Source organism: Rattus norvegicus, chromosome 2 (genome assembly GCF_036323735.1).
Source record: "Rattus norvegicus strain BN/NHsdMcwi chromosome 2, GRCr8, whole genome shotgun sequence".
Classification (NCBI taxonomy): Eukaryota; Metazoa; Chordata; class Mammalia; order Rodentia; family Muridae; genus Rattus; species Rattus norvegicus.
Window position 1 is genome coordinate 31,315,479 of NC_086020.1, and position 71,582 is coordinate 31,387,060.

At 43.9% G+C, this 71,582-nt stretch overlaps 2 protein-coding genes and 1 long non-coding RNA gene across 9 annotated transcripts; 2 read left to right on the forward strand and 1 right to left on the reverse strand.

Moving 5' to 3' along the window:
- The first annotated feature begins 7,553 nt into the window (after positions 1–7,553).
- On the forward strand, positions 7,554–9,702 carry LOC134485583 (uncharacterized). The gene is made up of 2 exons (XR_010063716.1): positions 7,554–7,703; positions 9,502–9,702. It is a non-coding gene; the product is annotated as an uncharacterized LOC134485583 (long non-coding RNA).
- Positions 9,703–13,743: 4,041 nt separating this feature from the next.
- Utp15 (UTP15, small subunit processome component) lies at positions 13,744–31,544 on the reverse strand. Of its 3 annotated transcripts, XM_039102170.2 has the most exons (14): positions 31,409–31,544; positions 31,052–31,260; positions 28,692–28,856; positions 27,189–27,281; positions 26,920–27,104; positions 25,408–25,586; positions 24,694–24,819; positions 22,665–22,800; positions 21,596–21,680; positions 20,694–20,843; positions 19,943–20,044; positions 19,081–19,214; positions 18,897–18,955; positions 13,744–16,214 (listed from the first exon to the last, which is right to left on the reverse strand). In XM_039102170.2, exons 3-14 carry the CDS (start codon positions 28,779–28,781, stop codon positions 15,967–15,969), a joined length of 1,587 nt encoding a protein of 528 aa, XP_038958098.1. In that variant the 5' UTR covers positions 28,782–28,856; positions 31,052–31,260; positions 31,409–31,544; the 3' UTR covers positions 13,744–15,966. The 3 variants fall into 3 exon arrangements, with proteins under 3 accessions (XP_038958098.1, XP_063137788.1, NP_001101117.1); XM_063281718.1 differs by having other exon boundaries at positions 31,248–31,544; NM_001107647.2 differs by lacking the exon at positions 31,052–31,260 and having other exon boundaries at positions 15,101–16,214; positions 31,409–31,517.
- A 135-nt stretch (positions 31,545–31,679) lies between these two features.
- Positions 31,680–42,524, forward strand: Ankra2 (ankyrin repeat family A member 2). Of its 5 annotated transcripts, none has more exons than NM_001416756.1 (9): positions 31,680–32,012; positions 34,340–34,739; positions 35,501–35,659; positions 37,406–37,471; positions 39,728–39,825; positions 40,289–40,414; positions 40,885–40,951; positions 41,408–41,488; positions 41,996–42,524. In NM_001416756.1, exons 4-9 carry the CDS (start codon positions 37,441–37,443, stop codon positions 42,049–42,051), a joined length of 459 nt encoding a protein of 152 aa, NP_001403685.1. In that variant the 5' UTR covers positions 31,680–32,012; positions 34,340–34,739; positions 35,501–35,659; positions 37,406–37,440; the 3' UTR covers positions 42,052–42,524. The 5 variants fall into 5 exon arrangements, with proteins under 5 accessions (NP_001403685.1, NP_997478.1, XP_038957849.1 ...); NM_207595.2 differs by having other exon boundaries at positions 34,340–34,726; XM_039101921.2 differs by lacking the exon at positions 35,501–35,659 and having other exon boundaries at positions 31,873–32,012; positions 34,340–34,726.
- The last annotated feature ends 29,058 nt before the right edge of the window (positions 42,525–71,582 follow it).

Consider the following 71,582-nt stretch of genomic DNA (forward strand, 5'->3'; position numbering starts at 1 on the left):
AAGGGATGGATGGATGATGGGTGGATAGATAGATGATAGATAGATGATAGGTGATGGATGAAGGGATGGATGGATGGATGGGTGGATGGATAGATAGATGATAGGTGATGGATGAAGGGATGGATAGATGGATGGGTGGATAGATAGATGATAGATAGATGATAGGTGATGGATGAAGGGATGGATGGATGGATAGATGGGTGGATGGATAGATAGATGATAGATAGATGATAGGTGATGGATGAAGGGATGGATGGATGGATGGATGGGTGGATGGATAGATAGATGATAGATAGATGATAGAGATGACAAGGTCTGGAAGAAGACAGAATTGCTACTCTCACTGCTCTCATTCACACTTATTAAAAGCTCTTTATAATACAGTAAGAAAAAGAAAATAAAAAGCATAAAAATTGGGAAGGAAGCAATAAAAAGATCTGTGCTTTCAGAGTCTGAGTGAGAAATCCTAGAGAAACACACACACACACCCCATCTCCTAATTAGAGCAAGGTTTCTGTGTACACGCTTAGCTCAGCAAAGAGCAACTGGAATTTTAAATTAACACATTGCCTTTTACATTATCACACAAATAAAATGATTAGGCATAAATGTATCTAATATCTTTAAGATCTCTATGAAGAAAGTTATAAAACTTGATGAAAGAAACCAAATAAATAAATGAGGCTATTCCAGGTACGTAGGCAAACTCAGCGTTGTCAAGGTGTCCGTTTGTCCCAGCTTCAGCTACACACTCAATGAACACCAGTTAAAATGCCATGTTATGAGGACTGGAAAGATTGCTCAGTGTGTAAGAGCGTGCTCTGCTCAGACAGAGGACCCAAATTCAACTCCCAGCGCCTACAGGATGGCAGCTCACAGCTGCTTGTCACCCTAGCTCAGGAGGACCCAACTCCCTCTTCTGGACTCCACCAGCACTGACACTCACACATGCACATACTCACAAACAAAATCGTACACGTATGCATACAATTTTTAAAAAAAAGAAGGAAATCCTTTTAAAAATACCATCTTGGGGCTGGGGATTTAGCTCAGTGGTAGAGCGCTTACCTAGGAAGCGCAAGGCCCTGGGTTCGGTCCCCAGCTCCGAAAAAAAGAACCAAAAAAAAAAAAAAAAATACCATCTTGTGCGTATTGATAAGATTATTCCAAACCTCATCTGTGAGAGAGCAAAGGACCCAGAAAAATCAACACAATGTTGAGGAAGAGAAAAACCAAAGAACCCGTCACAGCCCAACTTCAGAACTCACCGTGATGGGCAGAATAGAAAACCCAGGAATAGCTGGAGAGATGGCTCAGCGGTTAAGAGCGCTGGCTGCTCTTCCAGAGGTCCCGAGTTCAAATCCCAGCAACCACATGGTGGCTCACAACCATCTGTGATGAGATCTGATGCCCTCTTCTGGTGTATCTGAAGACAGCGACAGAAAACCCAGGAATAACCCCAAAAGGACAGAAGAATCTCAACCTTGGCTGAGAGGCAAAGGCAATGTCAACAGAACAAACTAACGACAATGTTCTTTCAGCAGATGGCAGGCTGAGGTGAATAGAATGTGGATTCGAGCATTTTAAAATGGAGACACAGCCTTGATAGTGTTCAGAAAAATTTTAAAGATGAGTCATAGACCCAACGTTATAAATCAAAACTAGAAAGCCGTGGGAGGAGTTCTAGGTGACCGTGAGCTTGGCGATCACGGCTTCGACGTAGCATCAAAAATGAGCCACGAAAGAAGAATTGATGTGGGATAGGACCTCATTGAATTTAAAAATCTGTATTCTGTGAAAGACGATGTTAAGTAAATAAAAAGAAAAGCCACAGACATGAAGAACACCTTTCCAAAACGCATACCCAATGAAGGAACTGGTACCCAAGACAAACAAAGAACCCTTAGGAATTCGACTATGGGGCTGGAGAAAAGGCCCCATGCTCAAGAGAACCGGCTGCTTTTCCAGAGGACCTGGGCTGGCTTCCCAGCAGCCACGTGGCAGCTCGCAACCATCTGTAACTCCAGCTCTAAGGATGCCCTCTTCTAGCCTCTGCACCATTTTACACTCGTGTGGTGCACAGACAAACATGTGCACAGGCAAAACACCCATACACATAAACTAAGAAAGAAAGAAAAAAGCAACTATAAAAAAAAAAACCCTCCAAGTTACTGTTACTGTTAAAGTTACTGTTGTAGGAATGCAGTGACCTGACTTCTTTGAAGCCGTTCTCTCGGCTGAAACCTGCACATAAGTGTTTATAATTGCTAAAATGTGCAAGCCAGCAGAACGTCCTTCAAGTGGTGAATGGATAAACTCGGGAGCGTTCACACAATGAAATATTAGTCTAAAGCAGGGGAGGGGTCCTAGAAAGCTCTCAAGAGACATGGAGAAAGTTTTATTAAATGCACTTGCTGTCTGGAAGGAAGCAGCCCGCACATACTGCTGAATCTACTGTTATCTGGGTCATCACCTCCAAGTTTCAGGGACACTACCAGTCTAAATGGCTTTCAAGTCACATTTATGGTTTAAAATACGTTTGATATGCTTTATGTTTCCTGGATTTCCAAGTGTTGCTATAATTTTGCTTTGAGTATTTTTAGACCAGCTTCCCAGCCACCACAAGGGGAGTGTCTTAGTCAGGGTTCCTATTCCTTCACAAACATCATGACCAAGAAGCAGGTTGGGGAGGAAAGGGTTTATTCAGCTTACACTTCCACATTGCTGTTCATCACCAAAGGGAGTCAGGACTGGAACTCAAGCAGGTCAGGAAGCAGGAGCTGATGCAGAGGCCATGGAGGGATGTGACTTACTGGCTTGCTTCCCCTGGCTTGCTCAGCTTGCTTTCTTATAGAACCCAAGCTGAGGGATGGCATCACTTGCAATGGTCTGGGTCCTCCCCCCTTGATCACTAATTGAGAAAATGCCTTACAGCTGGATCTCATGGAGGCATTTCCTCAAGAGAGGCTCCTTTCTCTGTGATAACTCCAGCTTGTGTCGAGTTGACACACAAAACCAGCCAGTACAGGGAGCAACTTTGCTACACCATGTACCCAGACCAAGCAACCGTGGACTGAATCATCTGAAATCATGAGAGATTAAGTCTGCATTAATCTTTCCTCGTTATAAATTGATTTATCCTGGGAATTTGATGTAGTCCTAGGAAGCTTACCAGCACAAATTCTCAACATTTTAATAACTTAAAGCACCAAAGTTTTAACTCTCGCTTGCATTATGTGTTCGTGGATCTGATGTCTCTCCCTGTTCCTCGACACCTCCCCTCTAAGATAAGGTGATTTAAAAAAAAAAAAAAAACCAAAAAGCAGATTAGCAAATGGCTTTGCTCACAGCAGAGACCTAATAACTTAATTTAATGCTTTTTCTTTTTGGTATGGACAGCCTGCCCACATATATGTCTGTGTACCATGAACATGCCTAGTGCTGAAGGAGGCCATGAGGGGACTTGGATGCTATGGAACTGCAGTTATGAAAGGCGGGGAACCACAATGTTGGCGCTGAGAATCAAACTGGATCATTGGAAAGAGCAACAAGTGCTCTTAGCCTCTGAGCCATCCCTCCAGCTCCAAGAACTTGATATTAAAAATCTGCTTATAAGTTGCATGGTGTCATTTCTGCCTTGATTCTATGGAATAAGCCAAATTTCATACCTCCTCCTGACCTCAGCCCAGTGGAGACACTTGATCCTACCAGAAGGGAGACACCCAAGGTCTAACGCCTATTCAGATCCAGTAAGATGGAGGTCTGCAATAAATATACCAACAGGGTTTGCAAATGTGTAGGGAAAAAGTGCGACCTGTGAACAAAAATGTTTGCCAGGCTTGTCTTTATTTGGCCGACTTAAGGAACGGGTGACAGACATTTTCTCCTTTAAGTTCTAGAGCTGTTCAAATGGCATGAAAGGCTTGAAAGGGTTAAATAATTCACTAGCACAAATTCTCAAGTCTAGGACTGGCACGACAACCTGACAAAACAACCTGAACTGAATCCTGAGAATCCACATGGTAGAAGGAATGAGCCAACTCCCAGAAAAGGACACTCTGACCTCCACACACATGCTGTAGCACTGGTGTGTGTGCTTCTGTGTGTGCATGCATGTGTGTGTGCATGTGTTTGCATGCACAGACATAATGTACTTTAAAGAAATGAATATAATTATTTTTAAAATTTTAAATTTAAGACCAGTTACATTGTTGAAAATGTATCCACTAGGACTGGGCATATAGCAACACAGTTCCTGGACCTAAGACTCCGGGAGCATCAAGGAGGAGGAGACAAGAAGACTGTAAGAGCTAGAGGACAAGAAAGCCAATACCTTAAACATATAAGGGAAATAACAATTCCAGGTGATGGCAGAGTCCTCACTGCTAATGTGAGAATTTTTGAGCAGATAAAGGTTGTCCCTTAAGGTGACCACCTACTCTGCAGGATGCCTGTGAAGCGTATTGGCCTGATTCCCTATTTTTAAAAAAATGCTGGGCAGTGATAGAGCACGCCCTTAATCCCAGTGCTCAGGAGGCAGAGGCAGGCGGATCTGTGAGTTTGAGGCCAGCCTGGCCTACAAAGTGAATTCCAGGACAGAAGGGCTACACAGAGAAACACTGTCTCAGGAAAAAAACAAACAAAAAACGAGAGAGAGAGAAAGAGAGAGAGAGAGAGAGAAAGTTGTGAGATGGTGTCTCCTGGAAATGACAGAAAAGCTTCACCCTTTCATTGTCCTAGTTACTTTTCTATTGCTGTAATAAAATGCCTGGTCGAGACAACTTGCAAAAAGAAATCGTCTAACGGGCTTACAGTTCCAGAGGGTTAGAGTTGATGTGGTGGAGCCGTAGCGAAGGCAGGGCAGCAGGAACTCCTGAGAGTGAGCATCTCTAACGGGTTACAAGCAAGCAGGCGGAGAGCACTAACTGGGAATGGAAGCCTCAAGCCCACCTCCAGTGACACACCTCCTCCAACAAGGCCACACCTCCTAACCCTTCCAGAACAGACGCACCCACTGGGGATCAAGCATTCAGACATGTGAGTCTATGAGAGCCATTCCCATTCAAACCGCAGTACCTATGATACCTTAACGACATTGCTGCTAACCAAGACTACACCAATAGACATGTGGATGTGGGAGAGGGGAATCTCGCAGGACCCAGCTTTAGGAAAAAACAACAAACCCTACATGCAACTAACTACATCTGAGAGGAGGAGGGTTCGTTTTTCCCAGGAATGAGCTCCCTGACTGCTTGTCCAATACCAAATGGTTAGCCCTGAAATCACGCCCATATACGAGTAATGTAAGGAATGATCATGTCATGTTTATATATTTTTACATGTGTATGGAACAGTAATAATTAAAGAAAAAGAGGCCATGAATCTGAGAAGGAGGGTTTGGTAGAAGAAGACAGGGAAAAGGTTAGAAGACAGGGAAGGGGTAAAATATGTAATTGTATTTTAATTTTAAAAAACTTAATGACTCCTTTACCAGAAAAAAAACCACTTATATCCATAGTTTCCATAGTTTCTCATGCCACCTTCCAGAAATCTCCCCAGTCAATGGTCTGTTCAATTTCCTATTTGTTTGAATCTAGTAGATCAAATATATATGCACATGAACAGTGAATAATGTGTCTCCTAGATTACTCCTACTTATACTGTACTCTTAGATTACATACATATATGTGGAGTCATGTATATTAAATATATATAATATGTTATAAAATATATCTTAATATATACATATATTAAATGATATAAATATATTAAGATATATATTAAAATACTTGCCACACAGGCAAGAAAACTGAAGCTCCAATTCCCATAACCCCCACGAATGCCAGATGGGTATGGCAGCCCGCCTATAATTCCATACTAAGACAGGGGATGGGATTCCCCAGTGCAAGTTAACCAGTGAAGCTAGCCTTCTGGGCTAGCTCTGGCTTTAACTGATAGACCATGCCTCAAAGAGTAAAGTAGAAGAGTGGTGGAACAAGATTCACGTAGCAGCCTCGAGCATCCACACCAATACACATATAAATGCAGTGGCACACATATGTACCCACCACACACACACACACACACACACACACACACACACACACGAAAAACATCCATGTTGTCTAGCTTCCTGGATATATGTGCATGAACTTTCCCCAAATAGTCTTATAAGTCGCTTAACTTTCCGATGCACACAGTCATGTCTTGTCCTGTCTGATTTTTTTTGTTAACCTGGACGGTATAGAATACTTGTTTGCACGAACTGGAATGTTTGTGAGGTTGGCCGCATGACCTTCATGTGGACCTTCATGTGATTCTGTTTTGTTTCCTATGGGGAAGCCGCTTTTAGCTAGTGAACTTCTAATTTTTCTATCACTTTGTCAAGATAATCTCTTACTGTAGGTCACGAAACTAGAAATGGGACCATGAAAGGGAAGGAAGAGTTTCTAAGTAACATAGGAAGTAAAGAAGGAAAAAACCCAGAATATTGTTGTGAGATATTTGATCACTGTGAACCACGAGATTGCTAACTGGAGAAAACCCGTTTTTAGTTGTGGTGTGGGTCAGCCTTAGCACACACCCAGAGCCTTCTGCATGAATGTTGTAAAGAGGATATAATAGCCGACCATAGGACAAGATGTGGAGCAAGCAATAGATGACAGGAAATGAACACAGGATTATTAAGATAAAACCCTAGAGAGGAAGAGGGAGGCAGGAGGATGGATAGAGATACACAGGAAGTAGAAGGGAGGGACATTCAGTTTGAAGGGTATTTGAGATGGTGGTCCTTCTGGGACATCAGCTGGGTGCTTTCTCTGCCTCCCTGAGCTAGCAACTCTCACCCCAGCATCTGGTTCCTGAGTCTTCATTGGTAAAAATTGAACGATTGAGATTTTAGTTTAAAAACAACAGAATCTAAGGAAATAGAAGAAGCAGGGATTAACTGAGAAGAGCAGACAGAGGCAGGGAGGAGAACAAAGAACAAAGGTTATCACATGAAGATACCAAGATGAAACCCATTGCTTTCAATGGGTGGTGATGGTTTAGAAAAGACAACGCCTTACAGCCATGTTTATAGGAGTTTGCCAAGCTCACTACATTAGCATAGCTTATGCATTTAACTCTTTGGACAATAAAGCTATTGTATCTACCAAGCTAATGCGATTAATTTGAATAGGGGAAATTTGAATTAATAAATGTTTGAAGATGAAGACAATATCAGTAAAGTTTGAATCGAGAACATTTCCCAGAGGCTCATGTGTTTTGACACCTGCGCCACAGATACTGGCACGGCTTTATGAGTATTATGAAATATAATGTGGCGATGGTGAGGTGGGGGGTAAGGGGGTAGGTACGCGATAGGCCCATTGTTGGTTTATTGTTGGGGAAGGAAGGGGAGTGGGGACCTAGAGAAGGGGTAGAAGCTGGGAGAGCATGAAGGCAGAGAAAGCGGGACAGAGAAGGACAGAAAGAAAGAGAGGCTGGCCGGAACACATGGGGAGCACAGAGAGAGAAAGAGTGAGAACTGAGGGGATGGGAGAGGACAGGAAGGGAGGGGAGGGGATAGCGAGCAGTCCTGTTATACACTGCCAGGCCACCCGCGACCAGAGTAGTAATGGCGGCAGCTGATGACGTAACGGTTGCTAGGAGGAGTCTAGCAGACTAGTCGGGAAGCCAGCAATGAAGCTATTGAACTTTTGGTATGAGGGCCCTAGCTGGTGGAAGTGGTTCACTGGGGGTCGGGGGGGGGGGGGCGGTGTCTTGAGGGCTATGGCTCCAGTTGCTCTCTGTGTCCTGGCTGGTCGTGTTGTGAGGCTCCCAGCAGCACACTCCGCAGCTATCCTGGCAGATCTGTCTGCGGCCCTGCATCTCCCGTGCCGTGGCAAGAGTGTACGCTCTGAACTTATGAGCCAAAATAAGTTCTTCCTGCCTCCCCCCCTACCCCCCCGTACACTCCTTCACCCAGGTCAGAGTGTTGAGAAAATTGACGGAGACAAGTGTCATCAAATTTCCTACCATAACACCAGTGACCTAGGGAAAGCCACCCTCTTGCTTTCTTCTCATTTGTATATGTATACCGGGTACTTTCTTGTTACTTCAGTTGATCTCAGGTCAGTTATACAGCTATTTTGCCACTTCATATGCCTCACTTATTCAGGAAATATCCATAAGAGCTAGATAAATAGCTCAATGCTAGAGTCCTTGCCTGGTATATGCCTCTCTCTCTCTCTCTCTCTCTCTCTCTCTCTCTCTCTCTCTCTCTCCTACACACACACACACACACACACACACACACACACACACACACAGAGTTTATATATGTATATATGTATAAATACTGTCACATACTATATAATATATACATATATAAAACACTTGAATTTAATAATTTAATTCTTACCAAATAATGTTAGTAATTAGATAAGCTAAGAAGAAGCTCAAACAAAAAGCAAACAAACGAAAAGAAAAAAACAGTGATGTTTTCTGTGTCACCACACCCTTTTTCCCAGCAAGGCTTCAGGGGAGGCCACGTTTGCCCCATCTGGCAGATGTGGAAACGGAGCCCATAGGAAATTTCCCAAGGTTAGCTCATGTTCTTCCCATTATTCTACGTGGTTGATGAGTTTAATCTTTTTAAATAGATCCTTGGTTAGATTTGTTTCTATATTTCTTGTTATAATCTACTAATAACTACATCTATTCTTTAAATCTACTTGGTCAGCATAGCAGTAAGCAAACGCAAAAGGCCTTGTGTTCTTTCTGAGAACTTGAGAGAAGGCAGGGGCTGGTTTCTCACGCTTTTCTAAGTAACACCGCCCTCTTGTGGACTAATGGTGAGTTGCGACACCATTTCAATGTCTTCTGATTAACAGGCTGTGAGAACGACGTCCAGAAAGGATTTCTTTCTTTCTTTTTTTTTTTTTTTTTTTTTTGGTTCTTTTTTTCGGAGCTGGGGACCGAACCCAGGGCCTTGCGCTTCCTAGGCAAGCGCTCTACCACTGAGCTAAATCCCCAACCCCCAGAAAGGATTTCTGTTTGAGTTGGATCTCATAGAGAAAGGAAAGCTATATCAATGTTACATTATAAGCTCTAAATACAATGTTTCTTTGCAAAGCAGCACCAAGTAACCATTCACTCAGCCCGTGGTTATAAAGCACCAGAGATGTATTAGGAAGTGAGGGGTTGGGGTAGCAAGCGCAAGGCCCTGGGTTCGGTCCTCAGCTCCGGGAAAAAAAAAAGAATACAGAAGTGAACATGTTTACAGAATATAAGACGGTATTCCTTCACTGCTTGGAAAGGTGCACCTTTAAAGCTAGACACTTAAGCTCAAATCCAAATTTGCCACTAACAAATTGTATGACTTTGGACACATCACCTAAACTGTCACCCAAGGGTCATCGTGTACAGAACTAGATACCAGTATTACCTGCTCTATCTAGATTACCCAGTGCTCTGTGAAATATTAAACATTCTGTGTGTGTTTGTGTGTGTGTGCAGGTTTCAGGAAAAGTGATATTTCCTCTGATGAAGGTGGGGCATTTGAGCACCAGTATGCATCTCTGTGACTGTGGACCTATGTGAGCAGCTTCCTCACACTCTGGAGACACTCCTGCCGTCATGTTTCCCTTACCCTGACAGACTGTTCCCTTACACCACTGGCTAAAATAAATCCTTCCTTAAGTTGCCTTTGTTAGGTAATTTGCTGTGAGAAACTTAATACCGTGTGCTGACACCAGACTAAGAGGGCAGGGGTGAGGAAAAGCCAGCTTTCTGCCTGTTGTTGTCCACAAGACAAGAGACGGAAACTGAGAGGTGACAGTGACTAAGCCACCCAGGGTCTATTCTCTAGCTTGCAGGTGGCGGAAGTCACAGCCTTTTGCTTTCTGGAGCTGTGCTCTTGAGCCAGCCGTGGCTCCATTCCAACCCTTTGATGAGTTCAGGATGACCTAGTCCCCTATATTAAATCAATCCTTACCCGAATTAGCTTCCCAGCTCCACAGTTAGACACGCAGGAAACAGGTACTGCTCTGTTGTGGTTAATAGGAGATGTCAGCCCAACTAAAGGAAACCCAAATTACATTAGCACAGGTGTGTCTGCAGGGTTCTCTGAGGACATTAGCATTTCAATCAGATGACCTAGTTAGGAGACTGCCTTTCCAGAGCCCTGAAAGAAAAGACACAGGCAAAGCAATTTCTCATTCTTCTCCCTGGGCATTAAACTCCTGGTTCTCCAGCCCCAGATTTGGAGTCCCCTCTACCACATACCCTTTTCCAGATTCAGTCTGGAGTCCACACCAACCTTTCTGGTTATTTCTGAGGCTCCCTAGTCTCATACAATATTGAACTATGAGTTATGTCTCTTTGGAAGCACAAAACAAGTCTCTATCTGGAAGACAGATTTTCCTTTTCGATATGTACCCATTTATATTATTGGGAAATTATTGAGTATATTTCATAAAGGCAGCTCTGTGAGGACTGATCTAGAACCACAGCTGTGTCATTACACTTTTAAACAACAAAAACGTCATTATATGTTGTCCTTCTCGGGCACATTGGGGAAAATCCATAGTAGAGAATCTATGTATGGACTAAACATCTCCGGCCTTGCAGAAACATACACACGTAAATACCTGTTTATGGGGGCTGGAGAGATGGCTCAGGGGTTAAGAACACTGACCACTCTTCCAGAGGTCCTGAGTTCAATTCTCAGCAACCACATGGTGGCTCACAACCATCTGTGATGGGATCCGATGCCCTCTTCTGGTGTGTCTGAAGACTGCTACAGTGTACTCACCATAAAATAAATACAATCTTAAGCACTTGTTTGTAAATGCCTCCAGATAGCTAGGGGAAGGGATGACAGGGTCATCACTGGCCACCATGAACCTTAGGACCTTGTGTCTTATACATGAATTGCCTGTTCAAAATTATCTTGTTAATTAAAAAAGAAAACCCTAGTAAGTTTGAAAAAGATTAATTAACTTTGGCCAAGGATTGGGGTGGAAGCGAAGGAAACTCACTTCAGAGATGGAAACTTAAAAATGAAAGCTTTATTTTCTGAGCACTCGGAGTCGGCCAGTTCGGGATCTGAACTGAGTCCCTGAGGCAAGACTGGGCGACATTTTTAAGGGTGGGAAGACAAGCAAGGGGAGGTGGGGAGACGTGCAGTGTTGTCCAGTTGTATTTGGACACTGGGTTAAGCAAGGAAGTACCTATTGGAGACTGGGCTGTATCCAGGGCACCTGGCTTCAAGGTCCTTAATTCATTCTCCTAGACGTCAGGTGCAGAGCTGAGTGATAAGGGACAAAGAAGCAGGCCAGCCACATGTAATTAGTTAATTAGAGCAGAACAGGTGACTGGTTATACATTTTTATAACTTATGCACCTTGCTTTAGATATCAGCAATTTCTATGTTCCTTACCTGTTAACCGACGATTAAGAAAGCATTTGGAGACGTGGGGCAGGTGGTCATTCCTGGTCCTAAGACATGAACTTGTTTGACCCTGCCAGCAAGATGGAGAGTTTCTCCCTGAGATGGCTGGACCCAGATAACTGTTCAACTGTTTACAACAGAAGCTGTTCAGCCATAGGGAAGTTCCAGCTCCCCTGAGGCCTGGGGAAATTAGTTTCTCCCTATAATTAAATAGAGTCTGAAAATGAAATGGTATTGCTTAGAATACGTTTCTTTTGCTTGTTCCCAACATAGGTGAGACCTCTTAGACTGTGTTCGACATAAGAAACCTCCAGTGAACAGAGACTGCCCAGTGTTCCAATGCTAAAGGTGATAACCAATGTTGTCATAACCCCAGGGTCTCAGGGATTGAGATAAATAAACAGAATGCTAAAGTGTGTACATAAGCTGCACGTGGAGGCACCAGGCAGGTCAATTCCAGAAGAAACTAGAATTTGAATCCCTGTAAGAACTCATCAGTGGGGACAGGTGTCCTCCAATTGGCTCAAGGTCAGGGAAGAACACACAAGGACAAAAACAAGAGTCCCCACCTCATTAGCTGACACTTCTCTTGTCTTTGGATATCAGACTGAAAATTTTAGTGCTGACTTTGGGCTTGCTTCTAAATAATTTTTGACTCAGACTGAGCCCCACTACCAAACTTCCTTATTATCTGGTTTGTTAGGCAAGCCTGTGTTAGACTTAGCTTCCATAATTGCATATGCCAATCTCCTTAAAAAAAAAAAATTTCTCAACACCTTCAATGTTTCTAGCACAATCTCTAGTATGTAAACCAAAATTCAACTGACCTCAATTCACTTAGGCAGAGGCCAGTGTGCCATCAGTCAGGCCTTTGGATGAATCTCACCATGCTTTCTTTAATTATTTTGGACCACCTGGAAGCCTTCAATGCCAGCTGCTCTGGTTTGCTTTCCCATGCTGTGATAAAACATTGACCAAAACCAATTTAGGGAGGAAAGGGTTTATTTGGCTCACAGGTTACAGTGCATCAAGGGAAACCAAGAACTAAAGCAGAGGTGGAGGGACACAGCTTACACACACACACACACACACACACACACACACACACCCTAGGTAGGCCCACCTGTTCAGTGATGGCCCCACAGTGGGCTGGGCCCTCCGACATCAATTAATAATCAGGAAAATGCCCTGTAGACATGCCCAAGGGCCAATCCAATGGAGACATTTCCTCAGCTGAGGTTCTTTCTCTAGGCGTCCAGTTGACAAGGGAAGCTAACCATGACACTAGTTAAAAACATTTCAGTCTGCTCCACGTGACTGTCCTCCACATCATTCAGCACCGTCTGACCCGCTTTATACTTTACTCAAGTGTTCCCTCAATCACAAGGTTAGCTGGAAGAGTAAAGACCGTTGGCCATTTTGTTTCTATAACCTCTGAATTTGCATGTCTCAAGATCAGGAAGTCTTCGGTCATTTGGTTTTAAAATCCATTCACATCCACCTAAGATAGATAGATAGATAGATAGATAGATAGATAGATAGATAGATAGATAGATAGATGGATGGATGGATGGATGGATGGATGGATGGATGGATAGATAGATGGATGGATAGATGGATATAGATAATAGGCTTTATATGTGTATATATGCATACATATACATGTGCATACATGTGTGTGTGTGTAAAATGAATGAGGAGTACAGACAAGACGGTGTACAGAATCAGTAGGATCTAAGACCATTTTCCATTTGGTGAGGCGTGACCATCACTGGCTTTATTTTTTTCTGTATACCAAGATGCATTCTGGAAACCAGCAGCTTTCTCTGCTGAAAACCCCAACCTTGCATCCCAGTCTCCCTAGAGCAGAGGTTCTCACCCTTTCCAATGCTCTATCCATTAACACAGCTCATGTCGTGGTGACCCGACCATAAAATTATTCTTATCGCTGCTTTATAACTGCAATTTTGCTAATGTTATGAACTGTAACGTAAATGTTTTTGGAGACAGAGGTTTGCTAGAGGGGTTAAGACCCAGAGTTGCTGTCCTCGATGAGGAGTTTCACTGTAGATTCAGATTTCTACACATAGCCTGAGTCAGGTAGACCACCCCTGGCCCAGACGACTGTGGCCACAGGAACAGATATTCATTTGACACCACCTGCCAGCAAATATTTTTCTGCTTCTCAGAGGTGCTTTGCTCAAAGGTAAAAACTATTCATGGTCATTTGTTAAAGATATATTCAAACTTTAAAAAAAAAATTTACCTTGGAAGTATCCCACTGAGAAACTACTTCATTTTAATAATCATGTTCAAGGGAGACTTTAATTAGCATTTAACAGAATTCATTTCCGTTCAATCAACAGAGTTTCTAATGGCCCCATTTGACATCAGTTGTTTCAGCAAGTTAATAGCACAGACATGTAGGAAATCTGACTGGAAACAAGCAACCCTTTCCATATGTTGAAATCTGAATTAACATAATAAATTAAACATAAATGACTAAGTTCTCAGCAACAATTCATTATTTCTGCATCAATAGTAAAATAGAAAATACTTCCCAACTTAAAACCACAGGTCTAAAAATTGATTAGGCATTTGACTCTTAAGGCCAACGTTACATAGTGAAATATGTCATTATGTTAAAACACTTCACACAGCAAGTAAGTTTCAATGAATATAAAAACAAGCCCTGAGCTGTGGTGGTACACACCTTTAACTCCCAGCACCTGGAAGGCTCAGAGGCAGGTGGATCTCTGTTAGTTCGAAGCCAGCCTGGTCTACATAGTGAGTTCCAGGACAGCCAGGGTTACATAAGGATTTGTAATTGCTATAAATTTTACAGGAGCATAGCACTCTCAAGTCTGACAAAGGGAATGAGTAGTTAGGGCTCTCACAGGCCCGCCCAGGGCAGTAGCTTGGGGATGGAATGACTAAATTCAATGTTCTGAGAGAACGATTCAACCCTTGGATAGCTGTGGCCAGAATGAGGACCAAGAACTGCTGCACAGGACCACAGGAGACTCACAACTGCTCGTGCAAACTCTCCGCACACCGGATGAGTTATTTAAAAGGATTCACTTAAGTAAATCAGCCTTTTCAACTAAAAGCACAGCCTCTCGTTTTGACTAATGTTGGAACTGCTCAAAGAAGCAAACTCAGGCTCCTCACAAGCCACCGTATCTCGGAACCGCTTCAGCCCACTAAAGGACATTGTACCCCTTATTGTTGAGCGTGTGTCCACACCAGAACATTTTAAATGTATCCCCTTTTTGCTTTAAGAAAGCCTAAATTCAGTCGGGTGGTGGCACACACCTTTAATTCTTGTGCTTGGGAGGTAAAGGCAGACGGATCTCTGAGTTCAAAGCCAACTTGGTCACAGAGCGACTTCCAAGACAGCCAAACCTATAAAGAGAAATTCTAAAAAACAAACGGGGGGACAGGGACCCTAAAATTACAAAACTGAGATTATGCAGCAAAATTATTACAAATCTTTCCCTAAGGATTGCTTCAGCTCAAGATGCCATGACCAGATACGTTATTAACCTAAGTGGGGCACTGAAGGAAGGCAGGGAAGGGACGGCTATCCAGTCAGGATACTGGTCAACACCACTGACTGTCCACCAGGAATTGATACACCCCAGAAAGTCAAGAAGAGCAGAATGTCTTTATAAAAAAATATAATTTACAATGAACTTTCAAAAACAAATTTTCAAAACAAACTGGCTGCTGTTTGATCTGACCTACAAAATGAAGAACAGAGAAGAAGTGTTAAGCAGAGAAAGAGAATTGTTACAAAGGGTTACACATACAGATACACTCTAAGACACAGGTGCAAGCTAAAAGGCCTTCACAATAGAGGAGAGGACAGCTGAAGCACCGTGAAGACGGAAGGGAGGCAGCAGGCTGAGGGGCGGGAACTGGTTCAGTCAGTTCTCTCTGGATAGGCCAGGCTAAAGAAAACACTGGTGATGGGCACAATTTGGGGGTGACAAAACAGACTCATCACACCCTAAACACACTTCCAGGGGCAATATCCAGTGTTGTGCCACACTTACAAGACAGTCCCACAAGCAGCTGATGAAAGCACTTGACTCAACACTTCGAAGACACCAGCAAGCGGGTAGGGCGAGGCTCCCCGGGGCAGGGAGGACAGAGAAGGATGTTTCCTTATTGCTGTTCTTGATATTTCCCAGGCTAAAAGCAGAAAGCACAAAACCAAGGTTGTTCTCTTGGCAGGACTCCGCTTGGAAACCTCTCCAGAGGGCCACAAGGCCCCACAGCAACTGAGGTTTTGGCTCCATTAAGGTCAGTATCAATTCATCCAAGGTCAACAGACACTGTGACCGAGACAACTAAGGTCTTCGATACAAAATAAGAGAAATCAATACATGGAAAACCACATCTTGAAACAGATACTTATGCCCCAATTTTAGTTAATCCAGTCTCTTCCATCAAACTTCTGTCAATCATCCTTTTGAATGTACTGAAGCCGCCCTCTTCCTGGTAATTCAGTCACACAATTCCCGTTAGGAGTTCTTGTCTGTGTCACTGGGCTGCCTCGGTGACTCTGTCTTCTCCTCTGGGAGTTCAGCAGGCACGTGCTCCCACACAGGGGCGCTGCCATTCCGTGTCATGGTAGCAAACAGCATGTCCATCATCCCCAAGGTTTCTAGGAGTTCTCTTTGGTAATCGATTTCTTTTTCTACGAGTCCTTGAAGTACTATAAACTTTTTATCGACTACTGATGACTGGCCAATTACAGGTAAATATATATCTAAAGGGGGACAGGAAATATATTAACTAGAAACATTTTCTGCAAGTGAAATCAGTATTTAGAGAAAGTATATTAAGACACTGAATACCAGTACTTTTAATAATTAATTTGTGACTTACGGGGAACATAACAATACACCTGATCAAATGCATTTGAAATGTGGATGCTTCAGTCCTTCTTAGAAGGGGAGACAAAATACTCACAGGAGGAAATACAGGGACAAGGAGTGGAGCAGAGACTGGAGGAAATCCAGAGACTGCCCCACCTGGGGAACCATCCCATATGCAGCACCAAACCCAGTCACTATTGCTGATGCCAAGAAGTGCTTGATGACAGGAGCCAAGGATGGATGTCCCCCTGAGAGGCTATGCCAGAGCCCTACTGATACAGATGAGGATGCTTGCAGCTAACCATTGGACTGAGCATGGGACCCCAATGGAGGAGTTAGAGAAAGGATTGAAGGAGCTGAAGGGGCTTGCAACCCTATAGGAAGAACAACAATGTCAACCAACCAGATACCCACAGAGCTGCCAGGGACTAAACCATAACCAATGAGTGCACATGGAGGGACCCATGACTCCAGTTGAATATGTAACAGAGGATGGCACTGTCTGACATCAATAGGAGAAGCCCTAGGTCCTGTGAAGGCTCATTTTCCCAGTATAGGGGATGCCAGAGTGTTGAGGTGGGAATGAGTGGGTAGGAGGGGGGGCATCCTCATAGTACAAGGGGGAGGGGGTATGAGAGAGGGGGCAACTGGGAAAGGGGATAACATTTGAAATGTAAATACCTAAACTATCCTATAAAAATAAATAAGAAATCATATGTATATGTATCTAACAGTATACTTTCTAAATACTAAAGAACAAATGTCTCCAAATATTTAAAAAAAAAAGAAATAATTATACAAAATAAATGGCAGGGAGTCTTATTTTCATGCTAAAAATTAGGTAACTGAGGGCTGAGGAGATGACTGTGGGTAAAGTGCTTGCTCTGCAAGCAGTGACATCTGAACTTGAGTCCCAGCACCCGTAAGATAAAAGAAAAATACACTGAGCACCTGGCAGACAACTGCACCCCAGCCCCAAGACCACTAGCTGAGCTCAATGGTGACCTTCAGGTTCACGGAGAGAACTGCGGGTCTACAGAACGTTTCCTTGCCCCACGGAAACGACAGCAAACTGCAGGCAGGACCAAGCGCGACCCAAACACTGAACTTCAGATTTATAAGTGAAATGTCGGACCCTATCCTACATCCTCAGAAGCAGACTGGGTGATTCCCTTCCTTGTGGCTTTAAAGAAGAGAAAAAAAGGATGGCCTCAGTGAGCTGCAGTTACATAACCGGGCACTCTAGGAAAAAAAAGGAAAGCTGAGATTCAGCAGCAAGCAGAGGGTGGAGACTGGGCCCCTGCATGTCTTAGCTTGTTCTGGGGAGGAACCACCTTGTGTTACTGATCTCTTCCAGTCAGGGAGGCCGGAGCTCCTGTGTCTTACTTCCAAGCCCCAGAGGCCTCTGCACTCTACTGGGTCAGAGGAGCCCTGTGGGCTCCCCTTTACCTCAGTGCAGCTGAGCACTGCCGGTGGGAAAGTAAGAGACCAAGTGCACGGGCATCTGATGGTGAGGGGCTGCAGCAGGCCCACCTGGCCAGAGCACCGGGACACCCCGGCAGTGCAGATGCAGTACACATCCATTTGGCCTGACTGACCTCCCCCTACCTCAGAGCCCCAGAGACTTTTGACAGAAATCCAACCACTTGGTGTTTCCCACACGCACACTGGTACTGGCAGAGTACCTCTCGTGTAAAGTGCTGTCCAGCACGGTGGTCCTCTGGCTCACCATGCAGCCTGAGGATAGACACTGCATACAAAAGTGCACGGGCAACAGCATCCCATGCCAGCGGGTGACACGGTGGCCCTGGCTGTACCATACTCTGTTCCTCCTATTTCCAGCTTTCATCCTAAGCACTCTCTCACACTCACTCTCTCCTCTCTCTCTCTCTCTCTCTCTCTCTCTCTCTCTCTCTCTCGGCTTGTTCCTCTTCCCTCGATAGCTTCCCTTACTTTTTTTTTCCCGGAGCTGAGGACCAAACCCAGGGCCTTGAGCTTGCTAGGCAAGCGCTCTACCACTGAGCTAACCCCCTTCCCTTGCTTACTATTTCTTACCTTTACTCATTTAAATTCCTAGCTTACCCTATGCCCACCCTCCATCCTTACCCTCCTAGTTTTTCTGGGGGCGTGGTTTTTCAGGTGGGGTTGGGTTTGTTTTTGGTGGTTTTTTGTTTTTTTTTTTTTGCTTTATGTAAACATCAGTTGGGCTTTCAGTCTTTCTGGAGGCTGCTTTCTATCCTGTGGGCAGCAGGCACAGACTTCAAGCAAAGGCCTCTATACAAACTCAGCAGACATATCCACTCCTAGAGATGTGCATGGGAAAACTTTCCTGATTAAAGTATAATTGTCCTAATCCAGTCAATTCAAGTCTGCCACCATATCCTTTTACAACATTTGAATTGCACCTACACCTCTAGGTTTTGGGTTTCAGGTCCCCTGCTTCTCTTTTTAAGGTACTGAAGCTCAAACTCAGGGACCCAGACACGCTGGACAAATGCTCCACCCCTGAGCTCTGCAGCTCTGACTCCCAACCTTTACACGCATGTGAATGTCTGCGGCTCACAGCTACTCACCAATGATTATTTCAGCAGCGTTAATCAAAACGGGGGCAAATCTTGGCTGAGACAGATTCCTGCAAAGCAAAACTTCTTTTTAATCAATCTTGTAAGCCTCAAAAAAAGGAAAAAAGTCCCTAAAACAAACACGTTCCACCAGAAGAGCAAACTAAAGACAAGTGTCTCTCACTAGGCAACATACCTTATCAAAAAGTTAAGGACCCGGGTAATCTCCTTCTCGTCCCGACCTGCAAGAGCGTTGGCAAGGACGCCTCTCCGATTCAGTTCCTTTATGATGGAAACTGTAACCTCAGGGGTCTTTATCACACAGTTAGGCTAGAAAAATGTCCAGAGTCAGTACATCCGAAAGGACAGACAGAAAAAGACCGCTCTCTGCAGTAAACTGTCAAGCTCTTCTTCACAATCCTAAGTCAAGCTCACAGCCAGCCAATCCAGCTACCTGGTGAGCTCCCAGTTCAGTAACAGACCCCTATTGTGGATATTTTTTATCATAGCAGGGTTCATTTGCAAAGAGGGAACTTCAGTTGAAAACTACCCCATTTTACTGTGGGCCTGTGGACAAGTCTATGGAGTATTCCTTGATGTAGGGACCCAGTCCACATGGGTGGTGCCAGCCCTGGCAGGTGGCTCTGGGTTGTACACGAAAGCAAGCTGAGCAAGCCATTGGTAGGAATCCAGTAAACAGCGTTCGTTTCTTTCTACTTCATTCAGTTCCTGCTTCCAGTTTTCTGCCTTGAGCTCCTGCCCTGACTTCCAATTTCATGATGGATTAAAAACTATAATATATAAAGTATAATACTTACAATATAAGTATGATATATTTATGTATAATATATACAACTAGGTATAAATTATATATAATTATATAACTAAGAATATATAACAATAAATACATAGAAAACTGTCTAAGCTGTAAGCAGAGACCCCTTTTGTCCCCAAGTTGCTCTAGTCGTGATCTTCGCGCAGCAACAGAAAACAAACGAAGAATTCATGTGCGCTGAAAACACGATTTAAAACTTAAGTGACAACCATTTCTCACTCACCTCGAGGACTCTGTCGAGGGCCTTTGAGATCCGAAAACTTTTCAGATCCCTGTCATACCACTCTAGGTGCTTCTTCGCTGGCCTAGTGACCACAATGTCATCCTGAAGGAAAGCAAGAGTTACAGAGGAAGAAAAGTTAGTGTCCACTACATAATAAAGTGATACACGTAAAGTCAGGACACTCTTACACTGCACCACAAGCTAAGTGATACGCTCTGCCATGTTACTATGGCTATACTTAGGAGTTTTAGCTTACATAGATCCGAGGGGCTCTATTCTGGGCAAAATTACTAAAAGAAATAAGTAGGACGGACAGACAGATAAATAAGGCAGGCAGTATGACTGCATATAGAGAGAAGTAAAAACAAGCTGGAGAGAGCAAGATCTCATCTTCACACCTACTGAACTCCTGGGTCAGTGAAACTTTACGGCTCAGCCTCCCGTGACACCAGGGAGACATTACAGCTTCATGCCACTCAGAAGACCAAAGCACACAGTGGTGAGAGGTACAATATTGAAGGTGAGAAAGCACTTTATTATTGCATGATTCAAGGTATTAAGTACTAAGTCCCTGCTCCCCGTTATTCTTCAATAATGTCCAGCCACCTGGAACCAACTTTGAGGGGCAAGAAGGAAAGTGAACGTAGGTATCAGGTGTATCAGACTTTACAGTAAATTCCAGGAACAGGTGGAATTGACCCTTCTAAGAAATGTCACATTTTAAAAATGATTTAAAAAAACACATAATCACCCGTTGCTTCGTGTAAATTTTTCCTTTAATAAAGGTTCGATATGCAGGCCTCCTTCTCCTGGGAAGAGACTCCTTCTTTGCTTCAGACTTCCGGTGTTTAACGCTCAGTATTCCATTGGTCATTCCTACAACAACCGTCTCATCTTGATGCTGATGGTGATCAGAAAAAATCAATCTACTTTAACCAACATCTTATATTACCTTCAACTCCATCAGTATCTACATCCGGCCTGCTGTGTGCCTATACCCACAGTTCCACTCAGTGCGAACGCACTCCTAACAATGAGCTATCCAAACTGTTAGAGCAAAACTACTCTTTCTTCCAGGGCACCACTTTACGGAGAGACCTTCTCATCCTCACAGCAAAGCCAGCGCAGTGTGTGATGAGAACCGTGATGATGGCTGCACATGCTAAGAAAATGCTAATGGCATCTTGACAAGGTTCGAAGGAATTTTCTATTTTCTCTGAATACAAAAAGGACCCTACGATGGCACTTTCGTAAGCTGGCTCCCATAACGTCTTCTCTTTACTTTTCCTCTCTGGGTTGAGACTTCCTTATAACATATTCAAATATCCTGGTACCCAAATGTGCCTCCTGGTGAAGCCCAACAGTGAAGACTCCAGGAAGCACAGTGCTTGTTCTGCAGCTCTCCCTGAAGCCACCCTGCCTCTCAGGTGCTACAGTGCCCTGCATTTGTTGAAGAAGGACTACAGCTTCCTAGCCCAGCCAAGGTGCTACCAAGCTGGACGACCATCTCAGTTACCAAGAAATAGCATGCCCCAGCATCTGACTTGAGGCAAACAAGCTAACTGCTTTCCTTAAATCCAGAGGTAAGACCCTAAGAGTCCGTTTTACTCTCACTGCATAGGCAAGGCTTGTAACAACTTGAAAATCACTTACAGAAAGCGCCAGACTCAAGATTGAGGCTGCATAGTCAAAGCTGTGGACGACTTTGTAGGAAGTGGTGCTGTAGATTTTGACTTTCCTATGAGAAAGAAAGCCTGGAAGTTACCTCAGAAATGCACATAAAATACAGAGTCGCTGATGTTAGCAAACTATGTGAATATTATATTTTACAATGTAGATTAAAAACACTGACATAATATTAATTACAAAGTACTTCATTACCAAGTTCCCTGAAAACTGGTTTTGAGCACTAAGACTGACTACACATTTATAAACCTAAACAACAGTGACCCCGTTGTCCTCTGAAGATCAGACAGAGGCTCAGGGAGCAGACACAGTGAGCCCAGAGCAGGGTCCCCAGCACAGCCCCCACTTGGGTACAAAGGCAGCACCCCTGGCCTCCATGCTCTGCACGGAATAGAACTGCAAGTCTTTTCTTAAAGGCAGGGAAAAAATGGCAGCTTGGAGACGATTTACCACTAACGAAGTAAGTCCTACAGCCAACCCTGTAGATACTAGCTACATGTAGCTACTGAGCTAAAGAAAACGGGGTACATAAAACTATAGAAACCTTTATAAAATATTATATTACTGCATACATTTTAGAAACAGTATTCACTTCTGGTATCTTATTAAATAGTCGGATTACATGTGGAAATAACAATCCACGGTTATTCAAAATAATCCTGAATCCAAAATAACAATTTTACTCTTATGTTAGATAATGGAGAACATGAAATACATTACTGAAAGCAATTTTTGGGTTTTTACTCTCTTTTACTGTGGCTGCTAAAGCATTTAAAATCACTCATGAAGCCTGTGCCATGGGCTGAGTCGACGACACAGTTCTAGAACATCAAAAGCAGACTCCTGAACTTGGCTATTTCCTGCTGAGAATGGTGCTCAGGGCCTTGAACACAAAGGTGGGCGCTCTGGCCACTGAGCTACGGCCTCAGTGCTCTAATCTTAAACTCACAGTACTTGCACACTTAATGCAGGAAATATTCAAATGAGCTGGTACTATGTCTAGTTTTTGTTTTTGATACAAGGTCTAACATGCTACCTGTCCAGTGAGCCGGAAAGTAACCTCTGTCCAGAGCTGCTCAGACATAAACACGTCACCGTCTTGTGATGATTTTTCAAAGAAACAAGCAGCTGCCCGCCTTTTAACATGTCCCAGACTTTAACGTAGCGGCCTCCTGTGGAGAGAAAGAGCCTGTAGGTTGCTATTTTGCCTATCTGCTGCTCAGAACGATGAGGCTCGAGGAAGCACTTCTCTCTGGGGCTCCCTGGGGTGGGCACCAAGCAGCCAGCACTGTCTGCGGGGGCTTAGGAGCCCCAAGTCACAGAAATGCTACCAGTGCTGTTAAGCACGGCAAAACAAATGGGAAACTGAAAATATGTTTTTAAGGACGAGTATAACAAGTTTGCTGAGCCTGCAGGAAAACCATCTTACAGGTAAAGGCGTTTCCCACCAAGCCTGCGGACCTGAGTTTGATCCCTGAGATCCACATGGTAGGAGACAACTGACTCCTGAAAGTTACCCTTTGAACTCCACCCATGTACACATTAAAAAAAAAAAAAGAAAAAAGATTAACAAAAACAAACTTAAGGAACACTATACAGCTGTGGAAATCATGTTCCTAAACACATTATGAACCTCCAGAAAGGGAAGACTTCCCAGTAATTTTACTCTTAGAATCAGAAAGATCCTTACTAGGTAATTTAGTCCTATGATTCAAAGAACACATTCTTAGGAGCTGGAGAGATGGCTCAGCAGTTAAGAGCACTGGCTGATCTTGCACAGGACCTGGGTTTTGTTCCCAGCATTTGTATGGTAACTCACAGCCACCCACAATCCAGTTCCAGGGAGTCTGACACCCTCTTCTGACCTACGAGGGCACTGAATGATGCGGCACACAGACACACAAGCAGGCAGACCGCCTATAATACATTGTACACATTTTCAAGAAAACACCAAGTGGATGCAGAATAGGAAAGACAGAAAAGGCATGCATGGGGAGAAGGGGCTTGCATCTGCCAAGTCTGAGGCCCTGTGGGCTGATACCCAGCTCACAATGTCCACCATCCTGTTCGAATGTGGCGCTTATGAGAAGGATCAATTTGCAGCTGCTGGTCTAATACAATTCCTCCTCCTCAGTCACAGGTGTTAAGGGGCTGCCCAAGGTCACATAAATAGCTGGTGACAGAGGAGAGCAGCATACAGACCTCAGTCTTCCCCATTCGACTTTCATTTCCACTTCTTTTCCACAACAAGAAAAAGAGTTATGTCTGACAATGACATAATTTTTTTTAAGATAAACAGATACCAGAAAATGTATAAAAGATTTCTTTTCTTTTTTTTTTCGGAGCTGGGGACCAAACCCAGGGCTTGCACTTGCTAGGCAAGCGCTCTACCACTGAGCTAAATCCCCAACCCCAAAAGATTTCTTTTTAAAAAGGAGAAATGTAAAGCTATATAGTGCCAGGTGAACACATCCAACAGTTTTGGTTAGTGACAAATGAAAAATCAAAACTATAAGGTTCATGTTGGTAAACACAGCCAAGCCATCCTGACTGCAGCTTGATGGACGTGTCCTAAGGCCTGGTTAATTCTACATCACATGTTCTCCAGCAATGTGCTGCTTACTGGACAGGAACTTGTCAAGAGACACAGGAAAGGAGACCAGCATGGGGGAGCCCACTGGGGGAAGGCTACCAAAGCTACAGAAACAGAAGTGGACTTCTGGGGCCAGATGGCACACATATCTAATCTGTCAAGTTCTCACATTCCAGGCCTTCAGGCCTGCCACTCAGTGTTGCCTTGGACATTTATACACTAAGTGTAAAACAGAATGCTAACCACTGGGAGGACTGTCTAGAGCATTGAGATGACATGTGAACAATAGCATAGTGTCGATGTGAGCCACATACAGTAAGTGACAACTACTGGCTCAACCCACCTACCAACGAAGTGGCCTTATGTATGTAACTCAGTTGAACACCAATAATTTACAAATGGCAACTGATAAAGAAAATCTAAACTATTTGAAACCAACAATAGTGGTGAAAGCTATTTTGAAAAGCAATACCTGCAGACACCAGAAGCCCTCCAGAGGGGAAAAGGAGGACACTCTCCACAGGCTGCCCATGCTCCACACAGAGAACATTTTTATTTGTCCGGGCATCAAACATCTTCACGGTATGATCATATGATCCTGAAATGCCAATGTTTGTATTATGTAAATTTTATTCTTTAAAACAATAAAAAGTTTGTCTATCCACACATTAAGACTAAAAGGAGAAACACATTCCATGAGATTTTTTGAAAACACACACATGACACAACTTAGTACTTCCAAGCTTTCTGCTACGACTGTTTCTGCAGCACTGTATAATACTACTTAGAATACCTCTGACCTTCAGGCTCCTGTCACCATGGCACCGCCTGAGAATCTTGACAGGCACTGACACAGACTGAGCTGTGCCTACCACACAGCTCAGTGCTGTGGCTGCTACAGCTGCCTCTGATAAGCAGGGTACCATGAGCCCACTGCAACATGACATCTACGATGCTTTAAAGACACCCTGAAGCTATTCCCACACAACCCACTATCAAGAGAAGGAAAAGAAAATAAAAAATAGCAGACTTATTCAAAACCTTATTGTTGTATTATTTATGAGGCTAAGAATGCATACGTTCTAGGCTAGAGCTGGTTCCTATATACACAAGGCTAATGCACACCCATTTAAACCCCTCCGCCCCAAGAGAAGCTAGAGCAGTGAAGGAGAAACAGATCACCAACCTGTTACAAAAAGGTCTGGGTTCAGTTTGCTAGCACAGCCACACCTCACATAGTCAGAATGTTCTTTGAATGTCAGAATTTCTTTGGAGTTTGGAATATCCCATAATTTAACAGTATAGTCATCGGCTCCAGAGACCACGTGATATTTGTCAGCTGTAAAATCTACTGTATGAACCGCTCTGAAAGAGCAAAAGTCGACAGATTACAAACCAAGGGGCAAACTACTGTTGACATCTTCTAACGAAAAATGTTCCTTCGCAGATGGTTTGAAAAGATCTCTGAGGGCTGGAGAGATGGCTCAGCTGTTAAGAGCACCCAACTGCTCTTCCAGAGGTCATGAGTTCAATTCCCAGCAACCACATGGTGGCTCACAACCATCTGTAAAGAGATCTGATGCCCTCTTCTGGTGTGTCTGAAGACAGCTACAGTGTACTTATATAAATAAATGAATAACTCTTTAAAAAAAAAAAAAAGAAAAAAAAAAAGAAAAGATCTCTGAGGTTCGGGCCAGCGAGATGACTCACTGGGTAAAGTGAGTTTCATCTCTGGGACCTCAGTAGTGAAAGGAAAGAACCAACTCCAGAATGTGGTCCTCTCATCTCCACATGCATGCCACAGCATGTACACACCCAAATACACACATATGAGAAGTAAATAAATATTCAACTTCAGAAAACAGAAAGTGTCTATGCAAGAGAAAGTAAGAGAAATGGAAAAAATCTTTAAAATAGACGTCTGTCCTTAAGGCAAACTCTGAAATGTAATACTATGTTACTATTAGGTTAGCAAGAATATTAAGTAACAGCCTTACATTATATTTTCTAGAATGCCAGTAATTGATGAAATTAAGTTTTGAGTGCTATAACAAAGGTAATTTTCCAGTTTTTATTCACTTATTTTATGGGTATGGTGTTTGATGTGCATGTGTGTCTGGGTACACGTGCATGCCTGGTGCCCTCACTCCTGGGCTTACAGATGGCTGTGAACATCCTGTGAGTGCTGGGAACTGCACCTTTTGCACGTAATCACTGAGCCATCTCTCCAGCTCTGCAAAGGTACTTTTTACAAAACATAAACAAAGAGCTCTTTCGAAAGACTTGCCATAGAATGGAACCTCATTAAGAGAGTTTCTGTTCTGAGGGTTTCAATGATGGGTACAAACATGCTGACACTTTGCAATAAAAGTATAAAACAAAATAAATAAAACAAACCACTTCAATACTTCAAATCAGTAGCAGTCTCAGCAATGACTTTAGTAGCCCTGAAACTAAAGTTAGCTGAATTCATCCGGGGGAAAAGACCACAAATCAAAACACACGATTTTAGAGACGGCACAGGCACTGGGAACTGGATGGCAGAACTCGGGTCAAGTTCTTTGAGAACAACAAAACAATTAAAGAACATACAGACAGAATCTTCACACAACTAATGTGTGTTTATAAAAAGCATGCAGACAGGGCTCGCAGCAGAAAAACAACAGATGACAACAAAAACAATCACACTGGTGCTTACTTTGTGTGGCCTTCAAATTGCCTGAGGGGAGCCCTCCCACTAATATCAAAAAGTTGAACCACGCCATCTTCACTGCCAGCGACAAGCAACTGACCATCCTGACGAAAAGTAGCACAGTATGCTGTGTCCTTAAAGCGGGAAAAGGTTTTTACAGGCTCTTGAGAGTACCGGCCATAAATGTGGATCTGTAAGACAAAAACCAGTAGCTCACAAGATGGCTCAGCAGAAAATCTTGTAACAAGACCAAAGATGTTAACCTCTGTACTTACCCTTGAAGAAGCTGTGACGGCATAGTTATATGGAGGCTGAGGAGAAAAGTCTACTTTGGACACTGCACCAAATTCCTTAATCTGAACAGGGGTCTTCATGAAAAACAAGAGAGTATTGACAGAGTTAAAGGGCAAGTTGTACTTTAAGTATTATGCCATTTCCTACAGAGCAGTTCCTTTAGTCCTTGGGAATGGTTCGTAGGTTGTAATTACACAGAAATGTGAAGGGAAGAAAAGAGGAAAGCACGCTCACTCCCTAGACGACCCCTGTGAATCCAGGGAGTCAGCAGCTGGAAAGCCGATGACGCTTCAGCGGCTGACTTTACTCTGAATCCCAACAAGAGCGAGCTGAGCCTACACCAGCATCATGCAGATATGACTCTGTTAGTAAGAGATGGTCAGACCATGTAACCAAGTCTACACCATGTTTACAGCAACCAACCCACTTTATCGCTGCATATAAGCAATAGATTTACCATCCATTTTTATAAAGATACATTTTAACTTAATTGAGCCAATTCACACCTAATGGACATATTTTTTTTAAGAATTCCAATATTACATTGAATACTTCAATAAACACTTGTATGTCTTAGCAAATCCCTGAAAGTATGTTTCGTTTCAAGCTGTGAGTACAAAGCCAAAAGCAACATGCTTTAAAAAACCGTTGACAGCTACTGTCATTTCCCTCCCTCAATTTCTCTCATTTATGCCACTGTAAGAGAAAATACAGCATCTAAACCCGTTTTTTGTTTTATGCTACACGTTTGTCTAAACATGCACAGGTGTGAGCTGCCTGCTAAGGCCAAAAAGATACCGCATCCTGTGGAACTGAAGTAAAAGGCAACTGGAAACTGCCCAATGTGGGTGCGGCAAACTGAACCCAGGTCCTCTGCAGAGCATCAAGTATCTTAATTTGACGTGGTTGAAAGTACCCTAAACTCAAACTCCCGAGTAACCAAGGATGACCCTGAACCCTGAACACCCTGCCTCTACCTCCCAAGTGTGGGGTGTTACAGGCACACACCACCAGACAGGTTTGTGCAGGGCCAGAAACTGAACTCCACGCCTCATGCACTCTACCAACTGAGCTGCGTCTGTTTTAATTGGTAAGTAAACTCAGTCTCTTCTTATATTTTTATTGTCTGATTAAATATCATTTTCCACAAACTTTCTAATCCCAATTTAGTCATTGTAAGCATTGTTAGCAGGCACAGAGCTGCTAAGTTCAGAGTAAGAAAGGCAAGAAAGTCCCTTGCACTTCAGATTTGAGTTTTACAGTTTTATTTGCCATTTACACACATGTTCTGTGTTAAGCATCTGCGTGGTCAAAATAATTAAGTGGTACGGACTTTGACGTGAAACTCTAAGAAAAAGTAGATAACAAATTACCCACCAAACTATTCGTTTCAGTTAACAGTTCTGCCAGCACGAGCTGGAGACACTGACATAAATGGATAAGAATGGTCCAAACCCCCTCCCTCATTTCCTCTCAAACTTTACCTTATAGTTGTTCCAGTACAGAGTGTCTTGGGTGATTTTCTCACCAAGTACAGGATATGTCTGAATCACTACAGGTTTATAACCAGCCATGGTTTCATGCAAGTGCACTTTTGGACGGGAGTCAGTAGTCTGGAGCTAAAGAATAGCAGTGATTCTGCTCTGGGTCTGAAACACAGAACAAATCTTAAAGCACATACTGTTTACAAACTCTCCTATGCAAGGAGGATTTTTGTTCCACTTCCTTTCCCAAGGCTGTGTGGAACTTTATAGATTAATGACCAATAAACCATTTCCCTGAAACCATGGAAGACACTTGAAGCACAGAGATCTGGGGTCCATATTGCACCATCTATACATATAGGCTGTATGTGTATATCCTTAAACCTCCCAGACCAGACTGTAATGCTTGAGAATAAACATGACTCGACCTTCCAGTAAGTGAACTGGAAAAGCATGCAGGCCTAGAACATTCACTTTCTTGTCAGAGGAAGTAATACAGAACTAGAAATACAACATTATCTCTACAGACTTGACTTCCTAAAAAATAAAAGATGGCAAAAAGATTAATGTTTTGGTCTAGAAGCTTAAGATGAAATTAGAGAATGTGCTGGCACAAGACATGAAATTAGACACTCAAGACACTCAAAGATTTGAAAGGTTCAAACTGTAGGAAAGAAAACCGAAATAGAGGAAACTCAAAAGTGACAGAATGAGGTAAAAGGAAGAATCTAAGTTCTTAACATGGGAAGCATTCAACTGAGGAGAGTCAAGACTATCAGATGGACAATTCCAAGGATGAGACTCTCCATCTGTTCTGAAGTCTGCAAAGACAACATCAGCAGCACCAAGGCAACCAGAATGACTTACTCTGATTGCTATTTTGATGAAACAAAGCAGACTTCAGGGGGGAAGCCTTGCTATTCACTTCCACCTACAATGTACAAGACAGTATTCAAAGCACTGGTGGAAATACAAAGGCAATATACAGATTATACAGATATAATCTACACCTTCAAATGCTCAAAGTGATTGTGTCTACTAGGAATCTACTCAGCTTTCCTCCTCATCCCTAAGGCTCGAAAAAGTATCAAGATTTCATCTCTCAAATATTCCTTTGTGTGCAAGTGTGTGTTTGAATGTAGAAGCCAGAGAGTCTTTCTCTATGGTGCTGCATCTCATTTTCTGAGACAGGATAAAGTCTCTCAGAAACTCACCAACTGACAATACTGCTTAGCTAGTCGGGCTGACTAGCAACCCTGGGGGCTCCTCCAGTCTCTGCCTCCTAGCACTGGATTATAGGCACACTTGCCCAAGCTCTCCTTTTTACCTGGGTGCTGGGGATTTTTACCCCTCCCCCCTTATCCACTAAGACATCTCCCCATCCCTTAATCTCTCAAATATTTCTAAACTTTAAGTCCACTTAACCCTAGTTCAATTGCACTTGTGTGTCTTTTTTTGACTACCGAAATAAAAGCTATACCGTTTGAAAGTCTCCTAGACTCCCTCATCCATCTTCCAAATAGTTACCAGTGTTGCTCAAAACCCAACACTACCAAAGCATATAAGGTTCCTTTTGCTCTCGCCCTTTAAGCTTCACCTCTTGCTATTACCAACTGCTTGTTTTACAGTTCACTGAACACGTCACACTCATTTTTGCTTCAAAATATCTGGAATGCTCTTTCTCTATGTATTTCCTACTTAAGGTCATCACAGGAAATTCCTCAGAAATCCCTTTCTACCTTCCAACAAGTGTTCCCAAACACTTCCCATCAAGAGCCAGATAGTAAATACTTTAGATTTGGCCAACTAACGGACAAAACAGAAGATATTCTATAGTTAATGACAGAGCAAGAAAAAAAATTTCAGTTTTGACACGAGGGTTCCCCAATAATCACAAACACATTTGTTGTTGTTATTGAAAGAAAATAAAAATCTTTGAGGTCCAGGGCTATTTCATTTAATTCCAAGCCAAATCACTGTACATAAGACAGTATGTTTATCTGCAAAAACCATTCTTAGCTCACTAAATAAGAAAAACAGACACCAAAACAGATCTGATACATGAGGAGTACCTCTTAAGTCTATTTTTCAAGAATAGTTTTCGAGGAAAGAAGTGCGAAGTAGCGGTGGCTTAATAGGTTACACAAATGAAGAACAGCCTTGGCGGGGAAATGCGAGGGAAGACAATGCAAACAGCGAGATGCTATGAAAACAAATGGAAGGAAAATCACTGGACCAAGTCAGACCCTAAGAAACTGGGATTCACTGAATAACCTGCATTACGACAACACAAGGTGTGATCAAATAAACCTTGTAATTAGAGTACTAAGAACATGGAAGTGGAAGATGTTTAATTCTACCTGGAAATAATGTCACTTCAGCGGGCTCTCTTAAGCATAACGTGACACGATGGGCACAAAAGGAGTAGAGCGTATAGTGCGGAGAGAGACGAATACCCGGCCATTCTCAAATCACTAAAACAGAATTCTGTCCTTGGCCTTGGAGAAGAGCAGATTGCTCCAGGGACTGACAGCGGTGGGTAGGTGAGCGACTTACAGAGGAGCAAAACCTGGGTCAGAATTAAATCACGGAGGCAGGTAAGTTCAGTGATCTCCTAAGAAGCCTGGGAAGCCCCAGAGCAGAATGTCCAGCATGTCAGAGATCACAGTGAGGCCTGAGCAGAGCCTGAGCCGCCATCGGGAGCTGTCATCGCCTACCTCCGCGGGGCACCGAGGGTCCGCCGAGGCACCCCGATCCCCAGGACGACTCCCCAGACTTCGCCAGCTCCCTACAGCAGACCACTCAGAAGCACTCGCTCAAAATCACGCGGACACTCCAAGAGCCGGAAACGCAGAGGCGCAGAAGCGCGTCGCGGGAAGATGACGCAACGGCGCACGCGCAGGAGCCGTACGGACCCAAGAACTACAAGAAAGCGTCCTGGTAGGCGGAGCCGTGGGGCGGAGCCCCGACCGTTCTCTAGTGACCCGGAACTGAGGCGACCTTTAGTTCTGCGAGAGGATGGGGCGCGGAGCGCTAGGGAAACCAGAAGAGATCACTTGTAGTCGTCTCGCCTTCACTGAACGCTCTAGTTTTTTTCCAGAAGAGATAAAAAATAGGAAGTGACGTCTGGGCCCGAAGCCGACCGAGCTCGGGACCAATCCACTGCTGGCCCTGGCCAGGCCCGAGCCGCTCTCCCGCTGCGCTCTGGGTAGTCATATCACCCGCCGGACCGGCCCCTGTCCCCGGAACCGCTCACCGTGCGGGAGCGGGTGTCACCCCGCGGCCATAGAGCGGGAACGCCCGCCGGGACACCTGTCGCTTGTGAGACGCCTTTCGTTTTTTATAGCACCTTTTCCCCCTCGTAGGACAATTTCAAGAATTAGGAAGAACCAGGAGCCCCTGCGATTAGCTTCCATTGGGGACTGTGCCCACTGCTTGCATTATACATACACTCTTCTTGGGAGTCTGGCTGGCAAGGCTACCCACCCTTTCTCTCTTAACTCTCATCATCTCTGTCATTTTTTCCCCTCCCCTGTGCTTCAAGTTTGGGCGTATCAACAGTCTTTGCTTCTCTCTAATCTAATCTAGATACCCTCTTCATTTCCTGTTCTCCCATCAAAGACTGGTAATTCTGTCTATTGAAACCTATTGTTCTACAGGGGCCGCAAAGAACATTAGAGGTGACTGTTTTAACCCCATTTTAAAATGATTGAGCCTTGGGAAACTCATGATTTGCGTGTCTAGCACATCTAAGATTTGGTGTTAAGACTAAATTACCAAACCCAATTAGAAAATAGGAAGAAAATGTAAAAAATTGTTCAAATTAAGATCAGAAAATACCTCTGGGGCACTAGGTAGGTTTTGTTTGCGATGGTTCCTGAGAGTGATCTTAAAACCTGGTGAGGGAGGTGGTACACACTTTTAAACCGGGCACTCGGGAGGCAAATGCGAGGCTACAAAGTGAGACCTTGTCTTGAGAGAAAAAAAGTTCACCATCTGGCAATTTTTTCCCTTAATGGGAGCTTGAAAGGAAAAATAACAGTGTTAAAAGAGACACACCACATGTGCCGGGGGAGGGGTGGAATGGAGTTGTGCTCAATCCAGAGATTCCTGGAAGAAATTGTTCTTTCCTTGGAAACAGTTCCCATTGAGCACTGAACTTTGTATTCCTGTTGCCTTCTGACAAAATGTAACGACTTTGTTATGCGATTCTTTGTGGGACTGTACTGTCTTCACCTCTCCCCTGAGAATTTTGTGTTGCTGCTTGTTTACTGACCTCAGTGATGGAGTTGGTAGAGCAACCCAGGTTTCTTGGGATTCAGGAGCTTTCTTTTTCCATTGAGATGAATATTACCCATCCATGCTACTCAGAAGATCGAGATAAGGATCAGTCTTTTTTTTTTTTTAAGGAAGTTTTTGAGATAAGTAGCTCTAACTATCCTAGCACTTACTGTGTAGACCAGGCTGACCTCAGATTAAAGGTGTGTGCCACCACACCTGGCTTGTATAATGTCACTCGTGTGAATGTTTTCAGGACGTTACTGCTTAGTAATGTGTAACCAGTTGGTGTGTTCCTTTCCGGGTAAGACTATTTCTCCTGCTCTCTAGTGTGCCACCACACTTAGCAGGATCAGTCTGTTGAAATGGTTTTAAAATGCCGAACAGTCATGTGGTGCCGATTCATTTCCCTCTTAATTCCAGGTAATTGTGATCATCACACACTCAGGTCCCTTTCAGAATGTCCAGGGAGCAATCTGCTGTCAAATGGCAAAGATTAACTGGGTCTTCAGTTCTTCCTGTTTCAAGTGACTGTGTGTTTGGTATTATCACATATGATACCAATCCATAATCTACATATTTCTCATTAAAACTTACATCAAGTTGCTTATGCTTACTCTGAACAAAAGCTGATGAATATACTTTTAATTCTTAAAAAGTAAACTTTGTAGGGCCAGGGAGGTGGCTCAGTAAAGTCACTTGCTGCCAAGCCTGATGACTTGAGTTCAGTTCCTGAGACACACATAATAGATGGGAAAACCCACTTCCTGAAATTTGTCCTCTTGACTTCTGTGTACATGCTGTGGCCCATGTGGTCCCACACATGTGCAAACAAATAAGTGTAATAACTAATTTTAAAATAAAGTCTGTAAGTACCTAACTGTCCCAATCATGGGTACTATAGAAAACAGTGCTAGTCAACCTGGCTACAAGTTGGTTATATCTCAGCTCAAATTGAGAACACTTACAGAAATGGCACTTTAAAAAAGAAATCTCAAATAATGACTTACTGTCTTAACATAAAAGTTGGTTTTCTTTGGTAGCCTGATCTTTAAACATTTGGCACTCATCAGCTATAGAAGGGGGAAGCTAAGTGAGACTTGTGGGGACAGTGTTCATCCCTTCCCAGGGCCCCATCCACTAACCACAGCATCTGTTTTACAAGTGAGACTTTCTCAGTACTCATCACACAACTAATAAACGGCAAAGCCTTGGTTTATAGGCAGATTCCTACCTCTGATATCGTGGGCTTTCTATTGTGTAAGGAGGCTTACAGGAGCACTGTTTGGATGTGTAGTTAAAATGTTTGTGTATATACATTTACATAAATTAATATACTACCTTAAATTTTCTAATTTTTTTCCTTTCAGATACTTTACTATCTCAATTCCAGTAAAATACTGGATAACACCCTTGGGGGAAAAAAAAGAAAAAGAAATCATGAAGAAATGTTTTAATTATTAAAACCATGGCTACATCTGCAAATCTGGACATTGGGGCCCAACTGGTCGTGGAAGAGTGTCCCAGCAGCTATGGCCTCTCTGGGATGCCAGACATCAAAATAGAGCACCAGCCAGACCCAAACTCAGATGAAGGGTCAGCTCAGGGAGTCGCCATGGGGATGAAGTTCATACTGCCAAACCGATTTGATATGAACGTGTGCTCTCGCTTTGTGAAGTCCTTAAACGAAGAGGATAGTAAAAATATTCAAGATCAAGTTAACTCTGACCTGGAGGTGGCGTCTGTCTTATTTAAAGGTTGAAAGTTATGGTATAACTCCTTCCATTCGCTCTCATTTGCCTGATTCCATTCTGTTTTCTTTGAATCATGAGATTCAGAGTTGAGGGAAAGCTTGAACATCATCTTTTAAAGGGGTTCTCTAGAATCTCACAGAAACCCACATTAAGTATCTGTTGGTGTCTTAAAATAGTCATTGTCTAAGCCAGGTGTAGTGGTGCATGCCTTTAGTTAGTACCGTGGCAAAGACGGTGAGTTCCAGGCCAGCCTGAGCTACTCAGCGAGACCCTCATTTGATCTTATGTACAACTTCCCTAATTGGGTTTTTCTTAGTTGCATCTTTTTTTTTTTTTTAATTTTTTTTTCTTTTTTTGGGGGGCTGGGGACCGAACCCAGGACCTTGTGCTTCCTAGGTAAGCGCTCTACCACTGAGCCAAATCCCCAACCCCTTAGTTGCATCTTTTTAAATGGTAGAAAAGTATTCCTTTTCTTTTTCAAAATTGGTCAAATATTTTCTGTTTCGTGACTAATTTACATCAGCTTCTAATACTGTAATTCAATGATCTGTCTGCATGCTGTAGTTACTTTGTAATGATTTATTGAATGTTAAAACTAATAGTAGATCAAGATAAATAATTTTCTTTGTAGTGCTTACACTACTATAATTAATAAGTTAATATCACCTGATAAACACTTGTGAACTGAAGCTAACATCATACATTTTTCATGTGAACTTTAATACATTTATTATACTGCTCTGTCATTAAAATACTATTTTAATTTGTTTTATTTAGCTGAATGCAATATCCATACCTCTCCTTCTCCTGGAATTCAAGTAAGGCACGTCTACACACCCTCTACAACTAAACATTTCTCACCCATAAAACAGTCAACTACTTTAACCAACAAGCACAGGGGAAACGAGGTCTCCACCACACCTCTGTTAGCAAATTGTAAGTACACACTTAGAATGCTTCGGAACACTCGTGCAAATAACTAACGCTATTTCAGATTAGGAGTTTATACTTGAAATATTAGTTTCAGTAAATAAATACTCTAGCTTTGAAAGCTTAAGTGATAATCGTTTTAATAAGTTGAAACTTTTTCATGTGTTTTTCTATGTTTGAAAGGTTCTTGTTATATCTCTATGAGAATACAGTTTAAAATATTATTAAAACATTTATAGTTTTACCAAAAGAATGAGTTACTGTGATTTTTTTTTTTTTTACAAACTAAGGTATCAGTGCTTTTGTGTTCTTAAGGTTTAATGTTTTACTTATATAGGAACATAATTGTAAATATCGACTTACATATTAGTTCAAGATCAAGAAATGATTTAGTAATAAAAAATAAGTAATTCCTACTGAAACATATAATATAAGCAGGAAACCACCCTTTAAAGAACTTTGACTGTAAAGTCATTGTATAGGATACAAGGTTCCTCTGCCTAAGCTAACAGCTATTCAGTGAAGCATGAGTGCTTGAATGGAAGCTAACCAACTAACAGTTAGATGACAGTAACTGCGTTTGAAACTATAATGTGAGTGCCTCTGTCTTCTAAAGCCTGGTGAAATCTCAGTCTCTACTTTAGAGATCTTAAATCCCTCCAGATCGCAGATTGCACACAGTAGCAGTGGAGCCAGAAAGCAGTCTAAGTCTACCTCAGGCCATGTCTAGTTTAAATGAAGTGTTATAACCCAGCCATAACACTGAAGGCAGTGTTAGTTAACAGTGCAGCTCACAGAGATTGTTTTATGATATTCCAACCTAGAACTTCTCTGCTGAGAACAAAATACAAAGCTAGAGACTGTTCCCCACGTTACAAATAAACACGCTTAGCCGGCCAGCGTTCGCATGCTCACTGGCCTCAACTGACCTACTCATACACTTACTCTCACCAGCCCAGGTAGTCACACCCAGGACACCGAGGCAAGCGATAAGGAGCTAGAGCCTGTGCAGCCTACATAATGAGACTCACCCCTCAAAAAGAATCTGGCAAGGCCAGTTTTCTGTTTATGAACTCATTCATAATGTTTGCGCCCCCCTCCAACCTCAAAATAAAAATATCTAGGGGACTTGAGAAATAACTCAGTGGTTAAGAGCTCTGGCTGCTTTTCTGGAAGACAAGGGTTGAATTCTCAGCACTTACATGGTGGCTGTCAATGACACCACCACCCCTCTTTTGGCCTCTGTGGGCACTGCAGGCAAAATACTCACTTGGCATACATTTTAAAAAATATTTTAAAGTTTAAAAGGCTGGGGATGATGGTGTGTCCCTGTAGCGTCAGCTACTCAGAAGAAAGTTGAGGAAGGAGGACTGCTGGAACCTCCATGTTAAACCTCGGGCTGGCGTCACATGGCGTCACAATGAGACCTTCTTCAGAGGAGCCCCTGAGAAGGCAAAGGCAACGCTGCTTTGTCGTTTTGCACCTTCTTCATAAGTTTGGAATCAGAGATAGCTTTTTAAAAAGTGTAACTAAATCACTCTTTAGGATAAATTTTGCCCCAAAATAATAATTTGCAGGAGTCATATTATCATGAGTCAGCTCTCAGAGAATAGGACTTGTGATATTAGGATACTTTGTTAGGCTTAAATGATAAGATGGTGGAGTTTGTTTTGGAAAAAACTGGCTTCACCATGAGATGATGTCTGTGTCACCCACAAGATGCACTTGAAGAATTTTACCGTATTGTTTCAGCTCTGTCTGTTCACCAGTTGGCAGCTCAGGGAGAGATGCTCTACCTGGCTACTCGTATTGAACAAGGTAATACCCTAGCTTGAAGTATTATATTTTGAATATTCATTCGAATATTAGAATATTGGTTGGGGATTTAGCTCAGTGATAGAGCACTTGCCTAGCAAGCGCAAGACCCTGGGTTCAGTCCTCAGCTCCAAAAAAAAAAAAAAAAAAAAGAATATTGTACAGGGAACTATAAGGGCAAAAGAGGTTATATAGTCTCACCAAATTCATAACCCAATGCATAGCAGAAAAGGGAATAATTTTTAAGTAATATAAAGTATAAAATGTGGGGCTTTAAGATGGCTCTGAGATTAGGAACACTGGCTAGTCCTCCAAAGGACCCAAGTCTAGTTCCCAGCACCCACATGACAGCACAAGACTGTCTGTAACTCCACATCTAGGAGATCTGATACCCTCTTTCTAGCCTCCCAGGGTACCAAGTACATATGTAGTATGCATACATACACACAGGTACAACACCCATCCAACTTTTATATGTATGCATGTTCTGCCTCTCTCACTGTGTTGTCCAAGTTGGCCTCAAACCTGCAGTTGTCCTGTCTCAACCTTCTAAGTTCTGGGATTACAAGTGTATATCTCTACAACCCAGCTAGTTTATACTTTTCCACTATAACGCATACTATATACTTTGATTTCTATTTGTTTTTTTAACTATGCATCTCGTTGATTACAAATGTTTGCTGATTATCTTAGCATTCTTTATAAACATATCCATTGAGTAAATTTGCACCAGTAGATATCCAGGTCACAAACTAGATGACTTTGTCGTGCTGAAGGAGGCTCTAATCAGCTCTTCACCTATGCTAGCCAGGCCAATACACAGAGCTACGCCTGTGCAACTGGCTTGTTATTACGTTTTAACCAGATGACTGGCCTCCCCAGTAGACACAATGAGACTTAAATTCTTACTAATATGTGGGTTAAAATGGTGCCTCAGAGTGATTTTGTTGATATGTTTAGGTTCTGATCCCTTTCTGTTTCCTTTTGTCTGAACTACCTACAGTATACCTACAATATATTTATGTCATATCAACTCCAGAATGAAGGAAGCTGACCTCTGTTGTTTCACACATGTAGTTTTCCACAGTTTTTCTTTTTGTATGACCTCTTCAGATTTTTAATCATGACTTTTTGTTCTTTGTGACTTGGGAGTTTTACATCCTGCTTAGAAAAGATTCTCCACTCTAGGATGATTGAGAAATCACCCATTCTTATTCTAGACTTACATGATTTCCTTCTTTATAGTCTTTGATGCATGTGATATATTTTTAGTATAATAAAAGTAAGAAGGCTGTTATTTTATTTAAAGTTAGGTGGCACCGTATTGTTTGTTGATCACAGGGAGCATGATCCAGAGTCTTACTATTGTGAGACTTAGTGTAGTTCTGTCTGTATATGTAAATATTGGGGGCAGAGAGATGATTCAGAACCTAAGATCTGAGGCTGCTCTTGCAGAGGACCTGAGGTCAGTGTCCAGTATCTACATTAGGTGGCTTACACCCAGGCATAACTCCAGGGGTATCTGATGCCTCGTGTTTTGACAGCCCCTGCACTCATGTTCACTCATACCCCCCAACAGATACATAATTTAAAAAGTATAAATAATGTTTTAAAAAGTAGAAACTTTATGTTCAACCTACCAAGTACGGGGAAGCTGTACAGTTTGTAACTGTTCAGCTGCATTTAGGGAATAAAATGAGGCTGGACTTGTGTGACGCTTTCCGATTATCCAGTCTTCACATTATACTTGGAACTGCGTGAGTGATGGAAACTCACGGGCAGCAGTGCTAGCTGGAGCGGAGGGTGGCCTTGTGAAGGTGATGCAGAAGTTAAGGATATTCAGGTGATGCCAAGGGCCATCGTAGCTCGTGTCACTGTGATCTTCCCATCTGTGTGTTGACATGACATTGCACTAATCTGTGTGTAGCAGAAGTCAAGTCACGTGCCCAGCACCAAGCCACTAGAAAATGAGAGAGCCAGGATTCTCTCTGGGCTTCTGTCCCTGAGACCGCTGCTGACCTAACACGTCACTGTGTGTGGTATTTATGCTTTGAGGAGTGTGCTCCATGAACCCAGCGTGTAGCGAGACCCATTTTAACATGCACAGACTGAAAGTCACAGCAGTACCTGCAGACCTCAGCAAACAAAGCTCAGCCTTGAACTGCATTGAGTCATAAGGTTTTAGAACAAGTGTTTTCAGAGTGATGTTAATACATGGTCGGTAACTTAGATCACAAAAATTGCTCTTCTTTTAAATAGAAAATGTTATCAATCACACGGATGAAGAAGGATTTACTCCCCTGATGTGGGCTGCGGCACACGGGCAAATAGCTGTGGTAGAATTCCTCCTTCAGAACGTAAGGAAAATGCTCAGAAAATGTACATGTATAGTGTCTTACATTCACTGGAGTCGTTAGTGCAGATTTACATCTACAGCCAACTAGACATGGTGATGGAGGGCACAAGAGAGATGGCTGTCTGCTGTTCCCGTGGAACCTGGGTCTAGCTGGGGAAACAATGTAATCCACACAGAACAGCGGGAAGCAGTTATGTCCAACCCCTCTCTGAGTGGAGCAGGTCCTGGTGAGAAGGCTTCTTGGAGGAGCTGGGACTTTTCCAGAGTGAAGGAGGATTAGGACTGAGGCAGCTGGAGGGAGGGAGGAAGTCAGGCTTTGGTAACAAGCACATTCATCATGCTTGTGTTATTTCTTATTAATCCTGGAACATGGCCTGACCTCAATGTTAGACTGTGATTGTATTCACAGAGACAGCGTTCTGTCTCAATCAATTGAAAGTCCTTTCTTTTCACTTCCGTGACAGGGTGCAGATCCCCAGCTCTTAGGAAAAGGTCGAGAAAGTGCCCTGTCGTTGGCCTGCAGTAAGGGCTACACAGACATTGTCAAAATGCTGCTAGACTGTGGAGTTGACGTAAATGAGTATGACTGGGTGAGTTCACACACTGAATGGAAACTTCTGTAATGGGCTAAACCTCAGATGTAAGGTGCTGGCATACGTAGGCTCTGTGCTCAATCCACAGTGTCATATATCACATGGTGTGTAACAGTCTCATGAGGTGGACACAGGAGGATTGAAGTTCAAGCTCATCTTGGGCATCTTGGCTATTTTAAGGCCACAGGACTACTTAAAACTCTGCCTCAAAAAAAATTAAGTACATAAATAAATACAATATTGTCACTTTAAGGATTTAATTGATGTCAGGGAAATAGGAGCTTTATTAGGTGTCAGAAGAAAATGCACTTACTTAGACTGAGCAAGTTAGTGTCATAATCCAGTTATCTCTTGTGATTCAAAAAGTTTCCCACAAAATATTAATACTGTTTTAAACTAGTTTTCCATGGCATTTGAATGACTACTACTCTCTGAAAATGCTGGCAACTGGTAACTTTCCTCTGCAGAACGGAGGCACCCCTTTGCTTTATGCTGTCCACGGGAACCACGGGAAGTGCGTGAAGATGCTGTTGGGTAAGCAGGTGAACGTTGTTTGGAAGAAGTGCTGTGAGTGTTTTAAGTTGCCCCTGTTAGGGGGAGCATACATATTGTAGGTTGCATCACTCTGCTGGCGTTTGCCCGTGGGTTCCCGTTACCACAAGCTTTTGCCCTTCCCACTCACTTCTGGGGTCACCTTTGACCCCACTCTTGTGTTCTTTGTACACAGTGTCTTCATGCGTGAGTTGTGTCTGGTCAGCTACTCTGGGGATGTTGGGTATCTCCCCTTCAGCCCGTGAACATGAACTCTCTGGGGATGCTGGGTATCTCCCCTTCAGCCTGTGAACATGAACTCTGGATCCCATGTACACAGTACTTTGTAGGATCATGTTGGCTGAAGCCCTGTTCAGTCATTCACATATGAGCCAAGGATAGACAGGCAGACATTCACATTTTCGTTTTATTTATATAGGTTTTGCTATTTTGTTACAGAAAATGGAGCTGACCCAACAATTGAAACAGACTCTGGCTATAATTCTATGGACTTGGCTGTAGCTCTGGGCTACAGAAGTGGTAAGTGTCTTAGAACTCTCGGGCCATTTTAGAAAAGCTTCATATATTGCAATGCCAGTGCTCCAAACCTTCTTCCCTTCCATGCATAAACACCGTCATTCTAACTCCAGACATATGCTTTAATGAAGGGCCAAGTAGAGAGATCCTGTAAAGCTAAGGAGTGACTTCACTCATTGTACTTTCTCATAAACGCACATGGTTACTAGAAGACAAGTGGCAGTATTTGCAAGATTTATTTCAAAAATGTTTTCATAAAAAAATTATGTAACAGCATTGTACTCTGTAATAAAACCTCGGGGCAGAAAACTCAGAAGGCTGGGCAGTTGCCGAACTAGGATCAGCCTTAATTTTAAGAATGACTGTTGCACCTTGTCCTCAGATGACAATCAGTCCTAATAGCAATAACTTCACTGTTCAAAATCTCAGGCTCAGTTGAATTTATGGACTGGATTTTGTTTGCTTGGTTTTGTGTCTCTGTGATGTGACCTTGGTGACCTGTCCTTGTAGTTCAACAGGTCATTGAGTCACACCTGCTGAAGCTGCTTCAGAACATCAAGGAGTGACGATTCCTCAGAAAAGGCCACCTGCCCTTCTCAGCCCTGGGTCCTTAATGATAGTTTTGTTTACGTGTAAATTTTTATAGTTCTGTTTGAGTGTAAATTTTTATCTCAGTTGCAATATTTGCTGGTTTTTAGTGAGTTTTAATACATATTCCTCTGGATAATTCACTTGTCTATAATAAAATTAATCCTGATTTTTTAAATAAATGTGTCTTACTATATATTAAGATTATTAATTAATGTTTTCTGGCATGTAACCTTTTATGGTACAGGTGTTTGTGTGTTTTGTATCAAGGATCACAATGACACTTTAAGAAAACTCCATCTTGTTTCTCTCCACTCCTGTATTAACTTTGACTTTCACAGGACTCACTGTAAGTCTGTGGGGAAAATAATGTTCTTGTTGAATTAAAGAGTACTCAGTGTGATGGTTTACAAAATCATGTTTAAATAAAGTACCTTTCTGTCTGTCTGCATTCTAGCTCTTTGATTATATGCTTGTCACAGATGTCTTCAGGGTTTTCAGTTTAACGTTTCTGTTCTGCAACTAGATCAAACAAAGATTTATTGATGCCATCTCTAGAAGTACATTTAGAATATTTTTCTCTTACAAGTATGTTTGAGAAGGGAAGTCATAAAAGAGAAGTGAGATGCTTTTTACCCCTACTAGAGGAATGCCATTAACTTGCCTTTTACTAAAATCCAGAAGAGGGAACCATGGACTGGAAAGTGACTTGAGGGACTGTGAGACTTGATTGAGGTAAATCCATCTGAAGAATGGATATGATATCAGCTGTAAATCATATAAGCTCCATCTGGGTAATATAAGAAATATCTAAAGGAAGCAGGGAAGACACCTCGGTGGTTGAGCACTGGCTGCCTTCGCAGAGGACTGGGGTTTGGTTCCCAGCACCTACATGGCAGCTCACTAACCTGTAACTCCAGTTTTAGGGGATCTAACGATCTCTTCTGCTTGCATGTGGTGCCCATACAGGCATGCAGATAAATACTCATACACATAAAATTTTTAAAAGCTATGTTATAGGTAATATTAGGTGAAATTACTGAGTTATGTGCAAACAGGTTTTTTCTGACGGACCCACACACTGCAGGGTGGGGTGGGGTCTCTGCATTCGATGGGGCCACACACTGCAGGGTGGGGTGGGGTCTCTGCATGCGGTGGGGCCACACACTGCAGGGCATCTCTGCAGTTACCTTGATCAGCAGAGCAGCAATACTCAAGAGGCAAGAAGGTACTTCAGTTCAACAGGACTAAGTAGCCAGTGCTGGTTCAAACTTTGAGAATCTGATCCCAAGTAGTTTATTTTAGGCATCTCTAAACACAGCACAATCTGTTGAAAACTTTCCTGGTGATAATTCAATCCATGTGCACAATAAAGCTTAAGATGTGACTTCAAACTCTTTGTAAAGTACATGCGACATCTTCCATAAAGATGTGTTCTATAGACAGGCTACGTGTAACACCTCCTGTAAGTAAAATGGACAAGCTCACATACAGGTCTGGAAAAGAAGATAGGTAATGCAAAATGTTACCAGTGCAAAATTAACCACATCTCTTCCCACCCTTCTGGGTGGATAACTTGTTATGCATCCCTTCCTCTGAGGAAACAACCCTGTGCATTTAACATTCCAGGTGCCCCTAGTTCTTGTCTGTGAGCACAAGGGTCTCAGCACTTCCCACAATTTACCACAACCCTTCCACTTACAGAAATCAACCAGATAACCAGCGAGAAGTCATTAGGTCTGGCACCTTATTACTTGGTAATAAACTGAACTCAGCAAAGCAGCTCCCCTAGATTGAGGGCTGTCAGACTATTGTACGTACATCAACATCGAGTTAGAGGCTGCTTAGCATGTCCACAGAGTTTCTCATTCAAGGACAAAGGCCACTGGCCCAGAGATCTCACTGTGTGTGCCTCTGGGTGGCCTCTTCCCTTCTGAGCATTGAAAGAACGTTCCTCCTTTGTAAACATTCTTCATCACGAGGCTGGTTTTGTTACGTTCCTGTCGGTGAGCACATATGGGGAATGTGTGGAGCTCAGGATAACACATGGGAATCTCTCCTCCCATCGTGTAGGTTCTGAGGATTGAACTCAGACTCTCAGGCTTGGCAATAAATGCCCTTGTTTGCTGAGCCATCTCACTGACCCTCTCGGCCTGACTGTCTACATTCACACAGTGATTTGACTATATGAATGACCCAAACCAGCAGGAATAAGTTACACGAACCAATGACTTATGCCAAGCAGGTTTATTAAGTACAGCATCATATGTACTGTTTTTAGGGATGAAAATAGCCAAGGTCAGCACAGAGATAAGTCAGAGAATGTTAGCCAAGAGAACACGGACTACCTCAGATACAGCTGCCCTAGTGCTGATAACCACAGTCAGAGGGAAAAGTCAGATCCTCAGAAACCTCAACCTTGACTCCTCTGAGACCCGGACTCCAGCTCTACACCAGCCTTGCCAAGTCCACTTCTGGACAAGGACACAGAACTAAGGTTCCCCTTGTCCTTTCGTTGGGGCCTCTGAGAAAGGCTTGGGTTGGTCTGGCCCACCACTTGCAAGCCTCACGTTTCTCCCATAAATCTAGAGCTTTCCATGACTTAAGATTTAAGGTCAAAACAATGGGTTTCTGCTCATCAGTCTTCAGGATATATCACACGGCTTCTGAAGCCTGAATTATTTGTTCCTCTGTTCTGGGTTATGGCCTTAAACCCAAGAAATTTTCTCCACATTTTACCACCATCAGTTAATCTGCCTAAATCCAACCTTTTCTTTGAGGTCTGTATCATGTGCTAAGAGATCCCTGCCTTCTTTTCTTCTCTCTTACATGTATGTATTTGGAGAGATGGTGCACATGCTCACAAATGTGCACAGGTACCACAGCACATAGGAGTTGGCGCTCTCAATCCAGCGCATGGGTTCCGAGATGGAACTCAGGTGGTCAGCCTTGGCAGCAAACACCTTTACCTGCTATGGGGTCTGATAGCTGTTCATGGGATGGTGTCCAGGGGTCTATCACTGATGTCATCAGGGGTGGTGGTGGTATCTGGGACACCCTTCTATTAGGCTGACATTTACAGGTCCGGGGCCTCAAACAGAACCTTGGCTGCACTTCCAATAAAGGCAGGAGCAGTACTGAGATAGAGCGCTCTAGGCCACTTGTCAGAGCCTCTCCTGAGGGTAAGAGTTTATTTCAGATAGCAAGGCTGGTAATGAGTCTCACATGGCTTTCCACAGATATTCGTTCTCTCTGGAATCTTTATAGGAACAGCAGTTCACTGTTGGGCAGGCCGAACATCATTTCTGACCAGTTAATTCCTCCTGTCTCCTTTACAAGCTAGTCAGAGGAATCTTCTTTTAACATCTGAGACATCATAACCAAGTTTGTAACCGTGATGTCGTGTTAAGAAATACTTCATACTTCAGTGATAAAGACCCATTTCAGTTTAGACATATTTGCACAGAGAGCCGTAGTTTAGAAAAAAAAAGCCAAGAACTCACTCTATCTCCCTCCCTCTTCCTCTTCGTGATGATGATGGTGGTGATGATGATGGTGATGGGGGTGATGATGATGGGGGTGAAGGTGATGATGATTATGAAAGGTGATGATTATGGATGGCGATGATGAGAAAGGAATATGGGGCTTGGCAGATGCTTTTTGCCCAGCTGTCTGAGTGTGATTTTTTTCAAATTGTTTTTGTTTTAAATAAGATTGTATTTCATCTCTACCAACACTTGGCCCCAGCCCTGGTTTATGTAAAACTAGCCTGATAGTAGAAGAAAATGAACAGTGTCTTTAGAGGAATGGAATTGGAATCAACCCACAAGAGACGAAGACAAGGATGTTTTGACACAGAGCATGAAATTCTTTTTTTTTTCTCCCCCACCACTTTTTTCTTTAGAACATAAAATTCTTCTTTTTTCTTTTTTTCCTCCCCTTGGTAAAGAGTTGTTTATTTATGTTGTATACAATATTCTGCCTGCATATATGCCTACAAGCCAAGAGGGCACCAGATCTGATTATTATGTGGTTGCTGAGAATTGAACTCAGGACCTCTGGAAGAGCAGCCAGTGCTCTTAACTACTGAGCCATCTCTCCAGCCCCCAAAGTCTGAACTTTATGTATACTGTAACACACACGAACTCACACACAGTCACTGTCTTCAGACACACCAGAAAAGGGCATTGGGTCCCATTACAGATGGTTGTGAGCCAGCATGTAGAGGCTGGGAATTGAAAGCAGGACCTCAGGAAGAGCAGTCAGTGCTCTCAACCGCTGAGCCATCTCTCCATCCCCCAGAACATGAAATTCTTGACTGACTTGAGACATATAGACCAGACCAAGCCAGGCAAAACAAACCCAAAAGCATCAATGAGTCGGATTCTCTGGCACCTGCTACTGAGACTAGATCTCCATTGTACATCCAGACCCATTAGCAACAGTCAGATCACAGAGGCTGGAGAGACGGCTCAAGGGTTAATAACCTTTACTGCCCAAACATCAGAACTGGAGGTCAGAGGTCACACTCCGTTCAGTAACCCCAGTCCCAGAGTGGGAGGAGGCTGGAGGATGACTGGGACTTGCTGGCTTGCACCCCAGACAGCATGAGCCCAAGGTTCAGGGAGAGACCCTACCTCGAATAGAGATGGTGATAAAAGAGGACTCTGGGGCCCTGGCTACAGGGCAGTGATGGTCCAGGTCTTTGATCCCAGCACTCGGGAGGCAGAGGCAGGCAGATCTCTGTGAGTTCAAAGCCAGCCTGCTCTATAGATTGAGTTCCAGGACAGTCAGGGCTACACAGAGAAACCCAGTCTCAAAAACAAAACAAAACAAAACAAAACAAAACAACCAACAACAACAACAAAAAAGAGGGCACCTTGCATTCCTTTCACGTAGGTGCAGAGCTATTAATGCTCACACAGAGACACACACACAAATAAGGAAATGATAAATCTTTTTCACCTTACCACTCATAGAGAACAATTTCATGAGTGTGTGCAAAGTTGAAACAAAAGTCATAACCTCTGAGGAAAGTCGAAAGAACTGGAACCAGGAAAGCTCAATGTCAGCCACCCGGGGAGGCTGTCTGCCAAGGTCAAGCCCATGAAGCCCATGTGGTCTCAGCAGGCCAGTGCCATCAAACATCAGCAGATGACCTTTAAACTGTTCCAGCATCATTTTCAAAAGGCTACAAAGACACCCTCATACAACGCAGCCTGGTACATGCACTGTATTATTTTCCTGACAGAGGAAGAAGCCGTTAAGAAGTTAAACCGAGCCAGATGTGGTGGCCTTTAATCCCAGCACTCAGGAAATATGGATCTGTGTGAGTCTGGGGCCAGCCTGGTCTACATAGTGAAGTCTAGAATAGCCAGAGCTTCATGGAGAGATCCTGCCTCAAAAGAAAAAAAAAATCAAAACAGAGTCTGACTCGGTCTAAGAAGCTAAGGAATCGGGGTGACATTAATATAAGATTTCTGGGGCTGGAGAGATGGCTCAGCGGTTAAGAGCACCCGACTGCTCTTCCAGAGGTCATGAGTTCAATTCCCAGCAACCACATGGTGGCTCACAACCATCTGTAAAGAGATCCGGTGCCCTCTTCTGGTGTATCTGAAGACAACTACAGTGTACTTATATATAATAAATGAATAAATCTTTAAAAAAAAATTCACCTTTATCTTTAAAAAAAAAAAAAAAAGAAAGATAAGATTTCTGAGCAGGCTAATGGTGGTCAGTGCCCTTAATCTCCCAGGTGGATCCCTGTCAGTTTGAAGCCAGTCTGGTCTACAATTCGAGTCCCAGAGCATTTGGAAACAGAGAAGCTGTCTTAAAAACAAAGCAAAACAAAACAGAAAACAAAGATTGCTGTTCTTCTATAAAACTACCTAATGCCCAGCAGGGATCTAACTTGCATTGAATGGTTCGTTCCCACGCTATGGAAACTGCCTCTTTCTCTTTTTATTTTACGTATATGGACATTTTGCCTGTATGCATCTACATGCACACCACATGCTTGCCTGTTGCCATGGATTCCCTGAAACTGAAGCTGCAGACAATTTTTTTTCCTTTTCTTTTTTTCGGAGCTGGGGACCGAACCCAGGGCTTGGCGCTTGCTAGGCAAGCGCTCTACCACTGAGCTAAATCCTCAACCCCAGCTGCAGACAATTTTGATCTGCCCTGTGGGTGCTGGGAATTGAACCCTAGGTCCTCTAGAAGAGCAGCCAGTGCTCTTAGCTGGCAAATCATCTCTGCAACCTCCAGAAACTGTTTCCTTTACAGATTAGAAAAAAAAATCTCTGAAGTGGGGCAGGAGACATAGATTTTTCGATTCTCAGCACCCAGGGTATTCAATGTCCTCTTCTGGCCTCCAACAGCACTAGGCACGCGCGTGCGTGCGTGCGTGCATGCGTGTGTGTGTGTGTGTGTGTGTGTGTGTGTGTGTGTGTGTGTGTAGGCAAAACACCATACACATAAATTAAAAAAATAATGCTTTAACCTCTGGTGTAACCTGTAATTTCACTCAGTCTGTGACCTTTAAAAAATCCTGACTATTGAATCAGATCCTGTTTTTCCAGATAGTCCTCTGGGGACTTTTGTTCCGTATCACATTAAAAGAACATGTCACTGTGACCTGTTAGGACTTCAGCAAAGCAGAGCTGAAGTTAAGGAGATCACCGTGGTAATTAATCTCCCTTCTTTCATCAGTTGAGGGATAAACTACTGCCTTCGAGTGTTGGTGACAACGCTTGCCTCACATCACCCTGCTTATGAGACTGAACGGTGGGTTCAGAGTCACCTCAGGATAAGAAGTAGCCAACTGGAGTTCGGCAAGAAAAAAAGGTTACATTGTAATATGTTTGATCTTTATAAAAAACAAATGCAGTGGCCTCTTAAGGAAACTGTAGTGGGTGGTTTGAACCGTGCGGCTATAAGGATTTTCAAAGTTTGTAACCTGAAATTTTCTTTAGGATGTCAATTAGCCTCCCAGGTGGATAAGATTTTGTTGAAATACTTTTTAACACTTTAAATTCTGTGTTAGCACAAACTGTTCATATGTTCTTATGGGTGGATGGATGGATGATAGACAGATAGGTAGATAGATGATTGATAGATACATATCCTAGAAAGAGATAAGGAATCCACTCACATCTCCTAAAAGATTTGCTGTGTGAAAAGTAAAATGTTTTAAACCTGATCACTTGAAAAGATACTTAAAAATTTCTGCACAAACTCCAGCTATTGTAAAGTCATAGTATTCTATCAAATATTTTTTTGCGTGGCAAGTCTTCTCAAATTACCTGCCTAGTGACAGTCTCAAAAGTCTGCCTTCTTACTGATAAAATTCCAAATGCTCTCTGTAACTTCTTACATTTTTATTGCTTATAAATTTTCATAATGTGTATATGTTTGTTTTATAACAGAAAGTAACAGTAGCCAAGACTAGAGTCATAAAGCTGTCACCTCAGCTCCGTGGAAGGCTGAGGCAGGAGAATTGCAAACATAAGGCATCCTGGGCTACAGTACGAGTTCAAGTCCAACCCAAAAGCTTAGTGAGATCTTGTCCCAAAAGAAAGCAGAAAAAAATGGCTGAGTTTATAACTAGGTGTTGGGGTGCTTGCCCTAAATGTGTGTAAGGCCCTAAATGTAATCTCTAATCCTGTAAAAAGGAAAATATAACAATAGAGATGTGAAGGGGGCTGTGCCAGGAGCGAAAGGCTCTTAGGTGTGCATTTGAATAGGAAGAGCAACCACTTAAGAGGAGGATCCAAAGAGAAGGAGGTAAACGGTCACGGTGAACTTCGAAGGGCTGTTGCGTCACGTGCGGATCTTCCTCTGAGGGGACTAAAGCTCATCGTGTTGGTGCGCAAGAGCTAAGACGCCGACTGTGTACAGAAAGAACGTGGCCCTGGATGGAGAGGTGCTCAGTGGTTAAGAGCTGTTCTTGCAGACGAACTGGTTCAGTTCCCAGCACCCAGGTCACGTGACTCGCACCCACCTGTAACTCCACTTCCAAGGGATCCAGTCCTCTCCTCTGATCTCTACAGGTACTAGCATGTCTGTGGTGGACATACATACATGCAAGGTACACACATATAACATAAAAAAATTGAAAAATAACCATTAAAAAAAAGAACATGGGAGTTAGAGAGGTGACTCAGCGTTTAAGAGCACTTGTTCTGGCAGAGGACCCGGTTCCTTTCCCAGAACCCACGTGGTGGCTCACAATGGTCTGTAAATCCAGTCCCAAGGGAGCCAATGCCCTCTTCTGACCTCTGAGAGCTCTAGACACCCATGTGAAGCACATACATCCATGCGGGCAAAACACTCATACACATAAAATATTAAAAATAAACCTAAAAACCATTCTTTAAAAGAAAATGTGATCCACCTGTCATTTTCTGCACCCGTGATTGGAATTAAGATGTGATTACTGATCTGGGGCAGACTTTTACAAATTCATTTCCTGCTGAGTTCTCTCAGTAAAACGAGGACGGCTGGTCTGAATTCACAGACTCACTTCACCTACTAGAAATAACCAAAATAGGGGTTGGGGATTTAGCTCAGTGGTAGAGCACTTGCCTAGCAAGCTCAAGGCCCTGGGTTCGGTCCCCAGCTCTGAAAAAAAAATAATCGGAATTGCCTCTGTATTGAAAGGACACAGACTTTTATTTTCCCTTCTTATGAATCTCTGCCCAGTACAAATCAGCAACTACCCAAGCCCCCTTCACATGGCAACATCTGGAGATAACAAAGTGTGTGAGAAGATGTGGATACATTCTACATAAACACTGGCACCCGTTACACAAAGAACTTGGGCATCCGTCCATCTGGGCATCATCTTCAAGGGTTCCTGGATTTGGTGAATGCACAGGGGGACACAATGCAGAAAACGCCAGGATCTGTTTATTCTCCAAGGGGACAGGTTCACTCCTGTTACTGTACAAGCACACAGCATCTGAAGCGACTAGATGTTTCTATATTTCCCCTCGCCCCATCCGGTGGGGACAGTAGAGATATGTCACATCTCCCAGAATCCACTTGTGAAAAGCATCGTAAGCACCTTTGCCGTGTTCGGTCCATCTGTTCCTCATCCCTTTTCCACAAAGTTTTAGGAGATTCCTCTAAAAGTTATCAATTCTTCAGCGTGCATTATGTAACACATCAGCCCATGCTAGAGACCAGGCTGCCCCTGAAGAAACTGTGGGGTCAACAGCAGTGACATGATCCTAAAACGTCACATGTTAACCAGTGTGGTGTTCCTCAAGCCTTAGTCTTTCTGTTGTGGGAGCACCTCAGCATTGACCAATAGAAGCCTCCGGCTCTTGTGCGAACCAAACTAAGAACCATAGAGTGGTGGGCACAAGTTCCATTCCGAAGGGAACTGGTTCCCAGCCTGGGGTACACAGTGAAGTTGTCGGGAGAGGGCGGAAAGAAACGGTACCTTCCTAACTACGCTTGCCCCACTCACCACCACCACCACCACCAAAAACACCTAGCGATTTGTCCTTTGTGTCTGGCCTGTTGGTACCCGCTGTTATTATTTTGAAAATACTCCAAGATAAAGAATTTCAGAGCACCAATCGTGCCTTTTGCGAATTAATCATGCAGCCAGCTCTGGCAGCACATTCTTTATTAAGAAGTCTAAAAGGCAGAGCCCGCCTCTAACGCATTCAGCTTCTTTACCGTCTGAGGGGTCCTGAATGTGGAGCACAGCGGTTTGTCCCAATGAAGGCTCATGGGCTTGCCTGCCGTTTTCTTCTCTAGGGCTCCCTAGAACAGCGAGCAGTGTTCACCAAAGCCTCGGCCTTCTGGGATTCATGGCTGCTCACAGGGTTCGTCCACAAGGCCAGGTAACGCCTCCAGTGTACATGCCTGTTATGAAACCCCCTCTTCCTAGGGTGTCACAGAGATGGGGAGCGCTAATGAGGCCGGTGGCCTTGGCTTAATGAGACCCAGCTTCTAAGCCCCTCAATTGTTTGGGGGAATGGTTGTTAAGAATTTAACAGCTGTCCTCAGCTCCGGGGGGGGGGGGGGGGGGAGGTGATGAACAGCTCACCTACCAGCTGTTTAGCATCACAGACTTCTCTGGAGAATAGCCTGCCATCTCTGATATCCCAGATCACACACCTCCATTCACTGAAAACTCCAAATAGAAACAACCCAATTGGTTTTTAAGGTTGCATTTTATTTTAAATGTGTGGGAGGGAGAGGGAAGGGAAGGGAGGAGAGAGTACGCACGTGAGTGCAGGTTGCTGAAGAGACCAGAGGAGGGCATTGGATCCCCTGAAATTAGAGCTATAAGCAACTGTAAGCCATTCCATGCTGCTGCTGGGAACCAAACTCCAGTCGTCGTCGTCGTAGGCAAAGGCAGATTGTGCTCTCAACCACGGAAGCATATCTCCAGCCCTAACAACCCTCCATTGGTTTTCTCTATTGGAGGAGTAGAGGGTCTGTAAGCCCCTCTAGGTGAGCGAGTAGCCAGACCCCCACCCCTAAGGACCTCCAAGCACTAGGCTCTGCCCACAGAACACTCCATAGGCCAGAACTGCTGGACTCCTCCCTTCAGATACAGGCACCAAGCTCCGCCCTACAGAGTAAAAAGCCCAGCCTCAAGGTTTGAAATCCCACCAATCCCTGCTCTGGAAAGCTCTACCACCCCAAGAATCTCTATATGAAGCCTGGCTCCCATTCAGCTCTTTGCTGCTTCTCCCCCAAGCAAAGGCAGCCAGGCTTTTGGGCTTTTCCCAATGGATCTCTTGTACGAGGTTTGTTGTACAGTGTGACTTCGTGGTTGGTATTCCTTGGCTCCCGACTGCCAGGATACCTTTCCCTGTAGAGCTTCCAAGAGTCTGAAAAGGACCGTGGCATTACCTTGGAAATGTTCTGGAAATATTCCAAATCTTGCCTTGAGTAACTAATCATCACTCAAGTCATTAATCATTACATGGAAATGTGTGCAAAGTCAATCAGTAATGCTGTATACCTCACACCCTGATGCTTTCCTATAGATATTTAAGATAAAGATCTTAAATTATCTGTTGATAGTCATCCCCCATCACGACTAAACCCAGACAGCATGGGCACCTTTGTGGTAGGGTTGCTCCTTGTGTGAGTGCTTCTTTCTAGGGTGTTACAGTGGTGTAAGAGTCAGACAGTATTACTGGTGATCTTCCTGTGCCAAAGGCAAGGAAATGAATTAATGTCCAATGTTGCTCTGAGGAGCTAATAGACTTTCACCATGTGGGTGAACCATATATAGTCTAGTATCTTTGGTGATAGATTCTTGGGTTATTTCTTATAGATTTTATCATTCCTCGAGTATTGTAAGGATGCAATTATGTTTGTTTTGCTGAGTTTTTTTTTCATTTTGTTTGGTGGGCCTCCTGGGACGTCTACAATGTCACATGTAGTATACAGACACACACGTATACACAGACATTTTTCTTAAAAATAAATCTTTAAAAATATATACTATGCTCCAATCAGGAAAGTGGTACATTCTAACAGGTCTTTTCGCATCCCCATTTCCCTTTAAAGGAGCCAAAGAATTAAGGCACTCTTCTATGGTTTCTCTCTACCCGCCTCTCTTGCAGCTAGATATCAAGTATGTGACGTAGGCTTAAGTAGTCAGGCATACCAGGCTCTGAGCTTTTAAATGTAAGGTGTTGCTCCAAAGCACTAAGAAGTATGGAATTAATGGCTGTGACTACAGCAAGCCCAGGCTTGGGAGCAGAAGATGGCACACTAGATGTGATCCTGACCAGCAGGTTTGGGGCTGTGGCTGGTTGCCTGTTCTGGGTCTCCCTCCAGCCCACTACCATAGAATGCCTGGGATTTTTGTAAGCCCTCAACACTTAAACAACTATTTTACTTTTTTTTAAGATTTATTTATTTATTTATTTATTTATTTATTTAATGTATACAAGTACACTGTAGCTGTCTTCAGACACACCAGACCTCATTACAGATGGTTGTGAGCCACCATGTGGTTGCTGGGAATTGAACTCAGGACCTCTGGAAGAGCAGTCGGAGCTCTTAACCGCTGAGCCATCTCTCCAGCCCAACTTTTTTACTTTTATTGTTCTTAATTCTGCATACATGTGAGGGTATGCACATATATATATATATATATATATATATATATATATATATATATATATATATATATATATATGGTACCCAACAGAAACCGGAGAAGATCCCCATGAAGCCAAAGTTACAGGCAGTTGTAGGCTGCCCAAGGTGGTTGCTAGGACCAAGGGGCCCTTGACAAGTGAGTGCATGTTCTTAACCAGTGAGTATTTCTCTAGCTCAGATTTTCTCTCTTTACCCAGAGTCTTTTCTGCTGATAGGAATGTTGACAGTTTGAGACATAAGGAGGGTGTTCCTCTACAGATTATGTGTCCTATGTCAGATGTGTTGACATCTGAGGGCCATGAGTCCTTAATAAAGATAGTTCCTTCAGTCTTGATCACATTTACTGTTCATTCCAGCTCCCTTTTCCTCATCCTCTAAGTTGCCATATACTCCCATCCCTCACTGCTTCTAGTGTGCCAGGAAACATTCACGAACCCCAAAAAGACCATTAAGGAGTGGATCTTAATGTAATAGTATTAGAGTCTCTTTATTCAAGTTTGAGCTCGGGCTCCCTTCCAACCCTCACACAGCAGGAAGGTGGAGCCCTGAGCCTAGTTTTAGGCAAGCATTTATAGACACAAAAAGGGGATATCTAGCCTGATATACATCTGATTGGGCCATTATGGCCTTTAACATAATTGGATGGTGTTGAGAGCCAAGTTATAAACTTAACTTTTGATTTTTTTTTCAATTGGTGTTTGTTAGGGAGTAAAGTGTCAGGGAAGGCTTATATCCTGGGGGAGGTGGGGGTGGATTTGTTGGGGAATAACCTGGAGACTGATGTCAGATGCAGGTCTTGTTGGGGGGTAACCTGGAAACTTGTGTTAGACGTTGACCTATTAGTTAACTCGAGTTTAGCCTTAGGGCAGGTTCTCTAAGATGTAGTCTGAACCCAAAAAATTTGGTCTCTCAGTTTAACACCCTCTAACCCCGCCCTGAGAGGACCCCCCTCCCCAAGTAGCACAGCCCCCGTCCACAGGCCCCGGGTCAGCCTACTTTTTCCCAGGACTGAGGATTGAGTTTAGAGTCTCACGCGTGGGAGGCAGCTACTCTACCACGGAGTCGCAACCCTGACCTCCATTTTCCTAACTCTAGACCCCCTTAAATACTAGGAAATAAGTTGCTTTTGGAACTACACAATATTCTCTCTGGGGGAATATGTCCAGATGATTGTTGGTACTATTCCAGTTGAGCCTCCTCCCTCCTCCCTCCTCCCTGAAACCTGGGAACCTGCTAGGGTTTTTTTTTTTTTTTTTCTCTTCTCTGTCATCTCCCCATCCTTGTGTCATTACCTTCCACAATTCCCCAAGCTTCTACTGAGCACCATCCAAGAGCGAGAGAAAGCGATGGAGTCTCCAGCCACCCCCACCCCCACCCCACAGCCTCGCCGAGAGGCCCGGGCATCCCCGTCTGCTCCATAGCACGTTTGCGTCATCATGGTCATCTGTGTGGTCAAGGTGGCATCTTCTCTTTCAGGCTACCGGAGTATCTTTCCTTCCTACTGCAGCGGATGTGCCTTCCGGTCAGCATCGTAAAAGAGGTGACATTTCTGCTTTTATTTTTCTAAAAATTGTGTGTGTGTGAGTTTTTTGCCTGCATGTATGTCTGTGTACCATAGAGACAAGAAATGGGCTTTAGATCTCCTAGGACTGGAGTCATGGAAGGTTGTGAGTTGCCATGTAGGTGCTGGGAATAGAACCCTGATCTTCTAGAAGAGTGGCCAAGCACTCCTAACCTTTGAGCCATCTCTCCATTTCCCTCTACTTCTTCCTTTCTTCCTTCCTTCCTTTCTTCCTTCCTTCCTTTCTTCCTTTCTTTCTTTCTTTCTTTCTTTCTTTCTTTCTTTCTATCTTTCTTTCTCCTCCCCCTCCCCCTCCCCTCCCCCTCCCCCTCCCCCTCTCCTTCCTCCTCCTCCTCCCCCTCCTCTTCCTCCTCCTCCTCCCCCTCCTCCTCCTCCTCCCCCTCCTCCTCCTCCTCCTCCTCCTCCTCCTCCTCCTCCTCCTCCCCCTTGGAGCTGTCCAATAACAACTTCTCCCCATTGTGGCTCAAAGGCCCCGAAAATATTAATATGGGCTAGGCTGGAACTTGTTGGAATCCTTCTGTAGAGGACAAAGACAAACAACTGGAGCCCACGTCAGATTCCTGAGGACCAAAGATCACACACATAGTGTCACAGCCCTATCCCCTGCCAACCATCCCAGTAGTCAGCTTCCTGTAACTGTCAACTGTCACGTACTGACACATGCACATCACACCCAGGACAGCTTTGTTAAAGACAGATTTTACAGGCTGGAGAGATGGCTCAGAGGTTAAGAGCACTGTCTGTTCTTCCAGAGGTCATGAGTTCAATCCCAGCGACCACATGGTGGCTCACAACCATGTGTAATGAGATCTGGTGCCGTCTGCAGGTGTACATGCAGACAGAATGCTGTATACATAATAAATAAATCTTTTTTAAAAAGACAGATTTTACTTGTTTGGAATTTACTATGTAGACCAGGCTGGACTTGGAATGTATAGAGATCTGCCTGCCTCAACTGCCCAAGAGCTAGGATTAAAGATATGGGCCACCATGCCCAGCTAAAGATCAATTTTAATTAGGTTATTGTCTTAGTTAGGGTTTTGCTGCTGTAAACAGACACGATGAGGGTCTTATAGCCCACAGACACAATAACGCACTTCCCCCAACAAGGCCACACCTACTCCAACAAGGCCACACCTACTCCAACAAGGCCACACCTACTCCAACAAGGCCACACTCTTAATAGTGCCACTCCCTGTGACAAGCATATACCAACCACCACAGTTATCAATATACTGGAACACGTGCTATCTCCAGGTAAGATATAGTTGAGCTTTTTAATTTTTGCCTTACTTTATAAATAGGCTAAACCATTAATGAAACAATAAAAAATCACAATTTTTTTCCAAAGGAGATCAATTTGAATGGTCTTTACCTGAGCAATTTTTTTCACAGGAGCAGAATAGATTTTCTGCACCTCTGGGTACTAAGATCTTACCAAGTTAAAATCCTCTAGGGAAGATTTGGCCAGGGCCTGGGACAGCCCTTGCAAGTCTTGTCCCTCAAGTGGAGACATTGCAGGAAGTCCCAGGTGCTGCCCTATTAAGCGGGAGCCCTACTTCATCTATGATGCACAGATCTGGGTCCACCGTCCCCGAGGTACAAGCTTCCTTTCACCTTTTTACAAAAGATAGTTTTGTTAGCCACATTTTCCAGAAGGAAAAAAGGAAAAGAGGATGGTAAGAATGTATCCACTGGCCTAAGAGCCTGCCCTGGTTGCAGGAAGAAGACAGTTGTGTGCTTTTCCTGAGAGGGGAGCTGCTCTGTTGTCACGGTCTTGTACCACAGTGATAGTCCACCAGCATGGTGTCTGAGGAGGATCTATTAATTCACAATAGATCTTAAAAGGAAAGAATCGGGTTTTTTAACTACTATGACATTCATGTAAAGGAAATGGTCTATAATTTTTTTACCGGATATACCAGATTTCAACAATTTAGTATTACATCTCCCCTCCACCTTTAACCCCTGAAATCAGGAGTAAGCTCTCAATACAGATTGCTGGCATCATACCGGGACTACCTACCAGGTAGCAGCTGATATGGAGTGACAGACATTTCCTCTGACAGCTGTTAGGATCCAGAAGTCAGCGAACCCTTTCTCTCTCGGCAGACTGAAGAGCTGGAGGGCTCTGTGGGTTGTATGGTGAATTTCAGCCTGGGTCACAATGTAAGAACCCATGGTGGGGGGGGAGAGAGAGAGAGAGAGAGAGAGAGAGAGAGAGAGAGAGAAGGAGGAGGAGGAGGGAGAGAGGGAAGGAGGGAGAGAGGGAGAAGGAGGGAGGGAGAGAGAGGGAGGAGAGGGAGCCCCTTAGATGTAATGAAATATGGTTGCCCCACATCTGCAGGTTCAATCAACTGAACATTTAAAATACTTGAGAAAAACTGCATCCACATTGAGCATCCATAGAACTTTTCTCTTTGCGTTTACTCTTTAAATAAGCTAATATGGTAGCTGTTTCCCCAGCAGTTAAATTGTAGGCAGTATTATGAGTAATCTTGAGATAACGTATACAGAAGTGTATGTGTAGGGTATATGTAAACACTATGCCATTTTATCGAAGGGACTCACATATCTCTGAGTCTGCAGGGATCCAAGGACCAATACCAACACCAAATGACCACCATACATAATGACCTGCCTAAAGCAATCGAAGGCTAAACAAGAGCTGATGTTAAGTCATTGGTTAAGAGCATACACTGCTCTTGCAGAGGGCCAGAGTTCAGTTCCTAATACCCAAAGTCTGATGCCTCACAACTGTCTGTTGTCTCCAGCTCCAGGATCTGATGACCTCGCCTGGCCTTCACAAACACCTGCACTCGTGTGCGCATCCACCCCCCACACAGATACGCACACATATGTAATTTAAAAATAAATTTTATCTGAACGCCTTAGCTATTTCTCAATACTAGTTCCCATATCTGTGTGAGGTTGGAATTCTTAGATATTTATTTTGTATGTATGGGTGCTTTGATCACTTGTATGTCGGTGTACTGTATGCGTTCTAGAACTGGAGTTATAGACGGTTGCAATCTGCGCTATGGATACTGGGAATCAAACCCACGCCCTCTGCAAGAACAAGTGCTTTTAACCACTAAGTTATCTCTCTATCCCCAAGGATGGCTTGCTTGCTTGCTTTCTTTCTTTCCTTTCTTTCTTTTTTAATTTTTTCTCTTTTTTGAATATTTATTTATTATGTATACATCATACAGCCTTCTGCCTGCATGCACGCCTGCAGGCCAGAAGAGGGCATCGGATCTCAAGACCGGTGGTTGTGAGCCACCATGTGGTTGCTGGGGATTGAACTCAGGACCTATGGAAGAGCAGACAGTGCTCTTAACCTCTGAGCCATCTTTCCAGCCCGCTTTCTTTCTTCCTTCCTTTCTTTCTTCCTTTCTTTCTTTCTTTCTTTCTCTCTTTCTTTCTTTCTTTCTTTCTCTCTCTTTCTTTCTTTCTCCCCCATTTATTTATTTATTTATTTATTTATTTATTTATTTATTTATTTATTGGTTTTTCAAGACAGGACTTCTCTGTGTAGCCCTGGCTATCCAGGAATTCACTCTGTTTATCAGGCTGGCCTTGAACTCTCAAAGATCCACCTGTCTCTACCTCCTGAGTGCTGGCATTAAAGGCATGTGTCACTTCAGTCCAAAAGATGATATTTTTAATAAATATCCTTGTAATAATTTAAACATGTTGCACCACATAAAATTCGGATTACCTCCCAGTTTGTCTTTGAATAACCGGCTACCATGCACCTATTGGAGACACTCTCTAAGTGGGGGATAAGAGAAGGTGCATTCTATGCACTATAGGCAAGCGAGACTCTTGGTTGGTGACAGGCTTATGAGTTAAGACGTCCCTTGTCTCTTGTTCCAGGAGGGTCTCTACTTCTATTTTCCATGGACTTCTTATGACGGATAGCAGAACCACTTCACTTCCTGCAATTTCCCCAAATCTTTTTGGTTTCGTTTGTTTTTAAGATTTATTTACTGTGTTCTGCCTGCATGTGTGCCTGAAGGCCAGAAGAGGGCACCAGATCTCATTACAGATGGTTGTGAGCCCTCCAAGTGGTGTGAATTGAACTCAGGTCCTCTGGAAGAGCAATCAGTGCTCTTAACCTCTGAGCCATCTCTCCAGCCCCCCTAAATCTTTTTGATTAACACCCACTTCTTATGTCATATGTAGGTAAATACTTTTTACTATTTTACATATGTGAATATGTGTGAGCAAGTGTAAGGGCTGTACATGTGAGTGCAGGCACCCAAGGAGGCCAGAGGGCCCAGATGCCCCAGGGTTGGATTTACAGGTTGTGAGCCACTGTGTGTGTGTGCACTAGGAACTGAACTAGGATCTTTTGGAAGAGCAGCCTGCTAATCCATCTTTCCATCCTCTAACCTCACTTCTCAGAATTTTTTACTTCACTCAAGTCTCAACTTGGTTTTAAACTTCACTGAGTTCTTTCTTCTTTCTTTCTTTTTTTTTTTTTCCGGAGCTGGGGACCGAACCCAGGGCCTTGCGCTTGCTAGGCAAGCGCTCTACCACCGAGCTAAATCCCCAACCCTCACTGAGTTCTTTCTTTAACTGACTTTTTTGTTTTGGGTCAGGCTCTCACTAGATAGCTCAGGCTGGCCTTGAACTCGTAAGCCCCTGTCTCTGCCTCTCGAGTGCTAAGATCATAGGCATGGACCACCATGCCAACTTCCTTCTTGTTCTCCAAGAGTCCTTTTTGTAATCATGGCCTCTGCCTGTCTCCTGCCCACACTTCATCTCCTGTGTGTGTATTTAAAGATCCGTTATTTCACATTTTTCTGTAACCTGAATTAACCTTTCCCACAGTTCCTTTCTTCTACTGTTTTTTTCTTTCACATTGGACCATCCTCAAAAACATTCATTTTCGAAAACATGGCATTTGGGCTGGTGATATAGCTCAGTTGATAGAATATTTAATAGGATACACATGAGACTGGGTTTGGTCTCCAGCACTGCATATACTGTACATGACAGACAGCACATGCTTGTAATCCCAGTACTTGGGAGATACAGCCAAGTCAAGGTCATCCTTGAGACCCTTGCCTACACAGTGAATTTGAGGCTAGCTAAGGCTGCATGAGACCCTGTCTGAAAATGAAAGAGCATTAGAATAGCAAGTAAACTGCACCTGTGTGGAGTTTAAAATGACGCCCCCTCTCCCCGCCCTCAACTCAGATGTTTGAATTCTTGGTCGCCAGTTGGTGACACTGTTTGGAGAGATTTAGGGGATGTGAACTCGCTGGAGGAGGTGTGTCACTGGGAGTTTCTGAACTTTGGGGGTGTGAACTTTGAGGTTTCTAAGCCACACACCATTCCTAGTTTACCCTCTGTGGGAAGATGTGACCTCCCAGCTTGTTGCTTCAGTCACCGGGGGCCTGGCTTGTCTGCAGCCACACTTCCCTGACTTGACTGTGATGGACTCGAACCTGTGTCTTGGTCATGGTGCTCTATCACAACAATGGAAAGATAACTGATACATTCTGCCTGGGTGGTATCCCCCGGACCTCCAGCTGTTAAAACGGTGCAGAACTGAACCTAAGGGGAAAGGTTCCTTCATCCTTGACCATGAGGACAGATCTGGAGTTGGCCAGGTAGACTCGTGTATAGCTTGATTTCTACTGTCTGCCCTCCCTCTAGCATGCTGCTAAACTCAGAGCTCTTCATTCTCTAGAAAACAAGTCTCTCTCTTCTGTGCAGGAGATTAAGTTGCCTAGCAGGCTAGAGAGAGACAAGACCCTAAATCCCAGCCATTCTTCAGGCAGACACCCAAGCACCACCCCTAACGACTCTCCTGACCCTGCCTCCACACCACTCCTTCTCATCCTCGAGGCTTTCGGAAGGGAGAGAGGACTGACTATTCGTCACAGTCACGAAGGCCATCCATAACCTTCACAAAACCACACTCTGAGTGTCACAATTGCGCTTGCACTCTCTCTCTCTCTCTCTCTCTCTCTCTCTCTCTCTCTTCCTTTCATCCTTGCTTTCTTCTTTCCTTTTTTTTAAAAGGACTTATGTATGAGTGCTTTATCTGCATGACTACCTGCAGGCCAGAAGAAGGCATCAGAATTCATTATAGTTGGATGTGAGCCACCATGTGGTTGCTGGGAATTGAACTCAGGGCCTCTGGAAGAGCAGTCAGTGCTCTTAACCACTGAGCCATCTCTCCAGCTCCTTTCCTCCACTTTCAGTCACCATGAAACACAGGGTCAGCCACTTTGTCTTACACATCAGTCGTGTTTGCTTTCCTACCACTTGTCCTGGCTAACACCTGATAGAAAGGGAGCAGACACATCTTCCTTCCGTCTTCTTAAAACCAAGATTGATTTGCTTTTCCAAAGTCAAGCTCCAGAAACTTCTCCATAACAAACAAGCATAGAAACTCAGAAACTTGCTTACTGTAACCTGAACTATCACGTGTTATCGGCCCTAGAATTTTCTTAGTCTGTGGTGTACCTAGAAATTCACAAAAATGTACTTGACGCTGGCCAGAAAATGATTCCCTTTTCTTGTATGTCAGCCAACTGTCGGTCTGTCCTCACTGCATAATTATAAGCGCACAAGTCAGTACAATTGAAAGTCCTTGGAAAGCCAGGCAGTCTTTAGAGAAGTTAATAAGCCTTGACCCATTCCATGCAGACAGAAGAGGCAACAGTTCAAACGCAGCTAGAATGTCAACAGGACCTGTAAAAGGCCAATCAGTGACCCCAGAATAAAAGCGCTGAGTCTGTGTTAATCCTGAGCAGCTGAAGACAGAAGTGTGTTACAAAGAATTCAAGACAGTTCTGGAGCTGAAAGCCTTAGTTAGCTTTGATGGGCTGGAAAAGCAAGAGAAAATCCTAAGCTATTTCCCAGTTTAGACAGATTCTGTTTATCCTTCTTTTGCTAGAGTTGGAGCCAAATTTGAGTTAGCCCTTAATATTTCTGGCCACTCGAGTCAAAGGTGCATTTCTGGGAACAGCCTGTCACCACAGGCCCCAGGCTGAGACAGAGACGGGGCTTGTCTGTGTGGCAAGCTTTCTCCCCTTTCGTCACCTTGACCAGGGACTCCAGGACACTGGCACGTTGCCATTATCTTCATCCCAGGGATCCCAAGTCCTCAGATGTCCGCTGTTTGCCTGCCTTGCTGTAAGAGACATGAATCTTAGAGGCAAGCAACCCTTCCTAATAAAATCCCAGCCACACGAAACAGGCAGACTGCTGCAGACTAACAGACCCTTAATCCCAGTGCTTAGGAAGTAGACGCAGGCAGATATCTGGGAATTTAAGGACAGCCTGGTCTACACAACAGAGCTAGTTTCAGGCAAGCCAGAGCAGCCCTGCTCACATACATACATACATACATACATACATACATACATACATACATACATTACAGTTTTGCATGATCCTTGAAAAGACAGTCCTTTAATTTGGAACACACTTTGGTTATCTATTTATCTGCTCATTTATCTTATAAATGACTTCATTTACAATCTTTACGTAGCCAAACAATGGTGGTGCACACCTTTAATCCCAGCACTCTAGAGCTACAGGATCTCTGAGTTCGAGGCCAGCCTGGTCTATAGAGTGAATTCCATGACAGCCAGGTCTACATAGAGACATCCTGTCTCGACAAAACCAATATAAACAAACAAACAAAATATTTGCATATGAGATTTACAACACAGTGAAAAGAAATGGAGCTTTCAAATCAAATATCTGGATCAAACTCCTGGTTGTCACAATGTTTTTAAAGTCTTGGTTTCCTCTCTTCAACAATAAAGTTAAGGACGCATCTTGGCATGGTTGTTTTAGGGATTTGAAATAATGTACCTAAAGCTACTGGCACAGGGTTAAGTGCTCAATGAAAGGAGTGTGGCTCTGACTGTCTTCCTATTATTACGTCACTCTGTTGAACCACACAAGCCTAAGTCCAGTTTCCACGTTCACCTAAGGAGGGCATTTTATCCTTAAATCTTTGTAGCTTGACAGAAAGATACTCATTCTCACTAACTTGGGATTGACTCAAACTGAAGGAGGTCTCAGTCCCTGACAAAGACTTTCTCACTAAACCACCACCGTCAGGCTCATCTGATTCTGTAACTAGGCCCACTTCCTTGACCTCTGCCTGCACTCTTAGTTATTGGTCTGTTGCTGTGAAGAGACAGTATGACCAAGGCAACTTACAGAAGGGAGGCATGGCACTGGAGCAGATAGCTACCTGGGAACAAAAGCCCCAACCCCAGTGATACACCTCTTCCAACAAGATCGCACCTCCCAATCCTTCTCAAAGAGTTCCGCCAGCTGGGGAGCAGGCATTCAAACATATGAACCTATAGGGGCCATTCTTGCTCATGCCAGCACCTGCTAAGCTCAGTTTTAGCACAAAATTTTGCATAATCCAGTTAGTGACACTTCGCCTGCTGGTGTCATGTGCTATTTTGCCATGTCATATTGACTTGCCCCTCACTCTGCTGTTGACTGTACGTACATGCTTGGCTCTCTCTGTAATTTTTAGAGTTGGGGGGGGGGTCTGTCTTTTTGCCTATCATAGTTGTCTTAGAGGAAGACTTCTTCCTTGTCTTAACAAGAGTTCACAAGACCTGTCCCTTTATACCCCTCATCTCCATGTGTCTGTTTCTGATGGGACAACACCACTGTCCACAGAGATACATGAACTTGACCTCTGCTATAGTTTGGATTTCGTTTGTCCCCAAAGGCTGGGACTTTGTATCCTGTGGTGGTGAAGCTGAGGGCTGGGATAGCTTTTAAGAAATCAGGTCAACTGGGAAGTTCTTAGTACACTCAGGGCTGATCCATGAAAAGGGTTAAGGGACCACTCATGGGTCCTCTGAGCTCTGATAGGAAAAGGAGGTTGCTATAGAAACAAGCCGGATCTCTGTGGGGCTGTCTTCCTTTCACATGCACTCCCACCACTGTGACAACCTCTGTCTTGTCATGAGGTCCTCACTGGAGCTCAGCCAATGCTAGTGTTAGTGCCCTTGAACCCCAGAGCTAAACAGACCTGACATATATATTATGCCATATATATATTATGCCATATATATATTATGCCATATATATATTATGCCATATATATGTGTGTATATATATATATATATATATATATATATATATATATATATATATATATTGCCTCCAGCACCTTATTGCAACAAAGTAAAGTGTACTAATACAAGTCTCCCATGTTGGGACATGTCACCAGGAGGGCCACCACCAACTCACATACCAAGTTGGGCAAATGCCTTTCCTATGAACTGAAGGGGTAGAGCTGGCCCCTCAGACCCAGCTGCCGCCATTGCAGACCTCCTACCCACACCTACCTCAGCCTCAGAAAACTGCTGTTCTTTGGCCCTCCACTGCCCCCAGCCTTTGTCTCCCTGTAAACCTCCACCCACCCTTTACCACACCACATTCCTGGTTCCCTGGAGTCCTCCCTCCAATTAAAACGGGTCTATCTTGTTCTCCCAGTTCCTTCAGCCTGGCTGAGTGACTAACACATCTGACAGCTCTCTCTTTACCAGGAACTTATGCTGACCACGAATTTTAGAGCCTTACCCATCTAATCCTGTTTTCCAGGTGACAACAGTGATCTGGGACGCTCGTTAAATGCACAATCCTGGGTATTGTCTCCGGATGCTCCCAAGTAGGGTTGAGGCTCTAGAAGTGTAAGCTTTCTAAGTACTCATCAGGGACGGCAGGCAGTGTTCCCACAGGCTCAAGGGTGTTAGGAAAAGGGGACAGTACAAAAGGAAGAGGGGTGGGTCATGCAGACATTGCTGGAGGCCACTCAGTTTTCCTTAGCAGACCCAAGTCCAGCATCAGGCTTGTTCCGTCCATCGTAGCTTGGCTTTGAAAACCTGACTGGGGCAATGAAGGAATAGAGACCCGACAGACACAGGGACAGGAAAGCTGAGGTCTGATGGAGGGGCACCAAGGAGAACACAATCCAGAACATCTGCTATGTACAGTGCAGCGGGAGGGCTTAGTTGGTCTCAGTTAGATGTCCCTTAGGGAAGCAGTCTCAGTCTCTGGGTTGCACACTGCCAGCATCAACACAAGGACCAGATGAGCCTGCAGCCTTGGCCCTTGTCAGCAATACACATTCGCTCAGGACTTCGTCAGTTCCCCACCATCATGTATCCCATGCTTGGGGCAAGGGGAGGCTCCGATGCTAACATTCTTCTGCCTCATTGGACTATGGGAAATCTGTCAATCACGCCTACAGCCATGCCCCACAGTCTGGTCTTCCAGGTTTGAAACCGGATGGTGGTAAGACCTACGTACATTCAGCTTCCCTGAACTCTTGCTGTGGGGTCTGTGTCCCTGCGGTGAGCTTTGTCCAACTGGTCCCTGGGCCCTTTATGTGTAAAATAAGGCAATTCCACTACATTGGAGCCAACGCTTTTCTCAGAAGGAGCTGCCAAGCTGATCTGAAGGTAGGCTTGCAGTAAGGGGAAAGTCATGGCTTATGTTACTGGAGAAATGCCCGGGCTCACTAATGAGGCGCCTCTAGTGGGAAAGGCAAGCAAGGACCCACCCTGGTTCCTCAAACCCGCATAACCAACTAACTGGTTACTTCGAACTCCTGGGAAATTATTGTGGGTCCCTAATTACCACCGTTGCCAGCATTTTAAACTTTATTATTCTATTTCAATGCACAAAACCATAAGTATCATGATCGCAGATGCTTATCCAGGCTGCCTTAACAAAATACAACAGACTATTTTGTAATACAAGTTCCAGCGCGCAAGCACCCGCGGATTCCGTGTCTGGTGAGGGATTGTTCCCTGCTTCCAAGATATCTCCTCTCTGCTACCTCCCCAGGCAGAGAGCGCTAGCTGAATCATGCCATCTCTGAAGTCTAGATTTTTTTTTTAATTTTTAACCACTTGCAATCTTTTTAAAGATTTTTTTTAAAGTTTCTCTTTTTAAACGTGTGCTGTTGTTCATGTTCACCTGCAGGCCATAAGTGGACCTCAGATCCCTTTACCGATGGTCATGAGCCACCATGTGGGTGCTGGGAACTGAACTCAGGACCTCTGGAAGAGCAGACAGTGCTCTTCACCACGGAGCCTTCTCTCCAGCCCCTGAAGTCTAGATAATTTTTTTTTTTTTTTTTTTGGTTCTTTTCTTCGGAGCTGGGGACTGAACCCAGGGCCTTGCGCTTCCTAGGCAAGCGCTCTACCACTGAGCTAAATCCCCAACCCCTAGATATTTTTTTGATAAGTGAACACTTGTTAAGCTAGAACAGTCCTCCTGGGGCAGTGGTTCTCAACCTGTGGGTCGCGACGCCCTGTGCATCAACTTTTTCACTGACCATATATTAGATATTTACACTAGGATTCAAAACAGAAGCAAAACTGCAGTTATGACATAGCAACGAAATGATTTTACAGTTGGGGGCCACCACAACGTGAGGAAGTGTATTGCGGGGTCACAGCATTAGGAAGGGCAAGAACATACAAATTTGGGAGGTACACAAGCGTTCAAACCATAGCAATTGGTATTTAATTACGGAACAAGGTTAAAATCAAATTCCACGAAGCTAATAAACTAGGAAATGTTTAATGCTCTTTTAACCTGATGGATGACACTGTTCTGCAGAGACTGCATGGCCGCTTTAGAGTTAGTCAGAGAAGGCTGGTCGTGGTTGACTTTATACTTAAGCCTGTTTTTATACTGTGAGCGTCAAACTACAACCGACAATGTCTGTGTGCACAGCCAGAAGCAGACGTCTCAGCCTTGTTGATAGTCTTTCATGGAGGAGTGCTGCTGTCACTGGAATGTATCTTAGAAAACCAAAGTTGTCATCTTGTAGAAAAGCTTCAAAGACGCTGGGTAGTCAAAAGGAAAGCTAAACTCTGTTTTTTGGACATTTGGCTTCAAGTCTAACTCTCACAAACTGTTAAAAGCTGGGCAAGTGTTCACTGCCCTCCGCCGCTGTATGTTCCTCCCACCAATGCTGCCCCCTCACAGACTCTCCCTGAAAGTGAGGCGGTGTATTTGAACCCATCCACACGCCTCCCCTAGTTAGTCGCAAAGGCAAAAGCAGCGGGCTGGAGATTTACATCCAAAGGCTTTAAAAGTGCTGACCTGCCATCCCCACTAGCATAATATGTATTTCCGGGTCCGCCCAGTCTTTGTCTGGTGAAGCTGGGTAACGCGCAAAAGTGCTGGTCAGAAAGCAGCTGAATCAGGGATCATTAGTTGCTCTCTGCTGCCCTCTTGAGTGCATAGCTTGGGTTGCATTGGATGCTGCCCAGACTGCGAGGGAGGAAATGCAGTGCAGGCACAAGACAGAACGCCCTCGTGAGCATTTCAGCTAGACACATGAAGAGTCCTCCTCTTGGTGTGTGCGTGCTCACGCACGCATCTGCTTCTGCCAAGCGATGTATGAAGGAATTCGCACTTCACAACTTTGCCATTTTCCAGTCCCAGCCCCTTCGGACCTGGGCAAGCTCTTCGTGTTTTGGAAGGAAGCCTAATCTCTCCCCCTCTTCTATTTTTTTTTATTTGTTTCTTTGATTTGCATTTGCATCAGATCTTTGGACATTATGGGATTATTCTGGAAGAGTGTACTAGTCAGAGCGACAGAATTTACAGAATGAATCACTAAATAGAAAAAGGATTGTGTTTGAATGACTTACAGGCAACAGTCCAGCTAGCCCAGCAATGGCTGCCTATGTCCAAGAGCCCAGTTGCTGTTCAGGCTTCAGGCCTGGATGCCTCAGCTGCTCTTCAGTACACTGGAGGCTCTAATGCTAGAAGGAAGGAACTTCCGGCGAGGCGAGAGCAGGCAGACAAAGAGCAAGCACTGCCTTTTTCCATGGCCGGCGGTATAGAGACTGCCCGCAGAAGATGGGGCCCAGAGTAAAGGTGGATCCTCCCACTTCGAATATCCAGATTTGAAGTGACTCTTTCCACTTCAAATGGTTTAATTAAGAAAAAAAAATTCCTCACAGATTCGCTTGATTTCCAAATGAAAACAGTAACTAGCCCATAATTATGTCTAACATGATAGAACTGCCCCGCATACAACCACAAGCACATTATCTGTTTATCCAGGCCATAATGATGTCTTCCTCCAACCCTCACTCTCTCCTTCCCATCCTTCTTTCATTCCTTCCGTGACAAGGTCTTCTAGCTGTGTGACCTTGGATGCCCCTCAAACACGCTGCCCTTCTGCCTCAGTCCCCCAAGTGTTGAGATGACGAGTAAATACGCCAGCATGCCCCACTTGGAGGCTACTTGGATGTGGCCGAACATAAAGTCATCACAAAAACATCATGAGGTGGTATTGGGTTTTGTCTTTTTTGTTGTTGTTTGGTTGGTTTTGGTTCTGGTTTGGTTTTTCATAATTTGGTTGTGTGGTTCTTGAATAGGAATTCTAGATGATATCATGTTGCCATGTCAACGGGTTGCGCAGCAGTGAAGGCGTCTGTCACAAAATCCTAGAGGACTGAGTTAGAGCCCTGGAAGCCAAGTAGAAGTGGAAAGAAACGACCGACCCTACGAACGCATTCCCTGACTTCCATACCCACACCAAGGTGCTCTCGCACGATCACACACAAGTTGGACAGCCCTGACTGTATGGGTGTTTTACAAATTCATGAACCTAATCTATGTGAAATTGCTACCTACCTTTAGTAAGGAGATGTTGGGGATAGGGTTTAGCACTAAGAAACACATTTCCTGTGATCAATTACACTCTGTAGAAAAGTCTTTGTACCTGAAGCTTTCTTCAGTGTATCAGATGATATGCTTAGGACACAGTTTCGACGGTGTGACTTCCAAGCCCCGTGGGAGTCTTTGAAAGCCACAGTTAGCTGCAATGAGTATAGCCTCTATTCTAGAAGGGGAGGCCCCAGCTTAGGGAGCAAGGGCTCATGGGTCTGTGATCTGGCCCGGTGGGACTTAAATGTGGTTCGTGCTGTGGAATCTCCAATTGTGGTCTCCCACATTCCTACCACTAATGGTTCAGCTTGGGGCCGCTGAACCTCCAGTGACATGTTGAAGATGCACAGGATGAGGCAGGGCTGCTAGCACCCAAGCCTGGATGAACGGTGGTATACAAAGCATTTTTATCTTTGCTACAGGTCAGATTTGATCTGGCAGGGACTAGCTAGCACTTGGGGAGAGTTCCATGCCTGCATAGCATTTCCGTCTCCCATGAGCACGCCCTGCATACACAAGGGCAAAGGAAGCTAGGTCACAGCTCAGGGGGTCCCACAGCTGCGTAGCCACACTGCTGGGGAAGGTCTAGACACTTGGGGGTTTGGGAGGTTGGCCAATGGCATGTCTTAAGATTAGGTGAGCATAGCTGTGTGCTGAAAGTGGTGTGGCTGTGGCTCTGACTCAGCAACCTGAGCCCCCTCCCTTTCCTTAGTGACTCAGTTTACCCAGTTAGATGAAGCTCCCTCTCTGTGGCTGTTTACTCCGGAAACTGCCAACCCAGCACCTTACACACTCCTGGGATCACAGCCTGCCTCTTGTCTGGGCATAGAACCAGTATTCTCAAGGTCTGCTCATCAAATGTGCCCTTCCCTAATCTAGCCCCATGGAGCAGATCTGCAGATCTGGGTTCTCATTTCCTTCCATAGTCTGATGTGGGTAGCCTAAAAACTAGACTTTGGAAACTATGTCCTAGCAGAAATAGCCCCCACTAGCTAGAGAACAGAAGACAAGTTTGAGGGCATGTACAGCTCCGGACACCTAAGGAGTCACTTCACCACAGTGGGTCCCATCTCTTTAAGCTCATAGTTTAATCAACACATCTACCAGAGGGACCCTCACAGTGCTGGCTTCCCAGAAGGTGGGATGGGAAGCCATAAGGAGAAAAACCACCAGTGCAGCTCTGGCCGAGGCACATCGAGTGTCCTATTCTAAGAAAGCCATGGAGAACCCTTGGCTGGTGAGCACTGTGTCTCCCTGGGGCCTCTGCTCTGTAATGATGGCTCTCTTTTATGTCTCTGTGTGTTGCTATGACAGGTCACAGCTGCCGTCCCACTAGAAAATGTCTTCTGACTTCCTGTGTGGCGTTCCTCATGCTAGGAATTGTCGCCGCTGCAATTGCTGTTGGGATCACCTTTGGGACACCTACAAAGCCTGCAAGTATGTGTCAACACACACACACACACACACACACACACACACACACACGCACGCACATGTTTATGAGTCTGTTTCCAAAGTGGGTGAGTCTACGGATGGGGAGGGGTTGGCATGTGGCGTGTGCCAGCCATTGGACATTTGCATATCCTCTCTCTATCCTCAAGTCCTGCAAGGTGCCTGTTGTTAGGATAGACACTCCAGGAAAGGATTCCACTTGCCCTGATCATGTAACTCTAAAGTAAGCAAGCCAGCATTGTGGCACAGGTAGTCTGACTCTAAAGTGTACACAGGACATGGTCTCTACCTTCCAGGAATTTCCACTATAAATAGGGCAATGACTGGTGGAAGAGCATGTAATTAGTAATCAAATTAGAGAGAAATCATTGAGGACTGGTGACATAGAAATGGAAAAAAGATCTGATGAAGGGACTGAGGTGGCAGAGTAAACTCCATTTTGTTCTTAAGGCTCCATTCTAAGTTAATTTGCCCTTAGAGAGGCATGACCCCCTCCCTTAAGGTCTGAGAAAAATCACGTATTGTTTCTGGTAACTGCAATGTAGACACAGCAGCTGCAGCTGGCTGAAACGGAGTGGACTAAGAAAACCTAAGTCTTTCCCAGGTCAAGATGGTCATTTTTGA

Coding starts and splice junctions, on each gene's coding strand:
- Ankra2 (NM_207595.2), top strand. CDS start 34,438: ATGGCTACATCTGCAAATCTGGACATTGGGGCCCAACTGGTCGTGGAA. Junction 35,660..37,405: donor CACACCTCTGTTAGCAAATT/GTAAGTACACAC, acceptor GTATTGTTTCAG/CTCTGTCTGTTCACCAGTTG. Junction 40,952..41,407: donor GTGCGTGAAGATGCTGTTGG/GTAAGCAGGTGA, acceptor ATTTTGTTACAG/AAAATGGAGCTGACCCAACA.
- Utp15 (XM_039102170.2), bottom strand. CDS start 28,781: ATGGCTGGTTATAAACCTGTAGTGATTCAGACATATCCTGTACTTGGT. Junction 20,844..21,595: donor TCTTGAGTCTGGCGCTTTCT/GTAAGTGATTTT, acceptor GATCACCATCAG/CATCAAGATGAGACGGTTGT. Junction 16,215..18,896: donor CGCTGCTGAAATAATCATTG/GTGAGTAGCTGT, acceptor GTCCCCCTTTAG/ATATATATTTACCTGTAATT.